Source organism: Ricinus communis, chromosome 1 (genome assembly GCF_019578655.1).
Source record: "Ricinus communis isolate WT05 ecotype wild-type chromosome 1, ASM1957865v1, whole genome shotgun sequence".
Classification (NCBI taxonomy): domain Eukaryota; kingdom Viridiplantae; phylum Streptophyta; class Magnoliopsida; order Malpighiales; family Euphorbiaceae; genus Ricinus; species Ricinus communis.
Genome location: NC_063256.1, coordinates 5,511,595 through 5,575,346, shown reverse-complemented (window position 1 = coordinate 5,575,346; position 63,752 = coordinate 5,511,595). Strand labels below are relative to the sequence as shown.

General features: G+C 33.5%; 9 protein-coding genes, 1 non-coding gene and 1 pseudogene across 20 annotated transcripts; 8 read left to right on the top strand and 3 right to left on the bottom strand.

Moving 5' to 3' along the window:
- The first annotated feature begins 3,578 nt into the window (after positions 1-3,578).
- LOC8274762 (F-box/kelch-repeat protein OR23) lies at positions 3,579-7,219 on the top strand. Its single transcript, XM_002520968.4, has 2 exons — positions 3,579-4,813; positions 6,647-7,219. The coding sequence occupies exons 1-2, from the start codon at positions 3,819-3,821 to the stop codon at positions 6,936-6,938; spliced, it is 1,287 nt and encodes a 428-aa protein (XP_002521014.1). The 5' UTR covers positions 3,579-3,818; the 3' UTR covers positions 6,939-7,219.
- Positions 7,220-8,051: 832 nt separating this feature from the next.
- LOC112535160 (probable CCR4-associated factor 1 homolog 7) lies at positions 8,052-8,995 on the bottom strand. The gene is given in 2 exon segments (XM_048379813.1): positions 8,052-8,787; positions 8,789-8,995. Coding segments are annotated over 2 exon segments (708 nt in total). The 5' UTR covers positions 8,968-8,995; the 3' UTR covers positions 8,052-8,258.
- A 107-nt stretch (positions 8,996-9,102) lies between these two features.
- LOC8274764 (myosin-9) lies at positions 9,103-20,669 on the top strand. 9 transcript variants are annotated; one of them, XM_025157673.2, is made up of 29 exons: positions 9,103-9,359; positions 9,465-9,587; positions 10,139-10,267; positions 10,371-10,514; positions 10,629-10,774; positions 10,865-11,021; positions 11,746-11,794; positions 12,112-12,271; positions 12,367-12,398; positions 12,470-12,516; positions 12,631-12,764; positions 12,852-12,998; positions 13,118-13,219; positions 13,891-13,948; positions 14,031-14,132; positions 15,035-15,072; positions 15,236-15,362; positions 15,455-15,625; positions 15,793-15,924; positions 16,007-16,116; positions 16,219-16,279; positions 16,611-16,788; positions 17,027-17,232; positions 17,320-17,439; positions 17,923-18,021; positions 18,279-18,476; positions 19,458-19,597; positions 19,854-20,113; positions 20,347-20,669. In XM_025157673.2, the coding sequence occupies exons 2-29, from the start codon at positions 9,585-9,587 to the stop codon at positions 20,400-20,402; spliced, it is 3,306 nt and encodes a 1,101-aa protein (XP_025013441.2). In that variant the 5' UTR covers positions 9,103-9,359; positions 9,465-9,584; the 3' UTR covers positions 20,403-20,669. The 9 variants fall into 9 exon arrangements, with proteins under 9 accessions (XP_025013441.2, XP_015575856.2, XP_048235761.1 ...); XM_015720370.3 differs by having other exon boundaries at positions 9,489-9,587; positions 11,736-11,794; positions 12,367-12,516; XM_048379804.1 differs by having other exon boundaries at positions 11,736-11,794; positions 12,367-12,516; positions 15,799-15,924.
- Positions 20,670-21,838: 1,169 nt separating this feature from the next.
- LOC8274765 (transcriptional regulator SUPERMAN) lies at positions 21,839-23,192 on the top strand. Of its 2 annotated transcripts, none has more exons than XM_048378506.1 (2): positions 21,839-22,085; positions 22,275-23,192. In XM_048378506.1, exons 1-2 carry the CDS (start codon positions 22,066-22,068, stop codon positions 22,867-22,869), a joined length of 615 nt encoding a protein of 204 aa, XP_048234463.1. In that variant the 5' UTR covers positions 21,839-22,065; the 3' UTR covers positions 22,870-23,192. The 2 variants fall into 2 exon arrangements, with proteins under 2 accessions (XP_048234463.1, XP_025013454.1); XM_025157686.2 differs by having other exon boundaries at positions 21,840-22,085; positions 22,291-23,192.
- Positions 23,193-28,522: 5,330 nt separating this feature from the next.
- LOC125370676 lies at positions 28,523-29,942 on the bottom strand (annotated as a pseudogene).
- Positions 29,943-36,119: 6,177 nt separating this feature from the next.
- On the top strand, positions 36,120-37,327 carry LOC8274766 (probable transcriptional regulator RABBIT EARS). Its single transcript, XM_048378398.1, has 2 exons — positions 36,120-36,999; positions 37,176-37,327. The coding sequence occupies exon 1, from the start codon at positions 36,403-36,405 to the stop codon at positions 36,967-36,969; it is 567 nt and encodes a 188-aa protein (XP_048234355.1). The 5' UTR covers positions 36,120-36,402; the 3' UTR covers positions 36,970-36,999; positions 37,176-37,327.
- A 2,087-nt stretch (positions 37,328-39,414) lies between these two features.
- TRNAG-GCC lies at positions 39,415-39,485 on the top strand. The gene has a single exon. It is a non-coding gene; the product is annotated as a tRNA-Gly (tRNA).
- Positions 39,486-40,567: 1,082 nt separating this feature from the next.
- Positions 40,568-43,997, bottom strand: LOC8274781 (bet1-like SNARE 1-1). Of its 2 annotated transcripts, XM_015720401.3 has the most exons (7): positions 43,842-43,939; positions 43,715-43,753; positions 43,569-43,629; positions 41,698-41,845; positions 41,083-41,139; positions 40,927-40,986; positions 40,568-40,833 (listed from the first exon to the last, which is right to left on the bottom strand). In XM_015720401.3, the coding sequence occupies exons 3-7, from the start codon at positions 43,580-43,582 to the stop codon at positions 40,744-40,746; spliced, it is 369 nt and encodes a 122-aa protein (XP_015575887.1). In that variant the 5' UTR covers positions 43,583-43,629; positions 43,715-43,753; positions 43,842-43,939; the 3' UTR covers positions 40,568-40,743. The 2 variants fall into 2 exon arrangements, with proteins under 2 accessions (XP_015575887.1, XP_015575886.1); XM_015720400.3 differs by lacking the exon at positions 43,715-43,753 and having other exon boundaries at positions 43,842-43,997.
- Positions 43,998-44,178: 181 nt separating this feature from the next.
- Positions 44,179-46,775, top strand: LOC8274768 (deoxyhypusine hydroxylase). The gene is made up of 7 exons (XM_002520974.4): positions 44,179-44,471; positions 44,681-44,814; positions 44,946-45,181; positions 45,272-45,410; positions 45,689-45,815; positions 46,234-46,352; positions 46,443-46,775. Exons 1-7 carry the CDS (start codon positions 44,351-44,353, stop codon positions 46,476-46,478), a joined length of 912 nt encoding a protein of 303 aa, XP_002521020.1. The 5' UTR covers positions 44,179-44,350; the 3' UTR covers positions 46,479-46,775.
- A 773-nt stretch (positions 46,776-47,548) lies between these two features.
- LOC8274769 (poly [ADP-ribose] polymerase 1) lies at positions 47,549-56,068 on the top strand. Its single transcript, XM_002520975.4, has 20 exons — positions 47,549-47,959; positions 48,257-48,306; positions 48,397-48,592; positions 49,153-49,339; positions 49,416-49,707; positions 50,238-50,433; positions 50,504-50,668; positions 50,754-50,814; positions 50,932-50,995; positions 51,077-51,328; positions 52,614-52,851; positions 52,947-53,059; positions 53,134-53,210; positions 53,361-53,521; positions 54,040-54,231; positions 54,344-54,452; positions 54,586-54,668; positions 54,753-54,890; positions 55,170-55,352; positions 55,635-56,068. The coding sequence occupies exons 1-20, from the start codon at positions 47,816-47,818 to the stop codon at positions 55,680-55,682; spliced, it is 2,949 nt and encodes a 982-aa protein (XP_002521021.1). The 5' UTR covers positions 47,549-47,815; the 3' UTR covers positions 55,683-56,068.
- Positions 56,069-57,810: 1,742 nt separating this feature from the next.
- LOC8274770 (LOB domain-containing protein 16) lies at positions 57,811-59,959 on the top strand. The gene is made up of 2 exons (XM_002520976.4): positions 57,811-59,019; positions 59,461-59,959. Exons 1-2 carry the CDS (start codon positions 58,729-58,731, stop codon positions 59,806-59,808), a joined length of 639 nt encoding a protein of 212 aa, XP_002521022.1. The 5' UTR covers positions 57,811-58,728; the 3' UTR covers positions 59,809-59,959.
- The last annotated feature ends 3,793 nt before the right edge of the window (positions 59,960-63,752 follow it).

Sequence of the window (63,752 nt, the reverse complement as noted above, 5' to 3'; positions counted from 1 at the left end):
CTCGTTTGGAATGAATTTAAAGAGTTTAACTTATTTAGATTTTTTATTTTTATAGATTTATTTCATACGTTATATATGTATACTAAAACAATAAACTTTCAAAATATTTATGAAATAAAAAAATTAAATAATTTCCATATTCATTCAAAATATAAGAATATCAGAAAATCAAACTTTCTTATGAATTTTTCAGGGTTCTCCTTTTAGAGTTTAGATGGATAAGAAATTTTACAAAATCAATAAATCTTGTTAAATGTCTTTTCAAACAGACAAAACAAACAATGCCTTATAATTAATACGAAAGAAAAATACTGAAGGTATAACCATAAGAAATTGATTTTTATGGATCAATTAAACTTGATTCTAAATAGATCAGACTAGAGTTTCAAACCTATGGCTTTGAAACCAATTTTTAATATGTATAAAACCCATGATTTTCTTTTTCCAATAACTTTTTAGTGTTAACGCTATAATATATTTTTATGTTAAGTATAGAATTGCGCATAATCCATTGTTTAAATCTAATGTATAGAATTTCTTTTTATTACGGAGTGTTACAAGTTTAGCAACACGGCTTAATACAATTTTAGAAAAAAGAAGTAAGCTATACGTAAATCAAGATGTCGATGATACATGGCCTGCAAAAAACCATTATTTACGATTAGCAGACACTGTAACTGGTGCCGTAATATTATGTGGGTGAGGATGGGAAGGAGCCCTAACGACTGCCGCAGCACGACCGGCAAAGTTCATTTGGTTGACGCATGGAGGTTCACCGGTTTTAGGGATATTGGTGCAGCCGCTGGCTCCAGAAGGAACAGGACCCCTCTGCAGAGTCTCTAGTCCAAGAACTTTCTCAACCTTCCATTCCCTTTCTTCTTCTTTTCCATTTAGTGCTCCAGATGGAACCCTAATGGCCTCATGAGCTTGCATGCCAAAAAGAAAAACCATAATTGTCACTGAAATACCAGAATGGAAAGGCCTCATGTTGTTTGCAGGAACTAATATTGTTAACCGGAGAGGATTCGATTGATGAGTATTTTACACATCCGGATGGGCTATTTATATACATGCATGGCTTTATATTTTTTTTCTTTTTTCTTAATTATTATATTTGAATGAAGTGCTTTTGACTATTGACTTTAACGAAGAATAAGAATTTCAAGACATTAAAAAACTGAATGGACCTGCAAGGAAAGAACACTAAATTCTGAAATTGAATGGTATTAATAGTCATGATCCAGTGTGGCGTAAACGAGCATCTGTCAACAACCCTGTTGGTCTCGGCCCTCTTTGCTTGTATTTGGGGTAACTAAAAATGAATGAACGACTGCTAACTCTTTGAATTTTCTTCAGGAATTTAATGTATTATAAATCATGATGCTATTAATGTTTATCTCAATCTGAGTTGCAGGTTAGAGAAAAAAAAAAATACATTTTCCTTTCTTTCTTCTTTTTTTCTTTTTCATTTTCAAGTGGAGTTACAGTAGAAAAACATGTGTAAGAATTCAAAACAATGCAGTCTATTCTTGAACCATAAAAAAACAATGTGGCCTGAATCATGGGCGCCTATTCGGATTTGCCTGTTATGTTTCCTCGTAGGACGACAAGTTAATTTCCACGCACTGTGAGATTTTTGGTCAGGAAATGCGGTGGCATATTTATAATATAGATAATAGATATTTTGGTTGAACCAACAAGGAATTCTGTCATTAAAATGGAGAATACATAAGAATCATGACTCCAATACTTTAATAAAGCTACAGAGAATATTCATTCTCTATCTCAATGGGGTACAAGCTTTGAGAAAAAAGAAAAAAAGAACAAAGGAGAGAGAGGAACCATAGAAATGTAACATCAAGACAGTAACCCCTTAACAACGTAAAACTCCAATTCATTTTCCCCCGGAAAACTGAAAAGCTACAAAGTTTTTATTACATCAGATATAAACAGATGTAGTTTGCTTTAGTGGTCAGATATTTTTAAAGTGCATCGAAATCCACCCGTCCTTAATTGTAAAGCTTATTTTTAATATTTATGAAAACAACGAGTTCATATATTTAATAATCTTTCTTGTTCTATATTTGTAATTAATAATTGACGACAAGAATATGAAAACAAGCTAACTGTACTGCAATTGAAGAAAAATATATATTAAAATTTATAAAGGAAAAAATCTTACAAATTTTTAAAGTGATAATTACTATTTATTTCATATATTTTTTATATAATATATTAATTATATTCTTAAATTTAAAAGATATATTATATTATTATTTTATTTTATAATATTAATTTTATTTTTAAAAGGACAATTTATCATACTAAAATATATTATCTAATTTTTATATAAAAATTAATTTTAGTGTATGTATTCTGTACAGCAGTAATTAATTAATATTTTCTAATTATTTTAATTTTAGTATATATAATTAAATTCTAATAAAATTAAATATCTTAAGAGCATCTATATTAATCAAAATATTAGAATTCTATATAATTTAATTTTAAATTATTAAAATAAAATATATATTATTTTTATTATTAATTTTATTATAGTAGAATTATAACTTTGATAAAAAATTTGAAGATCAAATTATATTTGTTTATCAATTTAATTTTTAATTGCATTAATTTTTAAAACAAGAAAATTATAATACAATAAATAAAAAAAGGGAACAATTTATATATTATACAAACAATTAGGAGGTAAATAGTATAACACCAAATTTAATTAACGATTTTTTAATAATTTTGACCAAAAAATTTTTTAGTATAAAATTAAAAAATTAAAAAATTAAAAAATATATTTTTTAATTTTTAAGAGATAACTAGTATGATATAAAAAAAATACAGATAACAAATAATAATTATTCCATCCCTAAAAGCAAAACAACATTGGTTTTATTATTATTATTATTTTTTGTCATAAAATTATAAAAAAAAAATTCCTTGGATAGTTTTTATGTATATCCCATCTATATACCAAACTGATATATGATTGATATATTTTATTAGTTTTAAGTAATAAAGTATGTGTCAATCATTCTATATTAAAATATAAAAATATTCATACATACGTATCACTCTTATATTAGATGCGTTGTATATACTAAGTTTAGATAAAAATCTCTAATTATAAAAATCTCAATTCATATTAAAAATTCATAAAGAAAAGGCTTTTAAAGATTCCTAAAAATCAGCATTCGGATTATTGCTCCTTTTATTTTTTCTTCTTCTAAAATGGTAGAATTTTTTTAATTCTTAAAAGTATTTTTATTTAACTCCTAAAAAATACTTTGGCATTTGTTGAAACATTTAAGATTTTAATTTGAGATTTAAGATAATAAACAAAGTGAGGACTAACAAACAAGGATCCGGTTCCAATAAGAAAGAGTCGGTTTAAGTATATGATTACATGTGCTCAACTACACCATGCACAAAGCAAAACAACAATCAGCACATCCAATAATATTCTCAGCATCAACTAAACAACTGACGTGGACTCAATAGCCAAATCACCAGAGTCCCCATTCTGTACACTGGCAAATCACATTAGCATAGCTTTCTTTCCACGTGTCTTCTAACAGTAATATCGACCCTAACACACATTCCCTCGTATCTGGAAACTGCAATAAAAAGCTTACCCATTAAGCAACTTGGCCAATTAGAAAGAAACTGCAGCAACTGGAACAAATTGATGGGTCAATTTATTTGATTAGCTTCATCGCTGCTTCACATACGATATATATAGAAAGGCTTTTATAGTGCATAGATTGTTTTTGGTTTTATTTGATTTGGAGAAGAATCCAAACAAAATGGTTAGATTTCTGTCATCCTCATCATCTTCACCGTCACCGTTTCCGATCAATGATGAATTATCGACCTCAACTCTAATTCCAGGCTTACCAAACGACGTCGCAGCACAAATACTTTCGACGGTACCATACTCGCACCATTCACGCATCAAACAGACATCAAAATCATGGTACACATTTCTCTCATCAAAAACTTTAGTTTCACTCCGTCAACACTTACTCAATCTCAATCATCTTCTAGTTATATTCCCACAAGACCCTTCAATTTCATCACCTTACCTATTTGACCCGAAAAATCTCGCGTGGAAGCCACTCCTGCCCATGCCTTGTAACCCTCACGTGTACGGGCTCTGCAATTTTACCTCTATCTCACTCGGTCCCACACTCTACGTTCTGGGCGGGTCCCATTTCGATACGCGCTCTTTTCCTATGGATCGACCAACCCCTTCATCCTCTGTATTCCGTTACAATTTTATTGATTCCAGGTGGGACCAGCTTTCTCCAATGTTATCACCCAGAGGATCATTTGCTTGCATAGCGGTACCCAATTCAGGGAAGATAATAGTGGCGGGAGGTGGGTCCCGGCATACATTATTCGGTGCGGCTGGGAGTCGGATGAGTTCGGTTGAGATGTATGACGTATTGGCGGATAAGTGGATGCGAATGGATGGATTGCCGGGGTATAGGGCGGGTTGTGTAGGGTTTATGGTAGGGAATAATAATGGTGAGGAGGAGGAGGAGGAAGAGAAGGAGTTATGGGTAATGGGCGGGTATGGAGAGTCGAGGACGATTTCTGGCGTGTTTCCTGTTGATGAGTATTATAAAGATGCCGTTGTTATGAATTTGAACAAGAATGGTGGGAGTAAGTGGAGGGAGATTGGGGATATGTGGCACGATGGGGAGAGAGCTAGGCTTGGTAAGGTTATTGTTGTTGACGATTATGGTTCCGATCATCGTCCTGCTGTTTTTATGCTTGATAATAATGAAATTTTCAGGTCAGTTATTTAAGTGGGTTTGTTCAATTCTTTAATATAGGTCATAATTCATTTCAAATTTGCAGTAAATTTATACGTTGAACTTGAAATTTATTATTTGCACATATATGTGAAGTTTGTTGAATTGGTGGAATGTGGCCTATGTTTCATTGTTTGTGTTGCATGTGGTGCTTAGGAAATTACTAAAATTAGATCTAATTTAGATGTATGCTTGCTTACTTTTCATAGTTTTCCCCATTTTATTGCTGTTAGTCAATCCGTTATCTTTCACTAGGATATCAAGGATGGAATTCTTGCTAAATTCTTTATGGTGTGTTTTCTAATAGGCTGGTGTCTTGTAGTTTCTAGATAGTGAACTGTCTTACAGAGGATGCAACAAAGTTGATGACCTCATAATGTTATTTCAAATGGTACATAGGGAGTTACATTGATTAGTAATGGTAAATATCTAGGAATTAAGTCGATCACTGTGGTATGCTTACCTAGTGACGGATGAAGGTACAGTACTTAGTTCTCTGAATACTTGGAATGACAAGTACTTCTCTTTGGAGGTGGTTCTCTCTACACTTTTTATCTTTTTATGTTACAAGGTATGGCACAACTTAGTATTGTTTCTTTCCGGTTTCTTTTTTGGTGAGTCATGCCACTCCTCTGGTTAGTACTCAAAACTTGTAGAGTGTGCAGAGTGTGATGGGAAGTAGGAATCTTTAGCTCTCTATATGGACTTTGATTTAGCATCTGTGGTCTATGGTTATTGAAATGATAGCTCTGTTCATGAAGCAAAATGCTGAAGTTGATTTTTGCTGATTCTAACTAATTTGTACTATTTAGTTGCTGGCAATATGCACTTGGCCTATTATCTTCGAATGTCCTCAATAGTATGTAATTTGTGGTCTCGTGTCTAGTAGTAGTTAAGTATGCATGTTGAATATTTATATGGGACTGTTTGGAAGTCTGTGTGAGTCAAGAAATCCTAATTTTTGATGAAAAGAAATTTTAAGATCTAGGTTAGAAGTTCATTAAATTCTATAGATAGAAGTATTTAAGCATCACACCTGATCTTCTTTTGGTATCATAGCCAGGTGTTCAGTATCACAACTATGTTCAAAGTGCATGTGTGTAATATGAAACAAGCTTTTATGTTTCTGGAAATATTCTGTCATTGATTCACTTATTATTGAAGGAGATTAAAGGTTGTATATCTCATCTTCCTGATCCAACTAGGACCTAGAATTCAAGAAAAGAAAGAAGATTAAATGACTCCTCTTAGATCACAGTCAAGAAATTACAGTCACATCCCAACAGTTAGAAATAAGTCAAATATCCCTGCCTCCCCTAAAATACAAAATACAGTACGAGCAGCTACTTTTACTGAATTAGCAGCCATGTAAGATTCTATAACGACTAGAAGTTGGTCAATGATATCCTGAATAAGCCATATTTGAATCCAAACTGAATTTTACTTAGGACAGTTTTTCACTAGGCATGTCTTGTCTGCACTACACATTTGATAAACTTTCCTTTATCACAAACCTTGCTTATTGATAAATGGGCATGGAAATTTATGGGATGTGAATTGCAAACTTTCTATAGGTTTCCATGTAGTATGGTTCTTGATATGACATTTTTCAATCAGAACTTGTTTCTTAGGTAGCTATACCTTCATATCTAGACTTGTTTCTTTCTTTTGACATTGTTGTGCCTCTATTATGGAGACATGAACATTAATTAGCAAATACAAAACTTTAAATCAGAAACTTATCTAAGTATGTCGCAGTCAAAAAAGATAGGCTAACGACTCTTTCTTGGATCATGAACTATTTTGCATTACAGGTATGACAGGGTTTCTAATTCCTGGCAAAAAGAGTCCAGTGTACCAAGAAAAGCTCCTTGCAACTCCTCATGTGGTTTTGTTGTGTTGGATGGAGAGCTGTATGTAATGGCACTTTTGAAAGGAGCTGATTCCACTGAAACTCGAAGGTCAAGACAGCAGAAGAGGGCAGGAGCACTTTTTATCCAAATCTACCATCCTAGGAAGAAGACATGGAGATCACTCGTTACAAAGCCACCATTTCATTGCCCTTTGGATTTCAATAGTGCAGTCATGTGCACCATTCGATTGTAGTAGACATCCTGTGATTTTGGAAGTCATCTATACGAAAATTGTTAGTTTGTGTCACAATTGTGCATGTCTCATGGACCATCGTATTCTTTGCCTTTTAGCATATGGTATAGGTCAATGTACAGATTGACAAGGATATAGTGCTAGTTTGCTACCATTTGATGTACAATATCAGTCGAATTCCATTTTAAATTGATGTAAGTGCAATGTGGTGTATTTGTGAGTCGTCACTTAAAAGTACAATATGTACTACATTTAAATAGATGCAAGTGCAGTTTGTTATATTTGTCACCCAAGTAGTATATTATTCATAAACAGTGAATGATGGATTGTGTGGACACTGTTCAATTGCAATGCCTGCTAGCTTTCCATATTAAAACAAGAAGTTGCAGTTTATAGATTAGCGTCAGAATTTTTTTGGTTTTATGCCAAATCATAAAATGCAAGACAATATGAAGTAGCAGCACCTCCAATATTTTTGGATATTTTATGCAGAACCATAAGATTTTCTCTTTTCAAAAAAAGAAAAGAAAGAAATCTAAAACAGCAGCAAATTCTTATTGATCAAGTGGGTTGCGTCGCCTGGTATACATACAAGGAAAAAAAAGAGGGGGACTGGGCTCGTACTCAATTTGTGTCTCAATTAGCAGCATTTCCTGTGCTACATTAGTCAGGTTTTTCTAAAAAGATGCATCCAGGTGCAATATGTTGTATTTGTTATCTAAAAGTACGATATTAGTCAACAGTAAATGACGGGTTGATAAGCAGAAATTGATCCTTTAGATTTCTGAAAATCCGCCTGAAGATTCCCCATTGTTCTATGGACCATCATGGGGGGTTGATGTTTAAAGCGATGGTTGGTTAGCCGCTCTGATCTGACAGTGAACAATCTTTATCTGATATAGCATGTAATCAAGCATAATTACCAACCATCTTTGTGAATGCATGTCATTAACTAACAGTTTTGTTCCTTAATTTCTAAGACATGCTAGTTCATAATATATAAGACAATCCAAAATAGCAGAGCATATTCAGTTAATATATATATGTATGATAATATATTTTCCAAACTTCTTAGGATATAAAATAGCAGTTACAACAGAACTGGAGCTTTATGTTGAACCATAAAACATTACAAGATTTGCAGTAGCAGCAGATTGCAAATTGGAAGATACGCTAAACCATAAAACATTACTAAATATAAACTAGCAGCACTACATCTAACCCATAAAACATTACAAAATCTAAAATAGCATCACCATGTTGACCTGCTGCCTAGTGTAATGATTAGAAACAACTGGTCTTGGCAATGGATGAATGATACTAGGTGCATATTGGAAACAACCGGTGGTGGCAGTGAATGAATGGAATATCATCTTGGGCCAAGGTCGACTGTGACGAATAGGAATTAGTTGCTGCTGTGATCTGCATACGTTGTATGAATACCATATAGATGGTCCAAATACTGGATTCTTCGACCTGGAATGTGTCCTTAATCTTTGCAAAAAGTTGGCTGGTCAATAAACTATCTGAACCAGCTTGATGAGCCATACCAACACGTTCAACTTCCATAACCTTTGCTAGTTTCTGCATTCCAAATTCACCATTAAACAAACCTTCACATAAGCTGACCATATGTTTGATATCAACAATCTGACCAAAAACATAACCGATCATTCGAGTAAGGTGCATAAGCGAAGTGGGCAGTGAGTTGTTGGTTAAAAGCTTGACCACATGACGCAAGTCATGAAAACATACCAATTGCAAAACCTGATGTTTGCGCAAAATGTAGTGTCTATTCAGTCTTCCAAAATCAATTTCAGAATTCTTCAGAAACTCGATAGAATCATGCTGTTTCAGTACAGAAAGAAAAATTGAACTGCCATACACAGCCAATATTTCCGTTTTCGTCAGATAAAGTCAAGCCAAGTTGAATTAACTTAGTAGTATCCGCATTAATGGACAACACCTGGAAGCTATAACGAGATTGATCAATTTTTCGCAGCTCCTCCAAATATCCCTCTCTAACCATAATATTCTACACTTTCTGTCTACTCTCCAGTGATTGTATTTCGTCAATAGCCAATGCCTTCTATTTATATATTTATGTTATTAAGGAAATCCGTGTAGGAAGAGGAAAACTAATAGTATTTCCCAATTCGAAGTCCTGACTGTATTAGGAATAAGTAAAAGCAGAACCGACCGACTTTATTATACAATTTTTAATGCGTATGAGGAATTGTTATGAGTTAGTTTTGTTAGTTATTAAAAGAAGAAAAAGGGTATATATCTGTACAATATGAAATATAAACCGCCAGACAACACAGACCACAACATAGCGAAAAGAAAGGTTTGTTGATTTCAAACCATGTCAACCCCCACAAATCAAGCACATGAACACAATTTCCCAAAGCAGAAAAAAATGTGAGTATGTAATTTTTTTTGTTTCCTTCTTTTTTCCTTTCAATTCCTGCGGTAATAGTAACAATCTTTTTGGCTTCAACCTTTGACAACTTGTATGATCGCAAGATCAATTTGTGTTTTTCGCTGTAGCATTTGGATAATTTGGAGTAAGATTCGACTCTCGCTGCGAGTGTTTGTTGGTTTTGTTGAGAGGATTCGATTTCCATGGTTATTTTATGAATTAAAATGGTAAGTGATCTTGGATTTTGATTTATTAATATTTTTTTGTAGCAGATTTTTTACTGCCGAAATGTGGCTCAAAGTTGAATTAATTTTGATGATTAAATAATGAATTCCAAGTTAATCATTTGTGTTCTTAAATCTTAGGCTTAAGAATCAATGCCTCTGTTTCATGCATGGTTATATTATACGAACAACAGGTTAGAAGTTCGAGAAATGCCTTTAACCATTTAAAGGAAAAAAAGAATATTGTTTTTAACCATCATATTGGCTTGAGGTAGAGATATCATTGTTTATGTAACTAGACCAGATGGTAGTTTTGAACTTGATGAATTCTGGCACCACTCTTACTAATGCTTGCCTTATTCTTACAACTTTTTAGTCTTTGACTACTGAATTTGGGGAAGGAAAATATAAAATTATGCAGGGACAGGATGTGAAAGATTAGAAAAGGAAGAATTTGCCATGCATATAGATCTCTCTATCTTTCCCAGTTTCTAGGTTTAGGTTTTTACTAATGCTGTTCAGGATTTTTGAAATTTAAATTTTAATCCATGGAGGTTTTACTGGTGAACATTGATGTTGGTTCCCATATCTGGGTCGGAGATCCTCAAGTAGCATGGTTAGATGGAATAGTGTTTAACATTAAAGGAGGGGATGCTGAGATTCAAACTGGCGATGGAAAGACTGTGAGTGGGTTATCTTATTACAATACATCTTGTATCTTATAAGTCTTCTGTATAAATTATTCTTCAGTTCAACATTTGCTTATGCTACTTTTGTATGAAGCAGATTGTTGCAAGTTTATCCAGAGTGTACGCAAGAGATGTGGAAACTCCTGCTGGTGGGGTTGATGACATGACTAAGCTGCAATATTTGCATGAGCCTGCAGTTTTGCACAATTTGGCAACCAGATATGAGATCAATGAAATCTATGTAAGGTCCACCTCACCTTCAGTTTTGATTTATTGGTGTTCCCATAGTGAGATAAAAACAATTAATCACTGCAGCTAAGGGCGGCTCTGTTATAATATTTTGACATCTGGGCAGACTTATACTGGCAACATTCTTATTGCTGTCAATCCATTCCAAAGGCTCCCACATTTGTACGATGCTTACATGATGGAACAATACAAGGGAGCACGGGTTGGAGAACTAAGCCCTCATGTTTTTGCAATTGCTGAAATTTCATATAGGTGATCATGCATCTGTGTAGATGTTTTCTTGCTTGCTTTACAGATTATATGGATAGTAGCTAAATTAGGTATACTTTTTACATGAAACAGGGAAATGATTAATGAGGGTAAAAGCAACTCAATTCTTGTTAGTGGTGAAAGTGGGGCTGGTAAAACAGAAACAACTAAAATGCTCATGCGCTACCTTGCATATTTGGGTGGCAATAAGGCTGCTGAAGGACGGACAGTTGAACAAAAAGTCCTAGAGGTAAGCTGGATGAATATAAATCTGGTTATGGAGTTTATTCTGTATGTAGGTTGAGATGATGAGTAATATAATTTGTGGAGAAGTGTTTTTATTTTTGAAGTCTCTTGAACCAGTAAACTTTTTTTTCTAATTTGCTATGAGCATAAACTCATAAGTCTTGGAATCTAATGAAGCAAAATGAATTTGATATACAGGAATCATTCAGAGAGTACACCTTAGTCACATTAAGCCGGGATAAAAAGAAATATATAGGAAAATAAACCTTAAGATTTTCTCTTCAGATGTTAGAATATCAAAATAAAGAATATCTCTTCTTGCACTTAAGTTGTGAGGTATAGCTTGTTTCAGTATACATTTGCTGATGTAGAAATTCAGAACTGTATAGCAGCTGGTGCATAGTTCTTGAATTAGTTAGGATCGCTTAGATTGTTTTGAGTTCTCAAATCAATTACTGACACATGCTGAAAGAATCTAGAACTAATTAAATCTTTATCAAGTTCCCAATTTTAAAAGTTTGAAATAAGAAAATGATCCCTAATTCGTAACTTTTTTTATTGCTTCTCATGAAGACATTTAGCGTCCAATGCTCTTGTTCTTTTGAAAAACTTGTGGAAAGTGAAGGCTACTTGGTGCCTTCTTTTCAGATGCAGAAGTTAATGTTTGAATTTAATCTTTGGAAAATGTGAAGCTTTTATACTAACAAGTGCTATGCAGTCAAATCCAGTTCTTGAAGCATTTGGCAATGCCAAGACTGTCAGAAATAACAATTCCAGGTGAGAAAATTATTTCCTCTATTATGATTTTCATTTCTTTTCTCATTGGTTTTGCATTGCATGCCACTGAACCAGAATCTTTTTCTAGCTTTCACAAAAATGATTTCATTTCAATGTATAATAAGTGTGTCCTTTTCAATGTACAAGTACAAAATTGATTTCAATACTGTAATCTTCTCTATTTTCAGGCAAGACAGTTACTAATGAAAATCAACCTATATACCATATATCTTTTTTTTTTTCCATATTGAGCTTTTTGTACTCATTAATGGCTGGCAGTGTGTAGCACTTACATTATCTCGACTATATTGGCACAGCCGTTTCGGGAAATTTGTTGAGATTCAATTTGATGAGCATGGAAGAATATCAGGAGCAGCCATCAGAACTTATCTTCTTGAGAGATCTCGAGTTTGTCAAATCTCAGATCCCGAGCGCAACTATCACTGCTTTTACCTTTTATGTGCTGCACCACAAGAGGTAGATTATCCTACTTAGATATCCTTTTTTTATTACTGTATGTCCATTTTACATGCCAAGTCAGTTCCATTGGCTAATAGATTTTGTCTTGTCAGGAGATTGAGAAGTATAAGCTTGGAAATCCCAGGTCTTTTCATTATCTTAATCAATCCAGTTGCTATGAACTGGTTGGTGTTGATGATGCCCATGATTATACAGCCACTAGAAGAGCTATGGATGTTGTTGGAATAAGTGAGAAAGAACAGGTCTGGCCTTTGATGTGGATTAAAATTTATAGGTCTCATGTGTTGAATATCCATATATTCCCCTGCGGCGAAAAAGGTTATGTATATCTTAATGCAGTACTTTTTCTTTTGCAGGAAGCTATTTTCAGAGTTGTGGCTGCAATTCTTCACCTTGGCAATATTGATTTTACGAAGGATGAAGATATTGATTCCTCAGTTGTAAAAGATGAGTCCAATTTTCATCTCCAAATGACAGCTGAGCTTCTCATGTGTGACTGGGACTTTGATGATTTTATAGATATATATTGCTGTTAGCATAATAGCTGTGGTATTAATAGATCTTATACTTATTTCAGGTGTGATCCTCAATCATTGGAAGATGCACTATGTAAGCGTGTAATGATAACCCCGGAAGAAATCATAAAAAAAAGTCTTGATCCTCATGGTGCGGCAGTTAATAGAGATGGTTTAGCCAAGACAATATATTCACGGTTGTTTGATTGGTAAGATGACACTGTCTAGATTGTTGTATCAGGTTTTGTTATGTGACATCATGTAACAGTGCTTTGTTGTATTATTGTATTATACTTCTTAAGTTTGCATCTAGCTTCTTTGTATTCAGGTTGGTGGATAAAATTAATGTGTCTATTGGGCAAGATCCTAACTCAAATTGTCTGATTGGAGTCCTTGACATTTATGGCTTTGAAAGCTTTAGGACTAACAGGTAATGCTGGTTGCAACAAATAAGTTCCAGTGATAAACTACATGCCTATTTATTCATCTATATATATTTACGTGATATGAAAGACAGGAAGATGTGGATTTCCAGGATTGGTGAATGGGAAAGGATCTTGGTTGCCACTACCCTGATTTTAGCGACAGATGGTGGCTTGTAGCATAGCTGGTGGCTTATTGATAAGAATCATTTGTTGCTACATTAAATAACCTGAAGCCATAAAGCAAACTCATGCTATATGATCATTTACTCTAGTCCCCCTTTTCTCCAAAAGTTAGTAAATGATGTTGTATTGTGTTGCTAACCAAATCCAACTTTTATCATACATGTGAAGAAAGAGGAACTATCTGAAATGCCAAAATCAGTTTCTTGGATGGCAAGCCATGCTCCAGATATCTGAAGTTAAAATGCATGATATCTCTAGATTAATTATCTTGAATCACAATGCAATAAGATAGTAATGAATTGCAGTTACTGGAACCTTTCTCGTTTATGTAACATTGGATGGAATTCCTTAAGCTCCTCCATTCTACATCAATGGAATTTGGGACCTCAAGTTATGACTATGACTAGTTATTGATTTCATCTGCTACTAACATTTTTTACCTCTATTTGGCTACTTAATAATTCTAACAATATTAAATTATTATCATGGACAGTTTTGAACAGTTCTGCATTAACTTTACAAATGAAAAGCTGCAACAGCATTTCAACCAGGTATGAGGTTAGTCATATTTTACTATTTCAGAAGCACTCAGTTTGACGTTGTACAATCTGATTGCTCTATGGTGCCTTTCAGCATGTGTTCAAGATGGATCAACAAGAATACATAAAAGAGGAAATTAACTGGAGCTACATAGAATTTGTAGATAATCAAGATGTTCTAGACCTTATTGAGAAGGTTTCCACACTGTATTCCTTTGCCCCCCTCTCTGTTGGTTCTTATTACAACTTGTGTACTTGTCTATTTCATTCGTGTTGTGGTTATAATTTTCAACTTATACATACATTTATGGTTTCCCTTTAACTGAAGCAAGGGTTCTTTGACTATTCTGGTCATACTGTGCAATTACTAAATAATTTAGTGATTTGGGCTTGGTGATCTTTTGGTCTTGGCTGGACGATTTGAAATTATTTTGTATTTTCTTTGAAATACATGAACCTTTCTTTATGAAAACTAACTTGCTACCATTAATGTGCAAGTTCAAGCCTTGATAGCATTTAGTGGTGTAAAAGGACTTTTTCATAACTTCCCCCCAGGACCTGAATTGTAATGAGACCATAACTGGGTTCATTGTTGTCAAATTGTACATGGATCTCCACATAAATTTTATTGTAATATCTGTTATTTTGTATTTTCTTTGAAATACATGAACCTTTCTTTATGAAAACTAACTTGCTACCATTAATGTGCAAGTTCAAGCCTTGATAGCATTTAGTGGTGTAAAAGGACTTCTTCATAACTTCCCCCCAGGACCTAAATTGTAATGAGACCATAACTGGGTTCATTGTTGTCAAATTGTACATGGATCTCCACATAAATTTTATTGTAATATCTGTTATAGTTGGACCATCTATATATTTCTGTATTTAGATTTGTAATCAGTGAAAGAAACAGATCTTAATTTCACTAAGAAAAGTTTTAGAGGATTTTGAGTTAACTTCTTATTTGATTAATTGTAAAAAAATATAAAATATTCTCTAGATCGATTTAGTTGTAACTTTCATGGCTGCATTCAACTTAAGTGGATACTGCTGAATTGGTTTTCATTTATATATATCTAACTCGTAGTGCTTCTGCAGAAACCAGGTGGGATCATTGCCCTGCTTGATGAGGCATGGTATGAAGATATTTCTTTGTCCTCAGGCTCTGATATTTACAGGAATTTGATTTTGGGCATACTATTCTTTTTTTTGAAATTCTATTAAAACATCTTTCCATTGAAAAATCTGGTGGGTTTTGCTATATTGTCTGCTCACGTGGTGTACTTTTCTGGTGTGCAGTATGTTTCCAAAAGCAACTCATGAGACATTTTCTGAGAGGCTTTATCAGACCTTCAAAGATCACAAGCGGTTCGTTAAGCCAAAACTGACTCGCACAGATTTTACCATCATTCATTATGCAGGAGAGGTTAACTGTTCTCCCTGTATCTGGCTCTATTATTTATTGTTTATAACTTCGTTTAAGTATGCCTTCAAATATTATCATTCCACGCATTTCAGGTTCAATATCAGTCTGATCAGTTTTTAGACAAAAACAAAGACTATGTTGTTCCTGAACATCAGGATTTGTTGTCTGCTTCTCGATGCTCTTTCGTAGCAGGCCTGTTTCCTTCACTTTCTGAAGAGACCACCAAATCATCAAAGTTCTCATCTATCGGTTCCCGTTTTAAGGTATTATTTTCTGCCATCATTTTCTTACACTAATTCTAGACTAGTACTAATGTTATCACTGGAAGCTAATTTATTTACGGGCCAGGCCATGTTATATTTGCATCAACAATTGGATATTCCAGCAGTCACAAAACATGATTACTGATGTTGTGTCATAATTTGTGCAGCTGCAGCTGCAGCAGCTGATGGATATACTGAATTCTACTGAGCCCCACTACATTAGATGTGTGAAGCCGAATAATTCTCTAGAACCTTCTGTATTTGATAGTATCAATGTCTTGCAACAACTACGTTCTGGTGTAAGTAGCATTTGGGATGTTGTTGAACCCTTGTTTACTGAGTTGATTGTTTTTGCATTCTAATGCATTCTTATTTTTGTAGGGAGTTCTTGAGGCAATCAGAATCAAATGTTCTGGATTTCCTGCTCATAGGACCTTCTCTGAGTTCCTGCAACGATATGGAATGCTTGCAGCAGAGATTCGGAGGGGCAAGTAAGTATCGAGTGTAGGTAGTTACATATAGCTTGGGCAACTTCAAGGTTCTGCTGAGATTTTCTTGTTTGCATTCCTGAAATCATTTTATCTACTGACCAGCTATGAAGAGATGGCTGCATGCAAATTCATCTTGGAAAAGATGGAGCTTACAGGGTATCAGGTAGCCATCATATTTCCAGAGTCATACATCCGCATTCAAAACATCACTTTATCTCTGTCAGTGTAAATTACTATATCCAGCTATCCTTAATGTTCCCAGTCCTGATGTCAGTTTACTGTTTTCCTTGTTGTATTCTATTGAGGCGGAAGCATTGCCCTTTTCCGTGGACCCCATCTCTTCTGTTTAAATTGATTTTTTCAGTTGTTGTAAAAGAAAGGTTAAAAGTCACCTGCAAAACATGCATATTTTCTGAATTATCGTTTATCATTTTCTATCATCCTCTATATACTGCCTACTTATAATTTAGCTTCGTCCTTTATTCTCTTGGCAGTTGGGGAAAACCAAGGTTTTCTTAAGAGCTGGTCATATGGCCGATTTAGATGCACAAAGAGCCAGATTACTCCGCAGCTCAGCAACAGTCATCCAGCGGCAGGTCAGAACTCGTGCTGCTCGTAATAATTTCATCCTCAAGAGGCAGGCTTCTATTCATATACAATCTCAATGGAGAGGTGAGTCCACTGGCAACAGTGAAGCCTTTTTCTTGACAATGTAATACATACTTTATGATAAAGTGAAGCAGCATTCTCATCTTAAACATGTTAAAAGATTTTGGTCTTTTTCCTGGTAATTTGGTCACAGCTTGCCTTTATTTCATCCATGCTAATTGTTTTAGGGCTTCCACCAGTTGCTCATCCTAGTGCTTATTCATACTTTCATGGAATCATGTTATTGGTGCTGCCTTTCCAGGGAAACTCACTCGTGAATTATATAAGGAGATGAAACGAGAGGCAGCTGCTGTCAAAATTCAGAAGAATTTACGTAGACAACTGGCTACAAGATCGTTTAAGGGGATTAAGTCCTCTGCAGTTGTCTTGCAAACAAGTTTGCGGGTAATGGCTGCACGTAAGGAATTAAGAGTCAAGGAGCAAACCAAGGCTGTAACTTTCCTTCAGGTTAACACTGATTCTGTTGTCTGTTATAATGAAATATGCAGGTTTTCTTTTTTTGTATGTTCCACCAAAATGATACTTACCTTGCAGGCCAATTGGCGCTCTCGCAAAGCTGTTTCATGCTATAAGAAGAGTAAGGAAGCATCAGTTGTTTCCCAACATAGTTTGACAGAAAGTACTGCAGGGAGAGAGCTTATCAACTCGAGCATGGTAGGTCTCAATGTATTGATGTTGATGTTGGTGGACCCAACTGACAGATTCACAGTATCTCATTCCTCCATTCATTCATTTCCTCCAAACCAAAAAAAAGCACCAGCTGACCTAGTAATCCCATCCTTTCCACCCACTTCTCCTCTCAGCAAAAGATACTTTTAGTTTTTTGAGTCGTTGGAATTTTGTTCTCATTGTTTTTTTCTTTTCATTTTTCAGTCCACTTTAATGGAAAAGTGTATTCTGATAATGTTTTAACTTGGAGCTTCATTTTCATTGGATCAAGTGCCCAATTGCCTTATGATCTAAGGAATTTTATTAAAGTAATAATGAGCAGAATACCACCAATTATTAGAATGGTGTACTTTTTGATATTCTTTTACAGTGATGACTCGGAGCATCAAACTTCAACTTCTCTGAATGCATTAGTCAGTTCTGTTCCCTTCTGTTTGAGTGTACTTACATGTTTTCAATCCTTATCAGGAAGCAGAAGAAACAGATTTACTCCTGGAAAAGAATGATAAACTTGAGAGACAAGTGGAGGAACTCACTTGCCATTTGCAGTCTGAAAAACAATTGAGGGTGAGATATTAGCGGTGCATGTATCATGGTCATTTATCTTATAAAAAGATATGTCAACCTGCAGGTTTTGACTTCTCCTTAAGAAAGCTGTGTCAACATGAACTGAAATTTTTTGACATTGCTTGATGGAATGATCTTTACAGAGGATGCCATGGCTACCCTAATTCAACATTACCAGGATAAGAATATTAATGACTTCAAAGCATATGCCTCTATTCCATTGTGTGCAAATGCCTCTTAACTGATCTTCAATGCAGATTGAATTGGAAGAAGCAAAAGGGCGAGAGATAACAGCACTGCTGCATTCCCTGAAAATGATGCAAAACCAAATTGATGAGACAAATGCAGTTCTGTTCAAGGAACGTGAGGCTGCACAAAAGGAAAATGGAGAACGTCTTGTTTTTGCAAAAACATTGATGCTTGATGATGATGCAAAGGAGATTGAGAGCTTAAAGGTTATAGTGATTTTCCTGATCATCTTCCATCAATTTTCACGTTATGCAAGTAACTAATGGATTGACTGAAAAAATGTTGAGCAAGGAAAAATATGAACTTTTAGTTCAATGGTTGTTTCAAGATCAAGTTCAAGGCTAATCAGTGCTTATTAATAGATTAAAGAGCACAAATTAATGAGTTTTCCTCGGTCGATATAGTGATTGAGAATTGGTTTTTGAGTAGGGGAAGAAAAGGAAATTTCTGGAATAGATTATGAGGCCTGTCTTTCGATAAATTATTAGAAAGACTCGGTCTACCACTTCATCCATAGACCAAACCAATTGCATAGTGACATGTGTTATTTTTATTAAGGGTTGTATTTGCATTGGTTAGTTTGTTTAGTACCATTAACCACCCATGATTAAAAACCAGCCAATGCAAATACAAAACTACCATATGTTACTATGCAATTGGTTTGGTCTATAGATGACGTGATAGACTGAGTTTACCCTAATAATTTTTCTTGTCTTTCTAGGCAGTGTCTTTGGGTGAGTTGCAGTGTAGAGCCGTTCAAATTTTGTATTCTTCTCACTCTAGCAACCAAGATGGTGGTGGGTACTATAATGACAAACAAAAGTTTTAGTTTCTTCTGAAATTTGAATTTCAACCATAACTGTTCCCTATCAGAATTCCCTTTGCCCTGCAGAGCAATGCTGGTTAAGATGTAACAGGCAAATGATTATAAAGCAATGATGTTGAACAGGTTTTAATACATGAGGTTATCAGAATGCATTTCTGTAGGGATTCTAATACAGTGGGATAAGGTTTATTAGTTAACAGCCATTTGTATCTTTTATTTGGAATTTAAGTTCACATATATCATCCAATACAAAAACATACTAATGATAGTTTGATGGTTTCTGAATGCAAAATGTCCTGTTCTAACCTGAATGCAAAATGTCCTGTTCTGATATACTTGGACTCATTTTTATGTCATGCAGGCATCAGTATGGGAAGAAAAACAAAGAGCTGATAGTTCTGAAAGGAAATACGCTGAAGCCCAAGAATTAAGTGAGATAACACGTAAGAAATTAAGAGAAACTGAAAAGAGAGTGTGTCAACTTCAAGACTCTTTGAACAGGTAGTAACAGTGTGGAATAGAGCAATATAACATTAAGTTTCCTAATTTTCAAGTTTTATTTTGGATGTCAGTTATGGATTTCAACATGCTCCATTTTATAAATGCATGCTAAGGCCATCATTTACGTGCTTCATCTTATACATGCATGCTAGTACCATAATATATTTAGGCATCTGGAAAACTACATTTATATGCTCATGACGGTAAATATAATCTCATGTTTAACTAATGCTAGACTTGATCTAGTGTGGCTCAGGATGTTATATTCCATGTCAGACCAATTTGCAGAGCTGAAAATGATGTTGCACACCTCATCAAACTCGACTTCAACGTCTCGACCCATTGCCCCAAATGTGAAGGTTGACGTTGCTTCTGATATCTCTGATGCCTCGTCCAGTGATACTGATTTCTCTTTTCCAGCTCCAGCTTTATCTCCAGCCTCAGATAATTTCTCTTCTCCCAATGATAATACTTGCCCGTTGGCAGTTGAGGACATTTCAACAACAGAAGTTTCAGGTCAGTCTTTCTACATTTACATTTAAAATTTCTGTAACTAGGCATAGACTAGAAAGTAGAAAGCTCTGTCGACACCTTCTTTGTTTTGGGAAAATGATCACCCTCATTCAGCAACACATTCCCTTTTTTTCCAATGGCTGCATATATGCAATGTTATTCATAATTGAAAGTTTTGTCAGAGTGCTGATGGTTATAAGATCTTGTTTCTTTCTTTTTGTGGTTGCACTATGCAGATTCAAAGAAGTGGAATGGTGAAAAGGACACGGGAGCATTTGACGACTACTTCTGATGTAACTTCTTCTTGTTCCTTTTCCTTTCTAGCTTAGAGGTTAACTCAACAAGAGATTGTCCGAATTAAAGGATAGGCAACCACACCTGAACTACTATATTATAAACGGATTTTTTTCCCAAGGATATATAACCAGTCAGGTAATCCTGTCCAAAAGGGGAAAAGAAAAATAAAACTAATTCTAGTAGCTACTGTAAATTCGTGGCTAGTTCACTAACATACAATGTAATTATGCAAAAATTATAGCATTATGCAGGTTTCTCAGCATTGTTCTCTCTGTTTTTATTTTTTCATATATACTATTATTATGTTAATAAACTATTAAACCATAATAAGATCTGTCTTGCGGTGTCCAACTTGAGGATACTGTCAAAAGTGAGGAAAGAAAAGCAGGAAGTGACATTCTGCAGAGGGAGAGTACCAAAGTTGCAGATCAAACTGTCTGCTTTAGTCCAAAAGGACATTCGATTTCAACTGGATAAATCAAAGGATTAATAGATCATTATTCCCATGTCTGATCTGCCAAGTTCTGTTCTTTGGTGATATCCGTGCAATATGGTTAAGGGGGGCTAACAAGGAGTGAGTTTGCTATAGTTATAACTCTCATATGAGATGGAAATTAATTGACATGAATCGGATAATTTACCTGTAGTGATAACAAATGTGGTGAAAAGTCTCATATTTAGAAAGCATTGTTTAAAAATTTTAATATCTGATTTTTGCAAAAAATTTATTATCTAAAATGGATACTTTTAATAATTTCCGTGCTGATGAAACATGAATAGGATCACCCATCAGATTCCTTGACGTGAGAGAATGTAGATAGTAGTGGTTAATGGCATTTTAGTTTCTGGTGAAGTGTACATAATTACCATTTGACCAAGAGGTCACTTAAAGAAGTTAAACATTGGGTTGTAAGGTGAAGGATACATGATCTCATGCAACTATTTTAGGTTTAGTATAACCATCCCTCCTTTTCTACTCAACTTGAGGTTCAATTTTTACGGTTTCCCGTATCTAATCTGCGATTGAAAAGGAAGCAGAAATAAGAACAAAATTGAGGGTTCTTCTATTTATATGCTTTTTGGTGCTAAAAGCATGCTTTCAAGATTCAAATCCAAGCTTTCACACCCATCTCAACATATATATACATATCTTGTTGAGCCATGCTTGGAGAGTTAGTGGGCTTTTTCTTGCCAAGTGTTGAAGAGGAGGACTCCTGAACAAACAGCCTAGCTAGATCCCAATCTTCTAGCTTTCTCGTAATTAACTAGTTTTTGGAATTTCCTCCTCTGATTGGAACTCCCATGAGTTAATTTCTTTTAGCAAGAAAATATAAAAGATAGGGGTAATAAATTTTGAGTTAATTATACTCCAATTAAATCCATCTCATTAAATATATTTCTTGTACCCTCTTTATTGGTAAGTTTACCATTTTCTCTTTTGGTATCTAAATAATTATTCTCTATCATGGGATTTGATCCTATCAACAACAAGACATACACTTCTTTAGTTCCCTTTGTCTTGAAAAGTTACTTGACATGTAAACGTTAAAAATGCTGCGAGCTAACGTCCACTAGATCTCCCCTACATTTAGCTAAAAAGGAAACAACACTCACCACACTAAAGTTTCTATATTACATTGGCTAAGCAATATCCATATATGGTTTCAGACATTTGCAGGTGAGTACACTTGATTGGATTTTCATTTTTCTTGCTTTCAACTTTCAGACTTCATCTTCTTCACTATGAAGCAAACCCTTGTTCTAACATAAGTGAACTCTCTCTACCCTCTTCTTCTTTTCTTCCTTTTTTGTTTTTGTTTTGAGCTATATATGTATAGATATTGTTCTTATTCTCTCATCTTTTAAGGTTGGTCTCAAAGCAGAAAGTGAGCATGGAGAGAACCTATTTGGGCAGTGAAGGAGATAATACATCAAGTGGGTTTTTATGGCCTCAAAGAAACTACACTTGTAGCTTTTGCAAGAGGCAGTTTAACTCTGCTCAAGCTCTTGGAGGCCACATGAATGTTCATAGGAGAGATAGAGCCATGTTGATACAGCTGCCTCCTTGGGTTTTTGAATGTCCAAACCCTAATAATTCCAAATCCCACTCAAACCCTAGTTTTTCATCTTCAACATCTTTATCATCATCATATCATTACTCTCACCATTCTTTCCTCTCCCCATCTCTCACTTCTTCTTTCTCTTCATCACCATCTTATAACCAGAAAGAGAAGAAATCCACACCTGAAAGCCACCACTCTTCCAGTCCTCTAATAAGTGAAGATTTAACGAAGAAGAAGAAGAACATGAGAGCTGTTGTTGAGGCTCAAGAATTAGATTTTGCACAGAAATATGAGCTTGAAGTTTTGAAGAAAAGTGAAGTTATTAGCTTGGACTTGGAGATAGGGTGTAAAGATCCAAAAGAAGCTTTGGATTTGGAGCTTAGACTTGGCTGTTTTTAGTCTCAAAGCTCTACTACTTCTAATTAATCTTTTGGCCATGATGTTATTAGCTTCTTCTGCTGCATTCTCATTCACCAATTAATTTTGAGTAGGAGATGCTCTAAAAGTTAATGTTCAGAGGTGATCAATATGAAGATTAATTGCAGCTTGCAGACAAAAAAAGAAGAAAAGAAAAGATGATGATTGTTTCTTACTACTCAACTAGCTGAGTAGCCTTTAATTAATTATAATAATCTTTTTCGTGCACTTTTGTAATTCATCTTTTATCTATAAAATTTATGTCTAATTAATGCGTAATCCTGTTTAAGGCTGGTTTTTGATTATGAGTTTAGTCTTTAATTTTCCATTTTTCAATTCTAAATGCCATGATTAGTTTTGGGTGGCAGGGTCCTTGTTATTTAGGTTAACTGGAATATTAGTTGGAGATGCAATTAAGTTGTTGGGATATCATTATTTATCCCTCCATGCATCTGGTATTAAGGAAGATCAACAATTTTTATTTTTATTTTGTTAGCTCTCTAGAGAATTAATTACTACAACCTATGTACTAATTTATTTTTTTATTTAAGAGTTCATTTTTTCTTTGCCAGCAGGAAAAAGAAAAGAGAATAATAAATATATTAAACCAGGAGTATTGTTCTGGTACATATAGTCTCTGTCCATTATATGATTATCATTACTCAATAAAACAAAAGGTTAGTTAGCACAACTCTGATTAGTTAACTTGTTGCCCAGCTGTGCTTGAAACATCCATAACTCCTAATTAAGGCATTAATCTTGTTTTTGTAAGCTAATCAAATGTGGGTGAGATTGATGTGTCCTTGGGATTCAATATATAGACTATAAAATGTATTATCAAAGATAAGATTGCAATACTCAACTTATGAAGAGTATACAGTATGTATATATAAGCTCGTAGCAACTCTACAGAAAAATAAATCCTGAGCTGTGGAAACTTAGTACTGGCTTCACATAATAGATTTGAAAAATCATGAAATGTGAAATGCATGAATTCTGATAAGTTCATGATTGTTTGTTACTAGAAAAGAAAAACCCTATATGTATGATTCAAATCCATAAGACTCATGTTTGGATGACTAATTAAGGATGTACTTAATGAGTTCATATCAAATATTTCCCTCGACATTCATTTGTAATTATTGAAGAATTATACGATAGAGTTACATTATATATTTATATATCCTTTGTAATTTGTTGCAAAAACATATTAATAACGATAGATAGAAGTTTTAATTAGGTAGAGTTTAGTTTTGAAATATTATTATTAATATAGGTAGTTTTAAAATATTAATTTGTTAGTAGAATCCCCCATAAGGTTAAAGTAATAAATTTGACAACATTTAAGCTACATATTATGACTAAAAATGAACACCATAAGTATAAATGTCAAAAATATATAAATATAATTTTACATATTCTCAAATATATTAGACAAATCCAAACGATAAAAGAAAAATTGAGATGAAAATTTTGAAAATCATAGTTTTCATGAAGAGAGTGTAAGAAATGACAGAAGAGAAGAAAATGAAGAAGGAGAGGAAAGGAATGAATGTGAATCATTTGATGGGTAGCAGAAGATGATCAAATTGCCAAAAAAAGAAGGGGTTGGGGAAGGGCATTAAATTTTGGTGTACTAAAATTTGTACTATGCAATGTCTTGTCACAGAGATTGAAGAATGGTGTTTTGGTCTGTGTTTTGGGATATTTGGGTTTCCCAACATCTCTGAACTTTTGCATGTTCCCCACATTGTCTGCTGTCAGTAACATGATGACCTTTCCTTAACCAGAAACCCCTTTGTTTGCGCTGCTCCTCCTTCTTTCTCTTCATTTGCAAAATGAAAATGGTTCAACTGATGAGAACAATGAGTGGACTGTAAATGTTAGTATCTTTTTTAACCAGTTAATAAAATTTTATAAAGACATCTTATTTTATTTTATTTTTTGTTAACTTAAATACCAATGATGTTCCCTTGGGATAGATTTAAGCACATTTTGGAAATGAATCCGAGTCTCAGAACATATTAAACGTTTGGCTTGTGTATCAAAAGTTAGTGAGAGAATATGAATAAGATCCACTCATCATAGTTGCCTCCAACCTTTTTAACTGTAGAGCAGGTTAATATAAGTGTTAAAAAGAAAAAGAAAAATCAGGGTAAAAGAAATTGACATCTGGGTACACAACAGAACCTGCCAAAGTGGATGTTTTAGTGAAAGAAAGAAGAGAATGGGATTTTAAATTTAACAAAAAAAGAAGAAGAAGGTACCGGGGCACGTCAACATCCTCAGGCATCGATAATTCTCTCTCTTTCCCCTTCTTTCTTCTTGTTCCTTATTAGATGATAAGTTTGCAGTAAAAAATTGTCACTGAATTATCAAATTCACAGCCAAAACCAAGCAAGCAACTGCTGTTACTGTAACAGTAGTCTACTTGCTCTTATATCTCTGCTCATTTTCTTATGTGGAAACAGTATGGGCTGTGGCCCATTCTCTGTTTCATACCATGGGCCTAATCTTCTAATTGGACTTCTTCTAATACAGTTTATGTGAAATATGTTCAATTTCTAGCCTTCACATAGGAGATTCTGAGGAATTTATACTTTAGGGAAACTCTTTTTCTTTTTCTTTTTTTCATTTTAATGCCTTTCTTTTCTATCATAAGAGTTGTATGATTAGAAAATAGAGATCATAATTACTAGTCTCACTTAAAATTTAATGGCTTATTTTATAGTTTCTTAAGCACTTAGCGTTTGAATAAAAACTACCTTTTTTATTGATGTTTAGAAAATCTTTTCTAAAAACTAAACACAAAGCTAATGCTTTTCTTGAGGGATACCACAACTCGGCATCTCCTTATATAGCAAATTCTCATTGAACAAACTCCTATTTCTATACATAATGGAAAACTACTTTTTTCTTTTCTTAATAGAAATAGCTATGTTCCTTATTTAGCCTATCGTATCCTTTAACCGACTTGTTACGGATGTCTTGAGCTCGACGTTATTGAAGCTTATCCAACATTCTCCCTCTTAAGCTTCAACTTGGTCTTGGAAATGTCTTGAACTCCTATCAAGCTTCTCATCTCACTAAACTTTATTCGTGCCAAAGCTTTAGTTAAGATATCCGCATTTTGTTCAACTCCTGGAACATGCTCCACATCTACAAGTTCTCTCTCGATGCACTCCCGTATGAAATGGTAGCGTTTATGAATGTGTTTACTTTTACCATGAAATACGGGGTTCTTAGTGAGACTTGTTATCAATCTTGATGATGACTTTCTCGGTCTTCCATCCCTGTGATCTCACTTAATAAGTCTTGAAGCCAAATGGCTTGTCTTGCTCTTCGCTATGAACTCGGCTTCACAAGACGATAGAGCAACTGTGTTCTGTTTTTTAGAACACCAAGTAATTGGTGAAGATCCAAAATAGAATATATGACCTGTGGTGCTTCTTCCATCATCTTGATCAATGTTGTGACTACTATCACTAAACCCAATGATTTTCTTTGATCCTCCACGATCAAACTTCACCCAAATGCACCGTAGGATATGCTTAAGTATATCACCATGTGACTTACGAGGATTTTGCATATATCCGCTAGCAACTCCAACGGAAAATGCCAAGTCCGGTCGTGAGTGTAAGAGATACCTTAAGCATCCTACGTTCCTTCCGATACCACGTAGAGTCTATCTCTTCTTCATCTTGTGCCTTTGAAACCTTCGATCCGAACTCCATGGGAACTTGAGTTGGATTGCATGTTTCTAAGCCGGCTCTCTCAAGATCTTTCTTGCATAACCTTCTTGTTTTATTTCGATCCCATCTTTGGTTTGCATCACTTCTATTCCGAGATAGTAAGTGAGTTTCCGAGATCCGACATTTCAAACTTTGTTGACATCCCAATCTTGAATTCTCTTATGACCTTGAGTGTATCACGGTCACAAATAGGTCATCTACGTAGATTGCAATTATGAGAAGATTTCCTCCCTTCCCTTCGCGGTACACGGATGTTTCTTTTGGGCATTTGATGAATCCCATTCCCTTTAGGATTTGATCTAACTTTGTGTTCCAAGCTCGAGGAGCTTGTCTCATACAATGCTTTTGTAAGTTTGTACACCTTGTGTTCTTCACCTTTTACTTCAAATCCTTCAGTTGCTCAACATACACATCTTCTCTTAATTCTCCATATAGAACGCTGTTTTCACATCTAAGTGATGAGTTTCCCATCCATGTGATCGCTAACCCAACCAACAATCGTATGGTCTCTAAACGTGCAACTGGTGCGAATACTTCATCAAAATCTATGCCGGATTCTTGTACATATCCCTTTGCTACAAGTCGAGCCTTATACTTGTTGATAGTACCATCTGCATTTTTCTTGATCTTGAAAATCCACTTGAGTCCAATCACTTTTACCCCACTCGGTTTATCAGTTAGATTCCATGTCTTGTTTTTGTTGATTGAACTAATCTCTTCTACGCATGCTTGTCTCCACTTTAATAAATTCTTTACTTCTTTGTAACACCTTGGCTCATCATTTATTGACAGTAGAAGTTTCTCACATTCTACTGCTGCTTGAAGGACATAATCATTAAGATAACCAGGTTGAGTGATTTGACGCGTTGATCTTCTTAGTGGTTGCTCCTCATTCTCTTGTTGATCATCCATATTGTTGTCACCTCCTTGTTCATGATGATTTTCGTCATCATTGGACTCATTACTTTTGGTTTCATCATGATCTTGATGTTGATTGTTTCCGATTACAGTAGGTCCGTCTCCTGCATCAACAACTTCACCCCATCTGACATAAAACATCCCCGGATCCCTGCTTGGTCCATCTTTTGTTTCATTCCAATTCCAACTAGTCTTCTCATCAAACACCACATTGCGACTTACTATAACCTTTCGTGTTGTTGGATTATAGAGTCTATATGCCTTGGATCCTGGCTTAATCCCAAGATGCACCAATGGTTTTGATTTGTCATCTAACTTCTTGAGATTTGCGGGTTCAACCTTTGAGTGAGCTAGACACCCGAAAACTCTTAAATGTGCTAGGTTCGGTTTCTTCTCTCGCAAGCATTCGTACGGGGTCATGTTCTCAAGTGCTCTTGTTGGTACTCTGTTGATTACGTATGTAGAATGGCGTATTGCTTCTCCCCATAAGTAGTTTGGTACCTTCATTGCCTTGAGAATGCTCCTTGTCATCTCTAACAAGGTCCTATTTCTTCTCTCCACCACACCGTTTTGTTGCGGTGTGTATGATGCTGTGAGATGTCTTCTGATCCCACTTTCTTCACAAAACTCATTGAACTCTCTTGAAGTGAACTCACCTCCTCTATCAGTTCTAAGAGTTATGATTGATTTACTAAGATCTTTCTCTACTAAACCTTTAAACGCCTTGAACCTACCAAATGCTTCACTCTTCTCTTTCATCAAGATAGTCCACATGTATCTTGAAAAATCATCTATGATAACAAATATGTATTTGTTATGCGCACTGGTTGGTGGTGTTATAGGTCCGCACAAGTCTGCGTGGAATAGTTCTAAAGGTTCAGATGCTCGGAACATGGTTGTCTTGGGAAATGGTTGACGACTTTGTTTTCCAACCAAACACCATGACCTTTTTTCTTCTCTAATTTTCAGCCATGAACCATCTCTTGTTTGGACATAGCATTGATTGTTTTAAAGCTTATATGTCCTAACCTTGCATGCCACCTCCATGTATCATCTCCTATTCTCGTGTGTAAGCATATTGGTTCTCCGATCTTCGGACTTGTCTTGTAGAGACGATTTGGTGCTCTTTTAACTTTTACCGGGGGCCTCTTGAATCATGAAGCGTTAAGTAATCTTCTTTCATCCTTACATCACACCCGACTTCCGTAGCTTGTCCTAAACTTAGGATGTTGCTCTTGAGTGCGGGAATGTAATAGATGTCTGTAACAAGTTTTTACTCATCGGTTTTGCTTTGAAACAGGATTGATCCCTTCCCTCCTATTTCAACGCACGATCCATCTCCGAACTTTACCTTGCCCTTTATGTTCTCGTTGAGCTCCAAAAAGAACGTCTTGTTACTAGTCATGTGGTTACTAGCTCCATTATCAAGATACCAAACTCCTTTTTCCTTCTTGTTGGTATCGTAGTTCGTTGGTATTATTCTCTCTTCATTCAAAAACACAATTTCATGCATATACAGTGCTATCTCAGCTTCTTCTGTCTCCACTTTATTTGCTTCTTGCATCCTTTGTGTCCTCTCCAGACATACGGAGGCGAAGTGGCCAGACTTGTCACAACGATAACAAATTATTTTTGATCTATCCTTCTTTTCTTTCCCTCGGCTTTGATCACTGTGATTTGTTTCTCGTTCTTGTGTGTTGGTCCTTCCTCTGCCTCGTCCCTTGTTTCCTCTTCCTCCTCTTCCACGTCCTCTTCCTCGTGACGACGTAGAACTGTGATCTTCGGAGTTTGAGTATAACAGTTTGTTTTGCGTTTCTCCATGGTTCTCCTCATCAACAATACGTTCTTCATAGGCCTTTAGTCTTCCAACAATATCTTCAAATTCCGTAGATTTTAAATCTAGAATCATGATATGAATGTACTTGCTTCGTACCATTGAGAAATTTCTTCACAAGTTTGGTTTTCTCAATCGTTTGTCCAAGTGAGGCTGATTTAGATGCAATCTCGGATAACTTTCCCGCAGTTATCTATTGTATCTGTCGTTCATCTTAACTCTCTCAAACTCGATATTAGGGTTTGGAGCCTTGCTTCCTTGACACGATCGAAGCACCTAGATGACGAGATTTAATTGCATCCCATATCTCCTTTCGAGGTCTCTCTCTCACCGACTTGTAAGACAAGAGACTCCGGGATTGCTTGAAACAATAATCCAATGGCGATATTATTTTTATACGCATGCAGTTCGATTGTTTCCCAAACTTTATATATCTTCATCAACACCTTCATTCTCATGGCCCATACCGTATAATTTGTGGCGTTTAGTATAGGACATTGAATTGAAGAAGGCGTGAATTCTTTTGGCCGTGTTGCGACGTCGTCTCCCATAGTTCGGTTACGACGAGAATACGTTCGTATGATCTTCGTATTGGTGTTTAACGAGAGGCTGTTAGGATCGACTTATCCTGCAGCTCTGATACCAAATATAGTTTCTTAAGCACTTAGCGTTTGAATAAAAACTACCTTTTTTATTGATGTTTAGAAAATCTTCTCTAAAAACTAAACACAAAGCTAATGCTTTTCTTGAGGGATACCACAACTCGGCATCTCCTTATATAGCAAATTCTCATTGAACAAACTCCTATTTCTATACGTAATGGAAAACTACTTTTTTCTTTTCTTAATAGAAATAGCTATGTTCCTTATTTAGCCTATCGTATCCTTTAACCGACTTGTTACGGATGTCTTGAGCTCGACGTTATTGAAGCTTATCCAACATATTTTCTTTGTTTTTAATTAAAATCTTCACTTTTTTATGTCACTCTAACTAGTGAATTAGTTATATTATATTGTTGCATTATATTTTTTTTTATTCTTTCTGTAATAGCTAAGTTTTAGCTTTTTATTTTATTTATAAAGGAAAAACTTATTATGAAATTTCTATGTTTTTTAATTTTATTCTATTAAACTCTTGAATTTTTATTTTTATTAAATTTTTATCTTTTTCTTTTTATCAATAAATGACATTTTATACACATTTCTTGAGAATTTTATTTATTTTACTAATTTTTTTTATATTTTGATTAATAAATTAACATATAAAGTGATATTTTATTTATTTGTTAATTTTTAAAATAAAAAAAAATAATCAAACCATGTAAAAAATAATTCTATGGATCGATTTATAGAGATTATATATATTATTTTATGTACTAATTTTAAATAAAGTATTGAGTAATTTCTTTTCAGTCCTTTTTATGAAGTTCTTTCTTTTATTGAAAAAATAAAAGATGTAAAGCATAAAACTTATCGGTTCTTAATAAAATAAAAATAAAGTTTAAAGTTTAATGAGATAAAATAAAAATTTAGAAATTTAATAAAATAAAGCTAAAGTTTAAAGTTTAATGAGATAAAATAAAAATTTAGAAATTTAATAAAATAAAGCTAAAGATTTAAAAGCTTAATAATATTTTGCTATTAATAAATTAGTGTAAAGATAATAGAAACAAAGTATTAATATAGATTTTGAATGCTCGATAACAAAATGAATGCATTATTTTAAATATTTAGCAAACTATATATATTTTAATTTTCAAAATCTAGTTAAGTACGGCTTCTTAATCTGCATATTATTCTAAGAGTGAGCAATCAAGTTTGAATGAACTAATTAAACTGCATCAATTCTTAAACTTCAAATGATTGACCAGGAAAATAAAGAAAACGAAAGTCCAGCAAAATTTATTCTTAGATACTAATTTGATACTGGGTTTCTTACGCCTCGGATTTGACCCAATAAATCAGAAAACCCATCCGGCACATTGAATTGACCGCCCCATATAAGTTAATATTATGTATATATAATTAAGATATTTTAGTGATTTATTGGTATATTTTATATCCATAATATGTGAAAATATGTATTTTTTTTACCTCACTTTAGTATTCTTGTTTAATTTCAGATAATAATAACTAAAAAAAAAAATATGAGCCAAAAAGGTATAAATAAATTTTAATTGGACTGCGGTTGTAAAAGGTTTGGAATAAAGACACGTGGACTACCAAAATCGCAGGCTTAATCGAATTTAGCAAGGCCCACAAAGAGAAAATTAATTAGTTATGATATAATTAATGATAGTTATTTTTTAAGTTATTTATTTTGTTTATGACAGTTAAGAAGATAACTATAGCGATGTTATACTGAGAGAGATGCTCTAAAAAGGAATTTTTACAAGTAAAGTTCAGTTAAACGAAGAGAGAGGGATCTACTATTATTTTCTCTGCGAATTCTCTACATTGGATCTTCTACAATATTTAGTTAGTCTTTGCATTATTCTTTTAAGAATTAGAGAAGTTTTTCAGGATGTGGAAAGTGAGGATCAATCTTTTCCAATCCTTGAAAAACTTCTGAATTTTGAGGGAGTTTTAATTTTCTATTTTATATATCTTATGTCTTTCTATTTAATTACAATGACCATTGAATTAAATATGTCGTGCTAAGTTCCATAAATGTTTAATTTGGCTATTTACTTATATATGAACCTTATATATTATGAGTTTAATGAATGGTTTCTTCACCTTCATACATGTATTAGTTTCATCTATTATTATTGGTTGACCATCATATCAATTTAATAGTAATAATTATTATGAAAACTTTTAGGTTAAAAGTACTAGAAACATCATCTTTATTTTAATCTATATTGGTATAAGACATAGACTGTATTGTTAGCTTGAGTAACTTAGAAAAAAGACACATCACCATCTCATTCATTAGATTTGGACTTAAAGAAAATAAAAGGATTACTAAGTATAAGCTAGACTAAATGTTATTTTTATCATATAGTTTATATTAATCATTTTAGTTGTATATTTATTCTCTAATTTATTTAATCTCTTTTATAAACTTTAAAACTATTTTCAAATATTGGTAGAGTGTTTAGATTTATTTTTAATATTTTATGTGATAGTTGGTTTTTATAATATGTGCTATACATTTTCTTGTGAGATCGATCTCGTTGTGAACTTGCCAGTACTATCATTGGGTTCGTATACTTATACTTACATCACAAACACTCTTCTTCTAAACTAAATTTCCAAAAAGCCATTACAATTCTTACCATCAAAAATTCAAATTTCATTTTCATACTTTTTCTTTCCAACTAAAACAAAATGATACTATAAACTAATAGCTAGTGAATGACAACCCATTTGGCTCGTCTTAGTCTATTATAATTTATATTTTATTATTATTGATTTTATCAATTTTTTTCTTCTTAGGAACGTAAATGGTCTTTACCTTGAGTAGAAAAAGAAAAATTTATATTAATATTTAGGAAACTGATATGTATTATCATTTAATCCGGACAAAGAGAAATTTATAATAATGTTTAAGAAAGTGGTATTTATTATCACTTAATCCATTTGTAAGGTGACAAACAAGAAAATTAGATTTATACATATGAATCTTTTTATTTTATTTTTTATTTTGCATAATAAAACTAATTAATATAGTTAAGGAAAAAGCCGAACCTTTTCACCTAGACCTTAAATAAATTGACGAAAAGAAAAGGTGATGAAACTAAAGGACGAATGATTTGGTAGATAGAATTAAAATTAGTTGGGTGCTATACTACTCACGTAATTGTCATCCTTGCCTTCTTTTGCTTTCCTTGTCTCTATGTATTGCCCTAAACTCTTCCTCTTTAAGTTTTTCTTGTAGACTAAGTCAATAGTTCCATATTTATATTATAATGAATGATTTTGGCTACTTTTTTTATACATTACATCAAATTATTTGATGAATGGTACGTATTTTTAAATATTATATACGTGAATAATAAAAAAGATAATACCAATTCTATAATTATATATAGTTGTGATTTATCTATTATTTAATAGTAAAAAAATCCTAAATTTGAAAAATACATATAGCAATGCACTTGAAGACAAAGATCCTTTAGTTTTTGCCAATAATCGATTTTATCTATAATGTCTGATTGTTATGTTATGAACCACTATCTTCCTTTTTGTCTCCATGATCAAGAAAACAAAGCAATTTTAAAAATTATGACTAAGAAAAACGTAAACTTTTAATCAGAAAAGTACAAATTGTCTGTGATCATTGAATGAATGGGGATTTGAGGAGGCCAATTATGATGGTATACTCAGGCAATGAGATAGATGTTTTTGTCCATTTTTTTTTCCTTATATAATCATTAATCATTTTTATTAAACAGGTGAAAACCCATCTAGAGTAAGGAGCTCAAGATCATTAAGAAAATAAATAAATATATATAAAAAAGCAACATCAAACAAACAAAAGAGTCCCTGTTGCTCTTGAAATTACATGTTATAAAAAAGAAATGCCATATTATAATAAGTTTTTGTTTCATGGAAAAAATAAATAACTCTGATACATTTTCATCTCATTTTGTTCCCATTAGTATTGAGTTATGCTTCTGAAAAATATTGAGTTAAAAACTAAAATCTTCTTATTGCATTTATCTTCCTGTACCGGTTAACTATGCTCAATATAACAATTTATCACTACCTAACCAAACTTAAACAACTATCAGAATAAAAAATACTTTAAAAAAAGTATAAAAAAGCACCTTATTATATGCTTCTTTTATTTAAGAATATGTCTTTTTTTTTCTTGTTATTTTAGCATCTGTGATTTTTCTTTCTTTTTTCTTTTTTGACTTTATACCTCTTAATTAATATAATAAAAAATTTATAATTTTATATTAATATAATATGATATATTAATAGTAAAATATTTTATCATACAAAAAGCTATAGTGAAATCATGAGAAATAAAATGAAATAATTTTTGAGATAAATTAATAATGTTTTTAGAAATTCTGATTAATTAGTTTGATAGTAGTCACTAATGGTAGATGATCTACTACATAAAATCCATATTTATTAATACCATAACATAATAAAACAATTAGTTGAAAGAGTACTAAAGTGAAGAAAAAAAAAAGCACATAAAAAGAAAAAAAAAAAAAAGACTCCCATACAATTAAGTAAAAGAATGCATAAGTACAAAATACTTCAATACTCTGATAAGTTTAGGTGAGAAGGCGTTTAAATCTCTAAAACCAAGTCTTAATTAAAGCATATACATAAATTCTTTTAGTTTAAAGGAAAAGGAAAGGACAGGCATGAATTCTTTGCTAAACAATAAAACATGTCAATTATTATTTTTATATATATACATATATCTAAAATTAATTTAGAATACATATGATATAACAGCGTGCTGGATAAAACTCTTACGGATGGCAAAACACTATCTCAATAGTTTTAATACAACTGTATATCTAAAATTCAAACTCAAAACTTTAGTTAAACTAAAAATGACTTTTACCATTTTATCTACACAGTCTTCAATAATTATTTCTTTTTCAAAACATTATAAAGGGCAGTTGTGAATAGAATTATTGAAAGAGATGATAGATTTGTTTTTTAAAATAATCAATTTGCTTACCTGTTACAGTGTTGCCATATTCCATCCAAAATTCCCTTTTCACGATATATACTATAAATAATATATATATGGCCTGCAATGAGATTAGATTTGAAAATTGGTTCTTTTATAAAAATCAAAGCAGCCGAAAATGATTATTACGACCGAACAATTTTGTTGCAAAATAAACTTTGAATTTTCGAAACGCCTAATTAAAACAAGAAGATACACAAGTGATGTTGATTGTGATTACAGAAAGTTGATGTGTTTCTCCATTAGTTATGTTTTAAAAAGCTGATACTTAAAGACAAGCACAAACTGTTTATCAATAAGAGATTCACAAACTACAAAAACTGCACTGTCTCTAATTTATCATATTGTATATGATGTAGGAAGGTTCCTGCATCTTTCCTCGCCAATATGTAATAAGCAAGTTTCAATTATATAGTATCTTCTCTCATGATTATGCCCCGATAAATCTTGTGTGACATCTTTTTTTTTTTTCTTTTGATTTTGTTATAAACTTTTGTGCCATTATAATTATTCTTTGCTAGCTCCATTAAAATGGCTTAGACTAGCAAAATCCTTGAAATTTGACCCGCGCATTACCATTATATTAAACTTGAAAACGAATCTAGTTACTTAGATTTTACACTGGAAACCAAATTTCACTTCCTTGATGCTAAGATGAATAAATAATATATGTACTTCGCAAATATATGGTACAAAAGTGATACAAGTAAATATTGGAAAAAGATATGTAACCTAGAAGCATCATGCATGGTGGTATTTATGTATGTATGCATGTATGCATTCTTGTCACGTTTTCACATTGGGTTTGCAGGGCGGCAGCCCTTAAGAAAAATATGACCTAATGTGAATATAAATACCGAGTTGTAAGAATCATATATGAATACACACGTAGGCACAAATTAAATCTACAGATCTATTATTATACTTATGAATATATAGAGAGATGACAAAATGGAGACCGTGTTGAGAAAGCCAACATATAGATGAAAGCTACAAGAGCTCTAATAGAGAGACAAATAAATGAAAATATAATTTTTCTCTTAGATAATAATAATCTGTGTCTGCAAAAGATGAATCCTCTAGCCGGCTAAATCAGAAAAGCTCTATCAACAAAAATCTAAGACTTTCTGTCTCTATCTCTGTATCTCTCAAAAAATACATCTCTTTCTCTTCACTTAAAGTTCACTAAGTTAATGCCTATGTCCTTTATTTGTCTCTTGTCTTTCGCCTCCTAATCTATAACACCGTCTCTACTTTGTCTTCCTTACTCACCAAGCCTAATCCACTATTTCCCTAGTGACTTCTTTTTCAAGCCTTTTTTTTTTTTTTTTTGACCTAACCATGGAATCAAATCCTCACCTTGAAGACGCCAACAAGAGCTCAAGCGAAGAAGAAACCGATAGATCGGAGAAAGCAAATGATCATGATATGGGAACAGGTCGATCCTACGAGTGTGTCTTTTGCAAGAGAGGATTCACTACAGCACAAGCTTTGGGTGGACATATGAATATTCATAGAAAGGATAGAGCAAAGCCAAGCCTAGCTAGTAGCTCATCTATTTCGAGCAAAGTTGATGAAGATTACTACGCTAGTTTAAGAGGGTACACTCCGATTCAAAGCTTCCCTCCTCACTATTATTCAACAGCTAATCATCATCATGAGGTTCATACAAATTACCAAACATTTTTTCCACCATCTTCAGGGGGAAGTTTTAGGCCTCCAAATGGAGATGGACTGTATGTGCAGAGTCCCCAGATTTTGAATCCTTTCGAGGACGATTGGCGAAGGAGTTTAAGCTTGCAAATAGGTCCATCCCATGTTGATGATGATCACAATAAACAAAAAGAAAAAGACGGCAGTGTAGCAGATGAGTTAGATTTGGAGCTGAGACTTGGTCATGATCCTTGATGATCTATATTCCATCCTTAATATATTCCAGTAGGTATTTGATTGAGGAACTTTACATCTACATATATATATATATATAAAATAGCTGTATTTGTTATATGATTGTACAGCTATGTGGGGCAAATGTAGAAAACTTGTTTCTGTGTTTCTTTTCTTTATTTTGCATTAATAAGTATATCCTTTTTTGGCTTATCTTTTTGGGGCAGTTCTATTTGGAAGACATATATGGTAGGAGAAGGATTAATTTTCCACTAGTACTTATTGAGGAAGAAAGACAAGAAATCCTATATAAAAACAATTTGTTCCGAGTTGAAATTTTCAAGGTAGTTTTCATTGATCATCTTCTTCATCAATTAGCTAACCCTCGATCCCATTTAGGGTTCTGTGAGATGTTCTTCTCCTATTGTAGATTCTCTCAATTTAAGTTTCAGTTCTGCTTATCTATATTTGATCAAAGCAACTCTTTGCGTCATTGCATGTGTTCTTCCTGATAATGAATACAATTGATGACAATTGCTATATATGTGTTTGCTTATTTTATTTCTCTAATATCCTTCTTATTTGCAAAGCCTGATTAGAAACCCTAATTGCTTAAGTATGGAAAAATACTGGAAAAAAGGTCAACCCATCAATTTAATATCCTCTTTATGCAAATGTAAAATTCTTAGATAGCATTTACATGAAATCCATATACACTTACTAATCATCTTTAACAGCAAGACCTTTCTCATTACATTACATTGGTACTATTACGTTTTTGACAGTATACAGGTATGATCTTGCTGAATCAGTACTAAGAACTTATAAGAACCCCATAAAGTATGGTGTCAAATATCAGGTATTGGCCTGACTTAGTCAAGCTCTTTTGCTAGACTTGTTGCCTCTTCATTTGAGAGCAGTGTAGGTAAAATTATAAATTTTCCATACTATACTCTTCTTTGGTTCTTTTTCTTCTTTGGTTATTTCTAGTTTTGGCTGTTTAAAAGCTTTTAATGGACACTACCAAGAGTCTATCTATAATTCTCACTCAGTGTTTAATGACCTTTAGCTTATTATTACTAAGCTAAAATTATCTCACGCATGCATGTATTTTCTCTTGAGTGCCGGCTTTATTTTCTGCAGTTGTTACACTAAGAATTAAGGTATCCTCTTATTTAACTTTCTCTTCAGTGAGTTTTTTGAGTTGAACCTGTATTATACTGTGATTGATGTTCATTGATTTGAAAGTGGTTTAATTTTGTATAGTATGTTGTTGGTAATCCGTAATTCAATAATTTTAAACATAGATTCTTAATGCGCGTTGTGCAATATTGGAGTTATATGGGTGAATTAAAGATTATATTCTTAGTGGAAATTCGAATTTCTATCAAGAGACTTGAAGTTGTTAACATTTTCATTGTAATTACGTAATCACAAGATTTTAATTTTATAAGTTTTAGTTTGTTTGATATTATGCATGTTAAATTTATAACGTGAGAACTAAAAATAATAATAGACTCTTTTCTTATATATTTTAAATATGTTTATGAAGTTAGGAATGCCTTAAACAATAATCATGAACTAATGTACCCGAAAATTAAGCGTGTTGGTGTTGGCTAGGCTAAGGCATTTATCTTTTAACTCTTTGTGATGTTACTTTTGCATACAAAACAAGGCACACATATATGTATTTGGAAATGCAAGCATGTACTGAATCAATGTGATGATAGGATGACTTAGTTAGGTGATTACTTCTATATATATATTTTTGTCGAATATGATCATGATTGATAACTAATTTATTTGTGAAAACTTAATTAAAGCCATGGATTGGTGATGCATTCAACTGAAAAGCTAATTGAGTTCTTACAATCTCTTATTTTGTGCAGTTAATTAAAAAGAAGACCATCAGCTAACCTTAATCAGTTGTTCTTAGATTTCTACGAGTTAACCAGATATCACATCTTTGATTTAATGTTATTGAAGAACAAGATGTTAAATAGAAATTAATGGTCTTTCATTATCCAAGTTCCTACAAGACCAACAGGATGAGAGATTGAAATATCATCATATAATGATCATCACAACATTATATATTGCTCCTAGTGTTGTTCAGTAAAAAGGGGCAAGTGTTGTAGCAATAGTATGTTCAGAAATGAACACCAGCCTTGAAAAGAGAAATGTGACTGAAGATTAAAATGTATGCTAGATTATTATTCCTTGGTGAAACACTGGAAAGAAGGAATTAAGAAAATTTTATCTGGTCAACTTTAAACATTGCAGGTCGAACTAGAAAGACAGAATTTAGTAATGCTAATATATTAAAATGCACAGAAATTTCTAAAAATGTCACTAATTAGAATATACCAAAAATTAAAATATTGCTTTAGACCTGTAATTAACAAAATTATGGGTCATAAGAAGACTTGGTTTCTGATATTATAGTACGACTGACTGTTCTAACGGGCACCAGTGGTCTAGTGGTAGAATAGTACCCTGCCACGGTACAGACCCGGGTTCGATTCCCGGCTGGTGCAATTGAATTTCTTTTGTCATTTTTTCTACTTGTTCAAAACTAGTCGCATATTGTATCCGGGACTGGGAACGAGAGAGTGAACTAGTAGTTCCGTTGAGATGGGGCTGATGGTGATGCCAACAGAAAACGACAGTACCAAATTCCCGACCTTTTTAACCACCGGATAGCTGATAGGGACAGCAAGGGCTGAAGAAGACTGGACTAATGGGTTTCCATATTGTATCCTGTACCAATGTGTTGCCGATATATTGGGGTAGTGTGCTTGAATTCTGCCACCTGGCAGCATACCCTTTTGAATAAGACTAGTTTTCTTTTAACTAATAATATCAGGCTTTATCTCCGTCGGGCGTAATTCCCAATTCAATTTTCAGATATATTTTCAACAACAATAATACTGTGGGTCAAAGTCAACGACCACACTTTTCCCTGCCACAGACCCAGGACACGAGTCCAAGGAACACAGTTAGCTTGCTACAGATCGGATTATCCAATCACTGAACCAAGTCAAAATTGGGAATCAAATCATATTCAACTGATTCAATTTGCTTTGGTTAATTGGTTTAGAATTTTCAATTTTAAAAACTTCTAGATTAATTTTTATTATTTTCATATTATCAACATATTTATTTTTCAAAAAAAAAAGCTCATAGTTCACACATATGAAAGTAAAAATATAATTAAATTATACAAAATCTTCAAAATACTAAATTCCATAATATATTTTACTGCAAAATATAGAATTTCAGTTACAGCAGTATTAGTGTTTTGATCAAAGTCGAAGCATACTAAAATTATTCTAACTTTTCAAAATGCAAAATCAATCCAACTAAAATTATAAAATAACCGAACCAACTCTGTTTAATATTCAGTTTTCCTCCCACCTGAGAACCAGCAAATGAAATATATTTTATTGATGATGCTCAACCTTAAACCATTGACGATACTCCAAAGACAATATGAGCTAAACCATACAGCTATTGATTTCACCAGACTCGCGTCAGCTAAAGCCTAAACTGGATAAGCTTGACTGCACTGTGCAGCTGGGCATTTAACATTGAAGGTTAAGCAGACTGAAATGAAACATGAGATTGAACATGCACCTATTCCATACAGTCAACAAGCGTTTGATGTATTGCAACATCTTTACATAAACCCCTGCACATCTCACGAGCAGGAATAACCATTGATTATAGCAACCACATAAAATCGAGTACAGTTCAAACTTAGGACTAGTACCTGTATCACCATCTTAAATTTTATCACCTAGTGAGATAATATACAATAAGGAATATGACAAGAAACGATGCCACGAGTGTAAACATTCTCCTGCTTGATTTGGTCTCAAACACCTAGGATAAGATACAATCATCACCCATTAATCACAACCATTAAACAAAACGAATTTGGCATAAATTACATAAAAGGTAATATAATCTCCATACCATTTTAAATCGATCCATAGTTCCTGATAGGACTCCCCTGGATGAATCCATGTCATTGCCCTACAGGCAAACAACATTAAATGCCATTCTAACAAATAAGAGCACAACAGATAGTATACAATGTGAAAGGGTTCAGAAAAATTGCAGCATTCATACCATTCTGTCTAGCATTCGATTATGACCCTCCACCTCCTCATGAATATCACCTGACAACTACAGGAATAAAGTGCATTACTTTATTTAGGACATTCATTATAGCTGAATATGAAACACATACAGCAACATATAGGTCCTATCATAGTTCAATAATTCTGTTTAGACATATTCTAGATGCTTGCACAAGCTTTCAGAACCTCAGTTCCAAAAATTTCGAACTGAATAAGGAAAAAATTTAAACACACAGGTATTCATGATTTATATAAAATTTAATGATCATAACGTATTCTAATAGGATAGATTTTTGGAATTGCTTGAACATGTTACATATTATAAGTTTCGACATGCATAGCACATCTCTCCTTTAGACAGATTCTAAAAAATTGCTCACTTTGCATTGCTGAGATATTAGAGTAAAAAAGCGAGAGTTCAAGAACACTATAACAAACTAAGAAACTGGTAAGATAGATTTCCATTTATTTTCCTCTTGTGGTCTCAACTTCCAAAAAGAAGCATGAAGTAGCTATTTTTCTATTTTTCTTTATTGAAGAGAAAAAGGTCTATTTATCCATTGAACTGACACTAGCCTACTTTACAAAATGAGATAAAACTTACTCTCTTCAGAAGAATGACTCGATCTTGCAAACCTTCCATAGCTCTTTCATTATCTTGCTCATCAATTTCATGGGAGTAAGAAGATGAGGCCCGGATGCCACCCTCCTCAATGCCATCAAATAGAGCAGTTCTACTGGTACGGACATCTCTGTACATTAAACAAGTTAGCATAACGCCAGATGGGAAGATAACACACCATAGATAGTTTGAGTTCCCTAAATAAATAAGGCAGCTTCCAGTGACAAGTACACTAAAATTTAAGAGGGAAGGACAATTCATGGACAAAGTTCACATTCAAGATAGATGCATCAGGAAATACCAAACACAGGATTAGTGCATGCATAAACAGTAAAAATCACTCTTAAACTTGTCAGCAGCCGCATAAAATTCATAGCATTTACAACATTTAAAACCAGATATAAGAAAACTGAGACTCATATCAAATTCCCAGGTCACAGAATAGGGTAAATCAAACAATTAATGGCCTAGAATAAGAATGCATGCATCTTGCTCTCTGTGAGTGTAGAGACTCGGTGCAACAGTGAGCTAGACAGAGAATATAAATGAAGACCATTAGCAGAATATATTTGTGCAACTATTATCAAAATGGAGGAACTTTGACAAAGCTCAAACAGCCAATTATATCACAAATTGATAATCTCAAACAACAGAGTCTCAACATCTGGTTTACTTGGATGAGAGCTTGAGACTGTATTTGAAATAATCAATCTGTGATGCAATAGGCTGTTTGAGCTCTGTCAAAGTTCCTCCATATTTGATAATGGTTTGTCTAACTTCCTAGTAGACCAACATGGCAGCATTCATTAGAGCGACACTTCTCACAGAATCTAAGCTTTTTCAAAGTAAATATATTCTCTTTAGTTACAAACAGGCTGCTCTTGAAGAATTAATAATGGATGTGAGTTTTTTTTATGGACATCAATTTCAAGTAACTTGCAAAAGAACAAAGTTCATGATTGCATACCGTTGAAAGCAGCAAAGAAATGTCCAAAACGAAATTCTCATGAAACCAGAAAAGTAATGTTGAATAGGTCAAAAACATTGGGGGTAGAACAAATGAAAAGCAGCAACTCAAGTCAATTTAAACTTAATTTCCTTAAATAGAATCAATATAAATGAGCACATGATTCAAACTATCATATAACATGGCAGAACTGTCAGGAAACCCAGTTCATTAATTCAGTCACAGTAACACAGCATAATCACTGCTGTCATCACTATCACTTGCATTGTAAAATCATAAACGATCCATGTAACATAAATAATAAAAAATTAGAAAAATAGCTTTTTTTCAAGTCTTCAAATATGGGACAAAATAAGTACTTTACATGGAATGAGGCAACTGGAAAAATGCAATTATTTCTTTAATTCATCCATCATATGCAGCGTATCCTTTTATAATGTGGCAACATGATGTTCTAGAATATACCTTAGATACAGCTTAGAGTCAGAAAAAACTATACAAAATATAGTTATCTGAAAAACAGAGTGCTAATGAATTAACTCATATATAGGAGATAGTTAAAACAGATTGGAATATTGTTAGGTTAACAAAGATATTATGCAATAAGAATCAATTTGTGGGAGCCAGTGGTAGTCCAATCCATTCAAAAGCTATCAATTTCAGGAGGTTATATTATAACTACAAAAGAACTGAAGGAAACAAATCCAAAAATACAATTGCATCAGATAATCAATTCTCTCGAACAAAGCCCTAGGCCAAAACAATGTAAATATAGATCTAATTACGTATCAATTACAGCTAGTCAGATATGCAAATCTTTTAATGTTCAAAATAAAATAAAATATACACTGGATTTCAAAATAAACAAAACTATAATCGGACTAACCTTCTAGAATTCATGGCCGAAAGATCACGATAATCTGTTATTTATCTGCTTCTATTCCGTTCTGATAAAGCGACAGACACAAAAACATCAAAACCCAAGCACAAACAAAATTATGCGATACACGGATCAAAATTACTTAAAATTACCGCTTAAATTCATTAGTTGGTAAGAGAAAAGAATCAGATCTGAATTAATGAAATTTTAGTATGAGAAGAAGAAGATAAAGATAATCGAAGAGAGTAAGGAAAAATAAATAAAAAAGCGTAACGCTACCTTTGGAGGGAAGCTGGAAACTTTCTCCTGCTGAGTAGACAGTGAATGGGGAAAAATACGGAAGATGAAGTGGCTTGGTAGGATTTTTATACTTTTTCTTATATAGATAGAGAGTGAAACTTTGTGGAATGGGTCCCGGTGACTTGCGTAAGGTGAGTAACATTAACATGTGCATAGGAGCGACTGAAATAGAGAATGGGTGTGAAAAAAATAAAAATAAAATAGAGAGTGGGACCCATGTGGTAATATTTTTGATCTTATCTCTACCGTTCGATAAGAGCAGAAGTATGTATATTGGATACTGGATAGGCCTGCGACTTGCCTCACTACTACTCAGTTACGACTAAGGACATGTTTGGGAAAAATTAATTTTTCCAAAATAAACCAAATAAAGTAGACAGCGAGGCTAATTATATAAAGTATCAGAATCGGATTCTTAACGCCGCACCAAACTCCAGAAACACGGTCGCGGACTCAAGGGTTCGTTGACAGGTGAAACGAGATCAAAGATGGAGCAGTTTCTGTGCAGTCGATTACTCGATACAACCCAGCCCATCTCCGAGCGCTTCAGAGCCCTCTTTTCTCTCCGTAACCTCAAAGGAACCGCTCCACGCAACGCCCTTATTCATGGTTCGTTATTTTTAAACGTCTTTTTGGTGTATTTGGCATAGTTCTTTTCCCTTTTTCTAATTTTCTGTAGTTTCTGAAGTAAAATTACTATTGATTCTTTGATCAGCTGACTTAAGAAAAATTGCTCAACTTGTCTTTGGTGAAAAATTACTTGCTATTTTTCTATAGTTTTTTTTTTTAATTACACTGTTGTCATTCCCTTCTTTTAGCAACAAGGGACTCTTCAAATTTGCTAGCACATGAGGCAGCCTTTGCTCTAGGTCAAATGCAAGATTCTGAAGCTATCCCTGCTTTAGAAGCAATTTTAAACGATCTTTCACTACATCCTATTGTTCGCCATGAGGTGAATTTGTGTTAAAATCTAGTTTTTTTTTCTCCCCTTTCTGTTTACGTCAGTGTGTTTAAGTACTTTTTTATGTGTCGATGTGTCATATATACTTATGCTCAAACGCGACTTGTGAGGTCACATTGCAGGCTGCAGAAGCTCTTGGTGCGATTGGTTTATTGAGCAATGTTCCTCTTTTGAAAAATAGTTTGGCTGTAGATCCTGCTCAGGAGGTTAGAGAAACTTGTGAACTCGCCCTCAAGCGAATTGAGGAAATGGGTACTGCAAACAATTGTGAGTCAACATCTGGAAGCGAAAGATCACCTTTTTTGTCAGTCGACCCAGCTGTACCAGCTTCTTGTTGTTGTTCAGTCGATAAGCTGAGGTATGCTTATCTTATATGGCTGTATGGATATTAACTTGTTGCTGTTCGTTATAACTGATTAGGTTGTTTACTGATGTTAATTAACTTTAGGGAAGCTCTTTTGGATGAAGGAAAGGGCATGTATGAACGGTATGCCGCTCTTTTTGCACTTAGAAATAATGGTGGAGACGACGCTGTTTCTGCTATAGTTGAATCTTTGGGTGCAAAAAGTGCTTTGCTTAAGCATGAGGTATGCTAAACTTCCTTATGCTATTTGTTTCTCTTAGGTTATTAGTAGAGAACATTGTACAGACATTGACGCTGCCTATATTTATGATGTTTCAAAAAATTCTATTCCAGCAATCAGATAATATAACGAATAAGTTCACTTGGTTTTACAACTTCTATAGCACTTGAATATGTTTACTTTTTATGGAAATGTCTGCCCTTATTTGACATGGTTTTCACTGCTTCTGATGTAATTCTGTCCTTTGGATGCTTATGTCTGTATTTTATCACATTTTTTAGGTTGCTTATGTTTTGGGCCAATTGCAAAACAAAGCAGCTTCAGCTGCACTTAGCAGAATATTGAGGGATGTAAATGAGCATCCAATGGTTAGACACGAGGCTGCTGAAGCTCTTGGTTCCATTGCTGGTATGCCAGTAATTTTACTTATAATGTGTCTCATTATTCTTCTTATACTGAAGTTTTATTGACTGAACACTAGGTAGAAAACCTTAATGTCTGGTGAAAATTCTTTGCCTTCAATTTAAGAATTACAAAACTAAATGTAAGAGACATAAAAAAAATGATGAGAAGGTATGAAATAGGCCATTATATTTGGATTAAGCTGCCATTGGCTTGTTTCTATAGGTATGATAATGCTGCAGTTCATATGGTTTTTGAAACTTCTCTTTCCAAATTCTTGCTGAAATTTTGAGATATATCTACCTATTTTCCTTGTTAAAAATTGGAATTGCTTAATCATCATTGTGATATTTTGGCTTAGTTTTTGAATTTGATTTGTGTTAAGTTTAGTCTAATTAGGTTTCTTCTTCGTGTGCCATGCTAGATGAGCAAAGCATCTCTCTACTTGAGGAATTCTCAAAGGATTCTGAGCCTATAGTCTCACAGAGCTGCGAAGTTGCTCTGAGCATGCTAGAATATGAAAGATCAGGAAAGTCATTCGAGGTAATACATTTGGGAATTAGAAATTTAGCAATTTTATATTAAACTGAGCATCTTTGCATGGAAAATAACATTAAAACTCTTTCTTTGCAGTACTTATTTATGCAGGATCCTTTAGCACAAGCTTAGAGTAATCATGTCTTGTGGAAACTCCTTTACCTAAAGACAATATATCTCATCAACGCATAAGTTGTGGAATGAGGAGGAAGAGAGTGTCGACAAGGATAAGAAGAGAACTAGAATTGGTCTTTTCGGGGTTGTACTCGTCTATTCTTTATAATGCTTGTATTCATGTGATGATTATTACATGGGATCAACCCGTGGTTAAATTGGGTCAAACTATAGGGTTATTGACTTTGCTCAACCAATTTATAGTGTACTCCAATCAACTTGGAATTCAATTAAGGCTTAGTTAAGTTGAGTTAATTTACTATGTCCAGCTTGCGAAACATCCCTGTTATTACGGGAATGTGGCTTGTCCTGTGATTGCAGTGGGTGTCAATTCTGTAACAATGAGATTCACATCATCAAAAATTAGTCATAAATGTAATATGATAGAAAAGTGGGGGAAAATTAAGCAAAGAAAAAATAAAATCATCGACTGTATAATAAAATAAAAGGATTATGACAAGTCTTAAGATTAAAAGATTTTCTTCTTTTCTCTTTTCTTATATAATAATATACTAACATGGTGATTATATATTTTGTTTCTTAGGGAAGACACTTTCTAAATATTACTATCTAAGACGCTAGAAATTGCAACTGGAGCAGTAGTAAGAATTTCATGCTTTATTAGCCGGTCAGTCTGATTTTCTTTTCCTGAAAGCATGTCTCATTGCTAAATGGTAACTAAATTCTTAACTCTCAAAAATCTAGTCGACCACCAGGAGTTGTATAAACTTGGATCATGTAATTATAAATCTTCCAATTACAATTCACAGCTCAGCATGTGCAGAATTACATCTGCCAATATTAAGCATAAGATCCCCCTTTCCATCTCCCATCAACAACCATATCCATATTGTTTCCCTAATGCAGCATTAATCTATATAGTTAGAGTATGATGATAGATAGAAGAAATGAAAACAACCTTTTCTGGAACTTTTTATGAATCAGGGTGGTGATGATCCATTCAAATACTCGAATCATATGCTAATTCTTTAAATAATTTTATAATTTTTCTTTTGATTTTCATACTATTTAAGAAAATTTATAATAATTACCTAAAAAGTTAATGAATTTATTATATGTCTAGTAATACAAAAATTATTCAATAATCATTAAAAATTGAAATGGCGGAAGCGTCCGAGAGAAGCCGCAGGCAGAGTGATTCAACCAAAGATTCCTTATAGCTACCCCGACGCTGACACATCTTCTACCTGCTACTAAACGCATACCTATATAAGCAAGAGAGACACTGAAACTTTAAGTAGCTGCATACATCATTTATCCATACTCACGGAGCAATGGCGGCACCTCCAAAGCCGTGGAAGGCGGAGTATGCGAAGTCAGGTCGATCTTCATGCAAGACCTGCAAAAAACCTATTGACAAAGAGAAGCTCAGGCTCGGCAAAATGGTCCAAGCCACTCAATTTGACGGTTTCATGCCGGTGATAACCATACCCTCACCTTTTTCCTTCTTTTTTTCCCAAAAAAAAAAAAGTTTCTCTCATGACATTTCAATCCCTAAAAATATTTTTTTGTTATTTCCTTGAGATGTTTTGTTGTTGTTTAGCAATTTATAGTTCAACATTTTTATATCCCTCACAAATCAAACTCAAAAGGAATAAAATATTTGTTTTTTATTTTATTTTATAACTTTGCAGTATATTTCTTTCCTTGAAATCACTTTCTCATATATTTATAAAAAATAAAAGTCTAATTTACATATTTTATTTTGTACGTAGATGTGGAACCATGAAAGTTGTGTACTGAAGAAAGCGAAACAGATAAAATCGTAAGTGTTTCGTATCTTTCACTAGAATTACCAGAAATAATCAAAATGGATTACAATGATTAACATTTGTTATCTCTGTCATGCTATTAGGATTGATGATGTTGAAGGGATTGATTCACTCCGATGGGAAGATCAGCAAAAGATTAGAAAGTGCGTTGAGGGTGGTGGTATTGCCACCCAAGATGCAAATGCGAATGCTCTCAATGTTATGGAATATGGTATTGAAGTTTCACAGACTTCTCGCGCTACTTGCAGGCGCTGCAGCCAAAAGATTTTGAAAGGACAGGTGGTTATTACTGTTTTTGTCTATCTTTAGGTTTTGTTTATCTTTGGGAAATCAGAATTTTTAGTGATAGTTATAAGGATGCTACAGATGGTGAACGAATAATTAATCAGTTTTAGATGATTTTTCTGGTTTCATTATTTACATGAGCGGTGCAACATGAAGCATGTTTATATTTTGGAATATGCAGTCAGTAGTTGCTTTTTTGGTTTTTCCATATGCATGTATTTGCAACCATTGACTCGTAAGAGCATAAAATTTCAATTTCTTTTGAATTTTCTGGTTAGATTGTCCTATGCTTCCTTGTACGCTTTCATGCTACAGTGTAACTTACCCTTGTAACTTTTCCTCCTTTTTTTTTCAATTTGTACCAGTTGTAGCCTTCAGAGTTACTGAAGAGCTGAATTATTTATGTTACGGTTAATTTTCAATATTAGAAAATTATAATGCATGTTTGACTTCCTTTTTTTTTCTTTTTTAAATCTTTCTGTATTAGGCATAGCCACTAATGCTTAAATTATGTCACTTTTATATATCTTTTTGATGAACAAATTATGATATAGGTTCGTATATCCTCGAAGCCTGATGAACCACGAGCAAAGGCTCTGGCCTGGCATCATGCCGACTGTTTCATTGACTTGCATCCATCTGTCCAAGTGGAGAAGATGTCTGGATGGGAAAGTCTGCCACCTTCTGATCAGGAAGCAGTTCGTGCACTTATTAAGGAGGTTCCCTCTACTGCAAAGGCTGGTATGTTATAGAAAATTTTATCTGGATGTTGTGCTGGCCACTATATATCGACTTATTTGCATGTTTGTATGTGTAGGCATAGTTGAGGAAAGAAAATCAACTTCTGCAGTTGGTGCAAAACGAAAGAAAGATGGTGGTGGAGATCAGAAGCCAAAGATCACCAGGACTGATGGAGATGTGTCAACTAGCAGGAATGCTTCTGCAAAGAATTCTAATGATTTGGAAAGCACACTGGAAGCTCAATCCAAAGGGTTATGGTCTTTAAAGGATGATCTTAAAAAGCAGGTAACAACGGTAGAGTTGCGTCAAATGCTTGAAGCCAATGGTCAAGATAATTCTGGATCAGAACTTGATTTGCGGGACCGCTGGTAATTTATTTCTGAAACAATTTTAAGAATGCATGAATGCACTTTGTGTTATTTTCCAGTCTTGCTAAATAACTAAAGAGATTCCATCTTCATTTTTCCAGATGCCTTTTTTCTTATGATAAGTTTTTCTCTTATTTCTGTTAAAGAATTGTTGGAGTTTAATTTGAGTCTTGTGAATGAGTGCCTCTCATCTTGGTAGTGGGACAAGTGGTCAAATATAACAGAGGATTTGTCAAAGGCCAGTTGGCAATTCGATGCCATGGCATTATTTTCATATATTTTTGTCCTGTGGATTGGGTCGGTAATGCATTGATGGATAACCTTGGATATAGATGTGTAGTGGCTGTTAAATCACTTCATCAACATTTATCATATCCATAATGTGTTCTAAATTATCATTATGACAATAACATATACCACCCATTTGTTTCGCTATGCATCTACTGTTGATAGCTTCCCTTGCGTTACTGGGCATGAGTTGTTTTTTTTGGGTAGTATTCTTCACTCTTACTGCTCTTATTTCTTTTTAGTGCTGATGGAATGATTTTTGGAGCACTTGGTCTTTGCCCGACTTGTTCTGGTTTTCTTCGTTATTCTGGAGGAATGTATCGGTGTACTGGGTTTCTGTCAGAATGGAGCAAATGTTCTTACTCAACTTGTGAACCAGAGCGTAAAAAGGGGAAGTGGAAAGTCCCGGAAGACACTGATAATCAGTTTTTAAGAAATGTATGCAACTACTCATCCCATTTCATAAGAAGTTGCTAATTTTTAGCGTAATTTACTGCTTCTTGTGCAGTGGTTTAAAACACAGAAGAGTAAGAAACCTATTAGGGCACTGCCTTCACCATCATTTGACAACCCCTCTGGGAGTAAAGCTGCCAGTGGTCAGTCTCCATCTTCAGAGGGTGAAAGTTTGGGAGATCTGAAAGTTGCTTTTTCTGGGTTATCTAAAGAGTCTGTGGTATGCTCTGAATTCCATTGGCTGATACCAACATTTTGATTGTTAGGTTGCTATATTCCTGATTTTATTTGGGCTGAATATGCAGGAAGAATGGAAGGGCAAGATCGAGGGAGCAGGTGGACAAGTGCACGCCAAGATAAAGAAGGGTATTAGCTTTTTGGATTTGGTTTTGAAGGGCAATTAGTTACCACCATAGAAAACTTATACTTTGAGGTTGACTTGAGACTTCTGATAGTCATTTTGCTTAATTTATCGAATTGCAGACACAAATTGCTATATAGTGAGTGGAGCACTGGATCATGACGATGTTGAGATGAGGAAGGCAAGGTGAAGCTGCTCTTTATTTGTGGGTCTCCATTTTTTCGTCTTTATTAATATTAATTTGACTCTTAACGTTTTGGTTGCTAGGAGAATGAAATTACCAGTTGTGAGGGAGGATTACCTGGTTGACTGTTTTAAAAAACATAAAAAGCTTCCATTTAGTTTTTACAAAGTTGAAGCTGTTAGTGGAGCTTCTAGTGTGATCACTGTCAAAGTGAAAGGGCGAAGTGCAGTGCATGAAGCATCTGGTTTGCAAGATACAGGTCACATCCTTGAGGATGGGAATAGCATCTATAACACAACTCTAAACATGTCTGACTTATCAACTGGTGTTAACAGGTGGATCTATGAAATTCAATCTGTCTCCTTGTGCTATGGCTTTTCTAAATTTTGAACCATATTGCTTGTTTTTTTTATATGTATGTTTGTCCATCCTGTATAAATGGCATGCTTTAAAACTTTTCTTTAGTGCTTTTCTACTGTTGAAAAAGGCAATACCTTTAATATTTGTGTCAGCATGGTTTCCATATCAACTACGATCATCCACACAACTAGATTTTTCTAAAATTTGCACAATTACTATGAGAAGGTTTCATTAATTTACATGGAAGAGATGCTTTACACATGTTTGTGTACAACAGGAAATAGGGAATGTTTCCATTTTAAGTAGTGCCAAAATGGAAAGCAAGAACTTGTTATTTCCTGGTAAGCTTATTCTGTTGAATTGAAGCAGCTTAATGAGTAAAATCAGATTTGCATTAAACATTTGAGTTGTTTCCCAATCAGTCTCATACACTCCTTTGTTCTAGATATTCCTATGATTTGGAATATCCTCATAAGTGGAAATGCCCGTCTTTAGTGTAACAATGCAGCTTTCAGAGATCAAATTTTTTTTTTGCTTGTGGTAGCCTGTACTGATGTGTCTAGTTGGCTTATCAAACTTATATCTTTTTCCTTTCTTTTTTGGTTCATATGATTTGATGCCTGCCGGATGGTCTCTTTAGCGTTTAGTAATTTTAGCAGCCTGACAACCATAACTTCTTTGTTTCATTCAGGTTTCTTTTAATAGAACTCTACAGTTTCTATTTTAATGTTACTTGCATTATAACACATAGTTATAAGTGTTAGACTCCATCTACAATTTGGCTTTTTGGGGCCTGATTTTATTCCAAACCTAATCTATGTTTTTGCATGGGTAACTTGACAGTTTGATATGCATGGCATAACACTATACTTAGTTGTGTAAAGAGGCTGCATCACCTTAGTTTAAAAATTATACAACTTTTGATGTTATCTACATCTCATTGCTTTTTCAGATGTTACCCAATCAATAATCTCAAATAGGAAAAACTTCAGAGGTGATGAATGAATGTATACAACTATAAGAATACACAAGAGATGACTTTGATAAGGATGGGAACAATGTGAAGTATTTTGTTTGAGACATTTAATATAACTTGTGGTAGAATCGTGTAGTGCAAAATGATTTTATTTATGGAACTGGGTTGATTTAGGTTTGTCTATAAGTTGAATGTTCTGTTCAACAAGACAATAGACTTTAAGATTGCTGCTTTTCACTATTAATACTCCTATTTTCTAACTTTTATCTGCTGGCTATGTAAAGCTACTACATCCTTCAGATAATACAAGATGACAAAGGATCAGATTGTCACGTGTTTCGTAAATGGGGTCGTGTGGGGAATGAAAAAATAGGAGGAAAGAAGCTTGACGAGATGTCAAAATTAGATGCAATCTGTGAATTTAAACGTTTATTCCTTGAGAAAACCGGAAATTCATGGGAAGCGTGGGAACAGAAGCAGAACTTTCAGAAGAGACCTGGCAAATTCTTTCCATTAGATATTGTACTGCTTTTATTTCTTGATCTTTAGAATCTCCTGCTTAAAGGGAAATCATTCTTTTTAGGTATTCACCCAGTCTTAAACTTTTAAATTTGTAGGATTACGGAGTTAACAAACAGCTGACAAGAAAGCCTAGGAATGATGCAAATAGCCAACTTGCTCAGCCACTGGTGGAATTGATGAAGATGCTCTTTAATGTGGAAGCATACAGGTATGACAATCATCCATTTTTTCCATTTTGTTCTGTGAATTTATGTCTAAAAGCCCAAATCTTGTTTCCTGCAGAGCTGCTATGATGGAATTTGAGATTAACATGTCAGAAATGCCACTTGGAAAGTTGAGCAAAAATAATATTCAGAAGGGTAATTCACAGGAAAATATTATTCATTTTTCTCTTTGGAAAGTTGTTTATTGGCTCTAAAACTTGGTCCATTTGTTGCATTATGCATATTAGGTTATAAGATTCTGTAATGGTTGCAATCGATTAATTCTCACTACACTGCTTGCTCCAGGTTTCGAGGCATTGACAGAGATTCAGAATTTATTGAATAGCAATTCTCATGATCCTTCCATCAGAGAAAATCTGATTGTTGATGCCAGCAACAGATTCTTCACTGTTATCCCTTCTATTCATCCACATGTTATTAGAGATGAATATGATTTTAAGTCAAAGGTACAATGTACTATATGTAATTCCATTAACATATTCTCAATTAAGGTTCCTCCTTTGCCTCACTTATGCTAAAATAACATTAGCTTTTATCAGATAAGCTTTTTTTTTTTTTTTTCTATTTTCAACTCATTAATTTTGTGTTTGGTTTGCTAATTGATATAATTTCTTCTTAGGTTTGGTTCATATGAAGCCTCCTGTTACAAATATATGTTTCACCTAGCATGTTCAATACCATGATAAACACAAACATTTTATCCAAAGAAATTTACTTAATCATGTGTTTCTCTTATCTGTACTCAATCTTTTAAACAGTAATTGAAAGTTATTATTTTGAGGATTTGATTCACAACATTTTGACACATCTATCAATGTCTGGAAGGTTGAAAACTGGAATTGAAGTTTTATCAAGATGTTGGGATATATAAATAACTTTGTGATTGGCATGTTACCGAACTATTAATATAGTTTAGTTGCAGCATGAGAATTAACACAATTCTCTGCCTTTTCTCAAATTGTAGGTGAAAATGTTAGAAGCTCTCCAGGATATTGAGATAGCTTCCAGATTTTTAGGTTTTGATGCTGATAATGATGACTCCTTTGATGATAAGTATAGGAAGCTCCGTTGCGATATAACTCCACTTTCTCATGATAGTGAAGATTATCAGTTGATTGAGAAGTATCTCCATACTACTCATGCTCCCACTCATACGGTGGGTTAACTTTTAATGAATTAATCTCCGTCCCTCCATCTATATCTTGCATAACTCCTCTTCCCACCTTTCTGACTAGTGACAAGTTAATGGTTCTTGATGATACTAATAGGATTGGAGCCTTGAACTGGAAGAAGTTTTTTCACTAGAAAGGGAAGGAGAAATTGATAAGTTTGCTCCTTATAGAAGAAAGCTTAAGAATAGAATGCTGCTCTGGCATGGTAAGTTGCATATCTGATCATGTCTTTTGAAATCTGGTTTACCCAATGGTCTATTGGAAACTTAGCCATTGCTTTAACAAGGGTACAATGTGATTTTGTAAGTGAAATGAAAAAACTTTTGACTACTATGCAGGTTCTCGGTTGACTAACTATGTGGGTATACTTAACCAAGGACTGAGAATAGCTCCTCCTGAAGCTCCAGCAACTGGATATATGGTTTTCTTCTCACCAATTTGGTCGTGTGTGCATTGAATATGTAGTTTTCTTTGGGACTAATGTTTGAATACATTTATTTTGTAGTTTGGCAAAGGAATTTATTTTGCCGATCTAGTCAGTAAGAGTGCTCAGTATTGTTATACTGATAAGAAAAATCCTGTGGGATTAATGCTGCTTAGTGAAGTCGCCTTAGGGGAGGTGTATGAGTTGAAGAATGCCATGGTGAGTTCAAACTTGACGATGCATTACAAGAAAGTGTATTATGGTCCTTATGTTTGAATTTGATCTGACAATTTATGATGTATAATTTCATCCATCCTGTTGTTTTATTACTTTATATGTAGCTTTGCTTATATCTGCTCTATGTATTTTACTTTGTTGTTGGTGATGCCTTCTCTCCCAGCATCCTGCAAGTCTCAAATATGTCAATGGCTCATGCTGTAACTATAAAACAATTTGTCTTGATGAAAACTCCATTAAATTGTTATTTGATTGTTACAGTATATGGACAAACCTCCTGAAGGGAAGCACTCCACAAAAGGACTTGGCAAGAAAGTACCCCAAGAGTCGGAGTTTGTGAAGTGGAGGGATGAAGTTACTGTTCCTTGTGGTAGACCAGTTCCATCAAAAGTCAAGGCCTCAGAGCTCATGTATAATGAGTACATTGTCTATAACACGGCTCAAGTAAGTCCTATCTTGCTCATGTTATTAGTTCTCTCTTCTGCTTAGAAAGCTAGCAATTCTTACTTGATAATATCCATGTATTTAACTCTATGAAATGGAAGATTAATAGGTTTGAGATTCTACAAATTGATAAGATAGGTAAACATGATTGGGTATGAGAAGTCATGTGGACATAATACGGTTTGCCCAGTAATTGAAATATGCCTTCTGCCCAAAAAAAGAAAATTGAAAGATGCCCCTGGTGATTTTCACATGATTATGCAGAGTTGGTTTTGTTGGCAGGTTAAGATGCAGTTTTTGTTGAAGGTGAGGTTTCGTCATAAGAGGTGATTGAAGGGAAAAACGATGTTTCCGTAGGGATAGTATGGGGGTAGATTCTTATTTTGAAATCCACTTTGTATTTTCCGCAATCGGTGCAACTCTAAATGATGTCTCATTTTGGGGTTAGCTTGAGATACATCATCTTGGCTTTTGGCTTTTGTTTATGTAAATAGTAAGGGGCACAACCAAAAGTTCAAATGATATTTGGCCATTGTTTTTGCTATCCATGGTTATGTTCCCCTCTCTGCTGCATAGTTCCAAAAGGTTTTTGGACTATACAACAAACAGTAATCGCCACCCTTTTAGCTTTTAATCCTAGGACTGTAAATTCCTGCTACTTTTGTTCTTGGACTGAAATCAATATTAGCCGAGAACCATTTTCAAGTTTTCAAACAGGCATGCCTCCAAGAAACAAACATGTGCAATGCTAGTGCACATGTGTGGAACTTATATATGGCCCTTTTTATCAATTGAGACACGCTAGTGCCTGGAAGTAGTTGCTAATATTGGCCTTTGGTGATCAAGGTCCTTCCTAGGCTTGATAAAACACTAAATCAGGACTTGAAGCCCTGGAGGAGCCCCAGAAGTTGATTTCATACGGTTCCTGGATGCTAATAAAACTTTTGTTAACTGGAAGTGCTGATGGTCACAAGTTAGATATTATCAAATGATTGAAGTTTCAGTTCATAATTTGCTGAAATCAGTTTCCGACCCATGGACTCTCCCAATGGGTATCGGTTGAAATATATAAAGCATGCACGTGTGCCATGTGCAAGGATGATGTAATAAATTGACTCAAAAATAAATGGTGATAATGTCATGGTTAATTGAAATCTTAAAACTGCTGTCTCTACTGAACTGGGTCGGCAATGGCAAGGAAGATATGAAGCAGTGACAAAAGTGTGACAGGAAGCATTATATGGAGAAAAAAGAAAAAAATGAATGTGCTAATCTGTTGTGCAAAGAGCCATTTTCCTTGGTTAAGGGTGACGAATGGTTTCATGCTGTTTATGCCACTCCTCTTTGCTTTTTTACATTATGGAAAATACACTTACTTTCTTATATATATATATGTATGTATGTATAGTTTCTATGAGCATTATAGCTCAATTGTAAAAGAACTTGCTCAAGGGTCTTGTATTCAAAGATCAATCACGTTGTTGATGGTGGGTACCATGGTATTGGTATGCTGATAGGAAATGATGGATTCACTATAAAGCATATAGCAAGCTGGTTGCCCCATTCAGTTCTTCTTTTCTTTTCTTTTTTGTCTCTTGTGATAAATGAGGGCATTATAAACGAGGCCATCACAAACTTCACCAAATTTGTTGGCGATTCATGTACTCCTTTAGGCATGGAATTGAAGCACTACTTCCATAACCATTAATTTTCCCCATTCTTCCTCGAAACAAAAGTGAAACAAAAAGTCATCTCCCTTCCCTCACTGTAGACAGCTCAAAAATTGCTCATAATGATTTGATGAAGAAAAAAAACACGTACACACATTATTCATTCAAATGTACAACTGTTTGATCAAAATTAACTAAATAATCATAAGATTATATTTATATTTATAATTTATACTATATATAAAAGCAAGAAAAATGGAAAATTTTTAAACTTGCTAAAATATTCATAATCAGTAACTAATTTAATTTTGTTACAATTTTGTATATAATTAATTTATTTAATACATTTCTAATCCTACTAAAATTCACTGATAATTGATTTAATCTCATTTTATCATATCACAAATTTATATATAATTAATTTAAATTAATATATATATATATATATATATATATATATATATATATATATAATCCTATGTGTAATTGATAAATTATAATATCAAACTATAGATACACGTATTAGGAAGTCTAAATAGTTCAACACAAGTTTAAGTGAAAATTAAAAGTTGTTGAAAAGATATTTTTAATATTATTTTATTGATTATAAATTCTATTATATTCTTAATATATATTCTCTCATTATAATACTTTATTAATGAAATTATTATAATTGAATTATTTTAAGTCATCAATTTCTTTTCATATATATTAAACTAACTATTATCTCAAAATTTAAACCTATAAAGTGACAGGAAAATATTAGATAGTTAAATGTATTTAATAAATATTATCTTGTGTACTAATTTATTAAATATTTTTATATTATAATTTTTATAGTAATAATAATTTATACGCATAACTTGCATAATAAACAAAATTATATATATAATTTTATAATGTTAATTATCTTCTCAAATTATATTTTTGCTAATATCTCAAATTCGACATCCCCAACTCTCCATGAACTAAGAAAAATAATTAGTTTACACACATCTTCAGCTCAAAATACACTTTAGAATAAACTCAAAGTGAAAGAAAAAAATATTTTAAAAAAAAAAGTCAAGTTAATTTGAAAATAACGCTGAATTAGTAGAGTGGTTGTCGGTAGAAATAACCGGCAGGTGGCTGCCTAAAAGCCCACAAAGCGACAAAAAGCCCCAGTTCCCAGGTGCGGCGTTCGGCGGAAAAAAGAAAAGGAAATTGCTATTGAAAAACCATCCTGAAGCAATCAAACCTGAAAGCAAGAGGAACTTATTATTAAAAGAAAGAAAACACACACAGACACTAAGCTAAACCCATTATTCAAAACATTAATAAAAATTTAATACAAAAGAATGGTCTATTACCATTAAAAAGAAAAAAAAGAACCCTCAGAGTCATATTGCATCAACCATTACTTAGTGTTCCCTTAGAACCCTACATGAAGACCTTCCATGTCCCCCATTCACTTCCCTTATAAGGTCCCCTCCCTTTAATGTCCCTTAATCTCCAGATATTAGCCACATCCCCTCTCGTATAGCCTCATTTTTCTTTGCACCATTACCTAGTGTGCTCGTGTGCCTTAATTAAAATTTCAAGATTCTCTCTCTCTCTCTCTCTCTATATATATATATACATACCTCTCTCTTTCTTTCTTTATTTCCTTTGTTTCTTTAAGTTCCTTTGTTTCCTTTCCTTGTTTCTTCATCTTTTGGTGCTTTCACATGGCATCATCAGGAAGCGGAACTGGCTCTCCTTGTGGAGCATGCAAGTTTCTCCGCAGAAAATGCGCTTCGGACTGTATTTTCGCCCCCTATTTCTGCTCGGAACAAGGGCCTGCAAGATTTGCCGCCATTCACAAGGTTTTTGGTGCTAGTAACGTGTCTAAGTTGTTGTTGCATGTACCTGTTGCTGATCGTTGCGAAGCTGTTGTTACAATTGCCTATGAAGCTCAAGCTAGGATTAGAGACCCTGTTTATGGGTGTGTTGCTCATATTTTTTCTTTGCAACAGCAGGTTAGCTTTCTTTTCCTGATTCCTTTATATGTTGCATATTCCTATTCATTTCTTTACATGTTTGTGTAAGCATTTATCTCTCAAATTACATAACTTTTACAGTTCCATCTTTTACTATGTCTTCTCATATTAAGATTATGGAATAACATTTTTTATACCTTAAGAAGTTTTAAATAGAAAAGGACCTGTCCAGGTTCAGACTATGATTCTCTGCACTATAAAGCATATATGCTTCATAAAACTATTGCTTTAAATTAATTCGCACTAAAACATGCAAGTAAATTTTTTATATTTAATTTTATTCATCGTATATATATAGAGCTAGTTTTTTAATTAGCTTTTAGACAAGCCATCGGAGATACTAAAGTATGGAAAAAAAAAAAAAAAAGAGTAAGTTAGAGCATAATTAATCTAATTTTAGTCATTTCCAAAATCTCTTAGGTGGCATGCTTACAAGCTCAACTGATGCAAGTGAAGGCTCAACTGGCACAAAGCATGGTGGATTCATCGCGCAATATGGAGAACCAATGGCAAGGAAATAATATTTGTGGAATGCCGTCATCATCAATTGCAATTTCTAATAATTATGCAGCTATTTATACGAATCCAATCTCCCCACAGAGCTCACTCGAATCAGTTGAGCATAACTTTGATGGGGTTATTAGCATGCAAGATATTCAAAGCAGCAGAGAAGATTTTGCATACCAATCTAGTGCCAAGAAAAGACCATACAATAGTAGTGAGTGGGGTGAGCTTCAAGAACTTGCGCTTAGGATGATGAGAAACTAATAATAATTATAACTACAAATTCTTGATGTTCCATGCTTCTTTGTTTGTGCTTCCAAATGAACTTTTGTATATAATTTTGGGAACCATCGGAGGAACTGAAAAAGTAAGTTTTGATGAGCCTAAATACAAGCAATTTTTCTTTCTTTTTCCCTATCATGAAGAAGAAGAATATAACAGCTTGGCAAATTCACTCTTTCTATCTGTCCCTTCTTCCAACTGGTAGGATTGCATATAATATAATCTCCTTCCTCTCTACTAACAGAGAAATTCATATTAAAAAAAGGTTTCAAAAAATTCTAAAATGAAGTGAATCCTCAGAACATGAATTAATCCATGAGTTCCTGTGTTACTAAATAGACATTATTACTATAAAATATATATATATATATATATATATATATATATATATATATATATATATATATATACCATCTTGGTAGGTTAGACAACTTAATAAACTAGGGTGGTTAACTTTCTACTAAAGATAATTTCTTTCTTTTTTTATTTACTGAAGGACAATAATGGGGACAGTTAGGCTTGATATTGTTTATAATTCTTTTTATGTCTCCTAGAATTGTTGTATATTATATTCGTCTATATCAAGTTAAAAGGGACAACATAAATAGAGACAAATTTGAAGCCTATGTTGTCGTTTGCCCACAAAGAAATATACAAGCCAATTATAGGTGTTTGGTGTGGATGACAATATTGAATGAGTTTCATATATATATATGTAGTAGGAATCCCACGAGGTTAATTTAATTTATCTGTTTATTTTAGCAAGTCAAGGTGACTAATTCTGAGTTGCGTTACATATGATAATAATGCCACATAAAAAATAAAAATAAAAGAAATAAAAAATTGATTAACTTGATGTTGATAACAATATTTACTTAAAGAACTGCAAAATGAGTATAATTCTCTTCTTCCCTCGAATTCCGTTTTTGACTTTGGCAAAATTTGAAGTGGACGGAAGTGTTTTTATTCTTTGTATTAGAAGAGAATTATCAAATTCTAAAATTCTCCAATCTCTAAAATTTAAATACTAAATTATAGATGACAGATGGTATATTCTCTTATATTCTATAAATTAATTAACATTTATATATTAGATATCGAGATTATTTTATGAGTTTTCATTTGATATTTTAAGTATTTAGATAAAAACATTTCCTTAATTTAGTATCAGCCATTCATGAAATCTTGCCAACTTAAGATCTGGAATGAGAATATTGGTTGTGATTAACTTACTAATTCAAAGTGAGAACTTCTTTTGAAACTTGTAAGTTTAACCGATAGATGTAACGAAAAGTTAAAAAGTCCACAAGTTGCCCCTGTTCTGACATGCCAAAATCTAAATCAGTAATGGGGATTAGTGCAAAAGGTGAATGCTATAATTGAAGTTAAGGGAAAACACACTCACCCTTGTTGAGGTAAGCACCATATATAGAGGACCCACTTGCCTGAGAGGATGAGGGTCTAATGAGTAGGTTTACCTAACATAAATATGTTTTTCTGGTTTTTAAATACCTATAATTAATTACCATTGTCTTCATAAAATTAGACAAAGTGTCCCCTTGATTGAATGCACGAGGCTACATTATGAGTTAATAGCTTTGACAACTTTTATCAAACCCAATTAAGCTTAATTGTTATATATGTTTCTTCCACAAACCTTATAATTACATTGCCAAACCACGGTAAAAAAAAAAAAAGAGAAAAGAATAAATAAAGAAACCCCATTTGGAGGTTTTTATTTAATTATTAGAAGCATCACTCTTGGAAGATGAAACCCTCCCACCCCCAATTTAATTTCTGAAAGCAACCTTTTTGTTTTATGCTACAAACTAAATTTGCCTCTATAATGGTATGGTCAACCCATTTAGAAGAAGTTGAGTAGACGCAAACTAGCTAGAGATTGACCAAAATATGTTTACTTCACCAAGTTAGTATTACAATTATTATCAGTTATGAGACAAATAGTTTTACTTTCATCGCGCATTATAACGAAAGCGTTCAAAATATTTTCTGAAGTATGTATTTATAGTTTTGGTGACTTAATTTGGTAATATTGGAGATGCATGTGATGTGGTGGATTGACACACAACTTGTTAGTAGCCTCGGGACACATATATTTGAGTTATCTGGGTCTTGATGGAAGGCAAAATAAGTATATTTTCAGTAACTAATGAGTGCCTACACTTGTGTGTGTGTGCGTATGTATATATACACACACACATAAGGCTAGCTAGGGCTATTGATGGAAGCAACAAACACAAATTGTATCAGTGCTTTCTGGGAATTGAATAATTGGAACCTAAGGCATTGCCTCAGTTATGTATAATATACATAGAGTAATGATTTCTAGTTTTCCCATTATAGAATCCGTGAGATGAACTTAATATGGTACATCGTAACTAACATATAAATAGTTAAAACTAATAATTGTAATATTTATGTATTAGAAATAAGTTTTTATATATATATAGTATCTATAGAATTAATCTGATCAGTGCATTTTTCAATTTGAATAAGATCATAAGTTTGAATTTTTTTTAATTACTTATTTAATATTTATAATACTTTTCATACTGAACGGAAAAATTTAATAATGTGATCTCCCAATTAAAAATAAATCTTAAATTAGTAAAAATTTTCATCATGGCATCATATTTACACAATGTGCAACAGGCAATAGCCTCATATCCAATTGAGTTCCCTAACTACTTAGATCGTGGTTCAAAAGTCACGACTTTTTGAGTCATGTTTGGAGTGGCAGTTTTAAGTGTCTCTCTAGTAATTATTTAATACTTTTTAAAAATTCCCCCTTTTGTTTTACTAATATAATCAAATGCACCAACCATTAAGCCTATTTGTATTGGGAAAAAATCTTGAAAAAAATTCAGATGAATAAATGTAGATGAAGAGATTATTATAAAGACATGGTTGCACAATTCAGGCTGCTGCAAACATCAAGCAAAAATGAAAAATTTAAAGCAAAGCCCATATTGAAAGTATCATGACCAATATAAAAAAACTTAGTCAAAAGTAATTTGTGAATGAAAAAAAGGCCAAAAAAGAAGAAGAAGAAGAAGAAGAATAGGTATTCTTAGTGAAGCCGCATGTTGGATAATATTTAATGAAACAAGATGTTGGCTTCGAGCCCATGACCGTATTGAAAAGATATTGTAAATTATACCCTTTCTAGTAGATAGTCAAGCAGCATTTAACCACTTTCATACTCTCTGGCCATCTGCTTTGGACAATAGCACAAAAGGAAAGAGCTTTAAAAATTAAAATTAAATTAGATAAATAAATTTACATTTATTGAGTCTCCATTAGCTGCATTTGAAAAAGTGATCGTTCCACATTAATTAAATGAGTGATGAGTAATCATTAGTTGAATGTGAGTTCGAAAGAGCTGTCCTTATAACTCCTGAGTAAGTGAATTCAAAAACCCTAATATAATAGAACACAAAGAAAAAGAACTCACCTTTAATAATATACTCCCCAAACCCTTTAATAGACAAAAGAGAAAGAAATAAACTAAAAAGAAAGTTGTCATATTATTATGTACTCTCTTCTTCTTTTTTTCTTTACCATTATCTCTTCTGATTGCATGTTAGCTGTGTTTTAGAGCTCTGACAAAAAGCTTCTTTGTCTCTTTGAATACTTTGCACATAATATAACTTCTAGAAAAAAAAAAAATATATATATATATATATATATATATATCGAAAATTATGGACAAAAATCGAATAAATTCTTTCCGTTCAATTTTTAAAAAAAAATTTAAAAATAAAATTCAATTTAATAGTCTAGCTTTAATTATATCACATAATAAAATATTTAATATATATTACATCTAATTATAAAAATAAATCCATAATTTATATGCAATAATAAAAGTTGTAAAAATAAAGACAAAACATAAGTGACTATTG

Excerpts from the sequence above, each read along its gene's own strand:
- LOC8274769 (XM_002520975.4), top strand. The coding sequence starts at position 47,816 with ATGGCGGCACCTCCAAAGCCGTGGAAGGCGGAGTATGCGAAGTCAGGT. Across the intron at positions 54,232-54,343 it reads CTCATGCTCCCACTCATACG|GATTGGAGCCTTGAACTGGA; the intron begins GTGGGTTAACTT and ends TGATACTAATAG. Across the intron at positions 54,891-55,169 it reads ATGAGTTGAAGAATGCCATG|TATATGGACAAACCTCCTGA; the intron begins GTGAGTTCAAAC and ends TGATTGTTACAG.
- LOC8274764 (XM_015720369.3), top strand. The coding sequence starts at position 10,133 with ATGGAGGTTTTACTGGTGAACATTGATGTTGGTTCCCATATCTGGGTC. Across the intron at positions 12,765-12,851 it reads ATGACAGCTGAGCTTCTCAT|GTGTGATCCTCAATCATTGG; the intron begins GTGTGACTGGGA and ends TACTTATTTCAG. Across the intron at positions 15,363-15,454 it reads TCATTCATTATGCAGGAGAG|GTTCAATATCAGTCTGATCA; the intron begins GTTAACTGTTCT and ends CACGCATTTCAG.
- LOC8274765 (XM_048378506.1), top strand. The coding sequence starts at position 22,066 with ATGGTTTCAGACATTTGCAG. Across the intron at positions 22,086-22,274 it reads ATGGTTTCAGACATTTGCAG|GTTGGTCTCAAAGCAGAAAG; the intron begins GTGAGTACACTT and ends TCATCTTTTAAG.
- LOC8274762 (XM_002520968.4), top strand. The coding sequence starts at position 3,819 with ATGGTTAGATTTCTGTCATCCTCATCATCTTCACCGTCACCGTTTCCG. Across the intron at positions 4,814-6,646 it reads GATAATAATGAAATTTTCAG|GTATGACAGGGTTTCTAATT; the intron begins GTCAGTTATTTA and ends TTTGCATTACAG.
- LOC8274781 (XM_015720400.3), bottom strand. Across the intron at positions 41,140-41,697 it reads GAGTCATTCTTCTGAAGAGA|TTGTCAGGTGATATTCATGA; the intron begins GTAAGTTTTATC and ends TTATTCCTGTAG. Across the intron at positions 40,987-41,082 it reads ATCGAATGCTAGACAGAATG|GGCAATGACATGGATTCATC; the intron begins GTATGAATGCTG and ends GTTTGCCTGTAG.
- LOC8274766 (XM_048378398.1), top strand. The coding sequence starts at position 36,403 with ATGGAATCAAATCCTCACCTTGAAGACGCCAACAAGAGCTCAAGCGAA.
- LOC8274770 (XM_002520976.4), top strand. The coding sequence starts at position 58,729 with ATGGCATCATCAGGAAGCGGAACTGGCTCTCCTTGTGGAGCATGCAAG. Across the intron at positions 59,020-59,460 it reads TTTTTTCTTTGCAACAGCAG|GTGGCATGCTTACAAGCTCA; the intron begins GTTAGCTTTCTT and ends AAAATCTCTTAG.
- LOC8274768 (XM_002520974.4), top strand. The coding sequence starts at position 44,351 with ATGGAGCAGTTTCTGTGCAGTCGATTACTCGATACAACCCAGCCCATC. Across the intron at positions 45,182-45,271 it reads TGTTCAGTCGATAAGCTGAG|GGAAGCTCTTTTGGATGAAG; the intron begins GTATGCTTATCT and ends AATTAACTTTAG. Across the intron at positions 45,411-45,688 it reads GTGCTTTGCTTAAGCATGAG|GTTGCTTATGTTTTGGGCCA; the intron begins GTATGCTAAACT and ends CACATTTTTTAG.